Genomic DNA, 60,402 nt, shown 5'->3' with positions numbered 1-60,402 from the left:
ATTAATCTTCTAGAGCTTATTGAATGTGACTGGTTCATTTGCTGCTGCTATTTTTAGTCCTATTTCACTACTGAGAAGTGGTTTAATAGTACTGAAAATTGCTGTACCCAGCAAATTTTTGAGAGTTGGAATAAGCTTTAAATGTTCTTACAACTCATAAGCATATTTAACATTGTTGTTGCTGGTTGAATATCTGCTGATCATTACTCTGAAGTGTCCATATGCCAAGTTAATTTCTTTATTAACAACTATGGCTTCTTTAGACTACCCAAATGGATTTTAATAGCGTAAGATTAATAACAGAGGGAGGGGAATGCAGTAGGCACAATTTGTAATCTGTCTTCTCCCTTTTGTGATAGATGTTTATGAAGTAGAGTGATAGATTTCCCCCCTCCCCCTCCCCCCCAAATTCTGTTTTCCTTCTGTTCTTGGGGTGTTGTTTTTTTTTTCTCACAGCTGTGAGCCTAAGAGCTCGCTGTCCAGAAAGGCTAGGCAAATTGCATTTCTCCTGAGAGATTTTTATAAGTATTCTCCAGGATTTCTTTTTTCCCTTCATCGTGGTATTTCTCAGCCTTTTTTAAAATGAAGCAGACTGTCATCTACAGAGTTAGCGCAATGGTTTTGATTTACATCCAAATAATTTAAGGCTTCATTCTGTAAATATTTATTAATTTATTTTCTGCCTCTTTGTTACATTCAGATTATGAATATGTGCCTCTGTACTGCAAAGAGAGAAGTTTGCAGTTGTTCAGCTTTCTCATGTTTTACAGTTTTCATTTTAAGAAATGCTGCCCTAATGATACTTGGCAAGTGTAAAGTTCATCACAGGATACAGGTCATCGTCTTTCATGGGGACATGATTGGCAGCCGTTGCTGGGGGATTTTATCTTCCATAGTGCACACTTTCCCACTTAAAGTAGCCATAATGTATCTGCATTAGCAAAGGTCATCATTAAGAGATGTCCTCTTTAATATGTGTATTTTCGTAAACTACTTGGCGCCATGAACATTTATTCCAGTGACTCACTCGTTGCAGGGTGTTTTAAAGCCTGTCAGCTTTTAGAGGTTCAGCCAAGCTTAAATACGTTCAGATACATTCTACATCAGTCCTATTTCAGGCTGATATCATAAATCCAAAGAAACATCAAGTGGAAACGAGATCTCTGGATTTTTGAAGTTTCCTCCATTTAAAAATTTAAGATTGCTGAATGTACATCAGTAGCAAAAGAAGGCTAGGGAAAATGTGGAACTGCTGCTGAATGAGATGGGTGCCCTGGGGACAGAGGATACAGAGAAGGCAGTTGCCAAATGCCTTCTTTGCTTCATTTTTTACTGCTAAGACCAGCCCTTGGGAATCCCAGTCCCTGGAAGTAAGAAAGTCTGTGGGAAGTGAAAAACTCCCTTGGTCAAGGAGGATTGGGTTAGAAATCATCTAGGCAAGGTGGACACCCACAAATCCATGGGCTTCAATGGGTTGCACCCACAAGTGCTGAGGGAGATAGCTAATGTTCTTGCTATGCCACTCTCCATCAGCTCTGAAAGGTCATGGAGAACAGGGGAAGTACCTGAGGAGTGGAGGAATGACAGTGTTTCACTACATTCTTGAAAATGGACAGGAGGAGAACCCAGGGAGTAACAGGCCAGTCAGCCTCATCTCTCTCCATGGAAAGGAGATGGAACATCCTAGGGTGCTGAGAGAGCTGGCAGATGAGCTGGCCAAGCCACTCCCCATCATTTTCCACCAGTCCTGGCTCACTGGAGAGGTCCCAGACAACTGGAAACTGGCCAATGTGGTGCCCATCCACAAAAAGGATCGGATGGAGGAACCTGGAAACCACAGGCCTGTCAGCCTGACCTCAGTGCCAGGCAAGATTATGGAGCAGGTAATCTTGGGGGTAATCATTGCGCACCTGAGGATGGCCTAGGGCTTAGGTCCAGCCAACATGGATTTAGGAAGGGCGGATCCTGCCTCCAACCTGATCTCCTTTTATGATCAGGTGACCTGTCTGGTGGATGTGGGGAAGGCTGTGGATGTAGTCTACCTGGACTTCAGCGAGGCCTTTGACACTGTCCCCCCACGGCAACCTGCTGCCCAAGCTGTCAGCCCATGGCTTGGACAGCAGCACTCTGTGCTGGGTTAGGAACTGGCTGGAGGGCCGAGCCCAGAGAGTGGTGGTGAATGGTGCCACATCCAGCTGGCAGCCAGTCACTAGTGGTTTCCCCCAGGGATCAGTGCTGGGCCCCATGCTCTTTAACATCTTTATTGATGATCTGGATGAGGGGATCGAGTCCATCATCAGTAAATTTGCAGATGACAACAAACTGGGGGCAGATGTTGATCTCCCAGGCAACCAGCACCAGAACAAGGGGACACAGTCTCAAGCTGTGCCAGGGGAAGTTTAGACTCGAGGTGAGGAAAAAGTTCTTCACTGAGCGAGTCATTCGTCATTGGAATGGGCTGCCCAGGGAGGTGGTGGAGTCGCCGTCCCTGGAGGTGTTCAAGGGGAGATTGGACGTGGCACTTGGTGCCATGGTCTAGTTGTGAGATCTGTTGGAACAGGTTGGACTTGGTGATCCTTGGGGTCTCTTCCAACCTTAGTTACTGTGATACTGTGATATTGATACTGTTAGTGGGTAGGGGGGCTCTGCAGAGGCACCTCGACAGGCTGGACAGATGGGCAGAGTCCAACGGCATGAGATTTAACACATCCAAGTGCCGGGTTCTGCACATTGGCCACAGCAACCCCATGCAGAGCTACAGGCTGGGGGCAGAGTGGCTGGAGAACAGCCAGGCAGAGAGGGACCTGGGGGTGATGGTCGATGGCAGACTGAACATGAGCCTGCAGTGTGCCCAGGTGGCCAAGAAGGCCAATGGCATCCTGGCCTGCATCAGGAACAGTGTGGCCAGCAGGAGCAGGGAGGTCATTCTGCCCCTGTACACTGCACTGGTTAGGCCGCACCTTGAGTACTGTGTCCAGTTCTGGGCCCCTCAGTTTAGGAAGGATGTTGACTTGCTGGAACGAGTCCAGAGAAGAGCAATGAAGTTGTTGAGGGGTTTGGAACACAAACCCTATGAGGAGAGACTGAGGGAGCTGGGGTTGTTTAGCCTGGAGAAGAGGAGGCTCAGGGGAGACCTCATTGCTCTCTACAACTACCTGAAGGGAGGTTGTAGCCAGGTGGGGGTTGGTCTCTTCTCCCAGGCCGCCAGCACCAGAACAAGAGGACACAGTCTCAAGCTGTGCCAGGGGAGGTTTAGACTCGAGGTGAGGAAAAAGTTCTTCACTGAGCGAGTCATTCGTCATTGGAATGTGCTGCCCAGGGAGGTGGTGGAGTCACCGTCCCTGGAGGTGTTCAAGGGGAGATTGGACGTGGCACTTGATGCCATGGTCTAGTCATGAGGTCTGTTGGGACAGGTTGGACTTGATGATCCTTGGGGTCTCTTCCAACCTTAGTTATACTGTGATACTGTGATACAACTACCTGAAGGGAGGTTGTAGACAGACAGATGTTGGTCTCTTCTCCCAGGCAGCCAATACCAGAACAAGAGGACACAGTCTCAGGCTGCGCCAGGGGAGGTTTAGGTTGGATGTTAGGAAAAAGTTCTATACAGAAAGAGTGATTGCCCATTGGAATGGGCTGCCTGGGGAGGTGGTGGAGTCGCCATCACTGGAGGTTTTCAGGAGAAGACTTGATGGGGTGCTTGGTGCCGTGGGTTAGTTGCTTGGGCGGTGTTGGATTGGTTGATGGGTTGGACGCGATGATCTTGAAGGTCTCTTCCAACCTGGTTTATTCTATGTATTCTATGTATTCTTCCTTATATGCAATCGAAGTCCACCCTGGTCCTGTTTAAAACCATTGCCCTTCATCCTGTCACTACAAGTCTTTCTAACAGTCCATCCTCAGCTTTCCTCTAGGTCCCCTTTAGATACTGAAGTCTCCCTGAAGCCTTCTAATCTCCAGGCTGAACAGGCCCAATTTGTTCAGCCTGTTTTCATAGAAGTGCTCCAGCCCTCTCATCATCTTGGTGACCTCCTCTGGACCTTTCCATCAGGTTCCCAAGAGCTGGACAGAGTTGTCCACACAAGGTCTCACCAAAGCAAAGTGACAGAATCACCTCTCTTGATCTGCTGGCCTGCTTATTTTGATGCAGTCCAGGAAGCAACTGGCCACCTGGGCTGGAGGTGTGCATTGTTGGCTCATGTCCATCTTCTTGTCCACCAGTACCACCAAGTCCTTTTCCTCAGGGCTGCTCTCAATCTCATATCCCTCAGCCAATGTTAATAATGAGGATTGCCATGGCCCAGGTAAAAGACATTGCAAGTGGTGTCGAACCTTTTGAGGTTGTCCTGAACTACTTTGTATAGCCTGTTTAGGTCTCTTTAGATGGCATCCCATCCTTCAGTCTTATCAACCACATCACTCAGCTTGACATCATCTACAAACTTGCTGAGTGTGCACTCAGTCTCACCATTGATATCATTGATGAAGAATAGCACCGGTCCCAGTATGGACCTCTCAGGGACACCACTTGTCACCAGTCTCCATTTGGACATCAAGTCATTGAGCACAACCTTCTGGGTGTGACCATCCAACCCACTGAACAGTCCACCCATCAAATCTGTAACTCTTCCCTTTAGAGAGAAGGATGTTGGGGAGCGTGCAAAAAGCTTTACAGAAGTCCAGATAAATGACATGTGTTGGTCCTTCCTTGTCCACTGATGTAGTCACTCCATTGTAGAAAGCCACTAGGTTGGTGACACAGGACTTGCCCTTGGTGAAGCCAAGCTGGCTGTACTCCATGTGCTTTATCCTAGATTCTAGGAGGATCTGTTCCATGATCCTACTGGGCACAGAAGCGAAGCTGACAGGTCAATAATTTCCAGGATCCTTTTTTATACCCTTCTTAAAAATGGGCACAGTAATTCCCTTCTTCCAATCACCAGTGATTTCACCTGGTTGGCAGGACTTTTCAAATATCATGGAGAGTGGCTTTGCACTGCCTGCTTTTTCTAGCCTTTTTCTCTCTGATGGTTAATCACCTCAATAACTCCTTTTTTTTTCCAATGAAAAGTAGTCATGAGTTAATTAAGGTGAGGCAAAGCACTCTGCCAGCTTACTGTTTGTGAACAGAGAAGGACTTGTGGATGATGTGGTGGCTGGAAACTGTCTTGAGCACAGTAGTCACAAAATGATAGAGCTCTCAGCTGTTAGAGGAGAGTTGGCAGAACTGCCAACTTGGACTTCCAGTGGGCAGACTTTGGCCTCTTTTGGAGACTGGTTGACAGAGTCCCTTGGAAGGCAGTCCTGAAGGGCCAAGGAGTCCAGGAACAGTGGGGCCAAGGGCCAAGTGCAGGAACAGACCATCCCTATGTGCAAAAAGAAAGGTTGGTGGGGAAGAAGGCTGGCCTGGATGAATAGAGATGTTTAGTTGCAGCTCACGGAAGAAGGAGAATTTACGGTCTTCAGAAAAAGGAGCAGGCCACTCAGGAGTACTACAAAGTTTTTGCAGAGTTCTGAGAGAACTGGTTGATGTTGTTGCTGTACCACTCTCCATAATTCTCATGGAGAACAGGAGAGATGCCTGAGGACTGGAGGAAAGCCAATGTTATTCCAGTCTTCAAAAATGGCAAGAAGAAAGACACAGAAAATTACAGACCAGTCAGCCTCACCTCCATGCCTGGAAAGTGATGGGGCATCTCATTATGGAGGTCATCTCTAAGCATGTGGAAGAAAAATTTTATCAGGAGCAGCCAGCATGGATTTACCAAAGCGGAGGTACGTTTGACTAATCTGATAGCATGTGATGCCATGTCTGAATGGATTGGTGAAGGGAGAGCAGTGGATGTTCCCCAGAGGTCAGTACTGAGTCCAGTCCTGTTCAGCATCTTCACCAACAACCAAGAGTGGTGGTAAATGGAGTTAAATCCAGTTGGCTCCTGGTCACAAGTGGTGTTTCTCTGGCCTTAGTACCGGGGCCAGGTCCCTTTAATATCTTTATCAATTATCTAGATGAGGGGATTGAGTGCTCCCTCAGTAAGTTTGAAGATGACACTAAGCTGGAAGGGAGTATTGATCTGCTTGAATGTACAAAGGCTCCACAGAGGGAACTGGACAGGATGGATTGAGGGACCAAGGCCATTGGTATGGTGTCCAGCAAGGCCAAGCGCCTGGTCCCACACTTGGGTCACAACAACCCCATGCAATGTTATAGGCTTGGGGAAGAATGGCTTGAAAGCTGCCCAGCAGAGAAAGACCCTAGGGGTGTGATCAACAGCTGGCTGAATATGAACCAGCAGTGTGCCCAGGTGGCCAAGAAGACCAACAGCATCCTGGTCTGTATCAGGAGCAGTGTGACCAGCAGGAGCAGGGAAGTGATTGTCCCCCTGTACTCAACAGTGGTAAGGCCACAGCTTGAGTACTGTGTTTGGTTTTGGAGCCCTCACTACAAAAAAGACACTGAGGTGCTGGAGCAGGTCTATAGAAGGGCAATGAAGCCAATTAAGGATCTGGATATCAAGTCTTCTGAGAAGCTGATAAGGGAATTAGGGTTGTTTAGCCTAGAAGAGGCTGACGGGGTCCCATACTGCTTTCCACAACTATGTGACAGGAGTTTGTAGCAAGGTGGGTGTCAGTCTCTTCCTTCTAGGAACATGTGATAGGGCAAGAAGAAATGGCCTCAAGTTGCACCAAGGGGAGGTTTAGACTGGATATCAGAAGAAACTTCTTCAGTGAAAGGGTTATCAAACACTGGGACAAGGTCTTCAGGGACATGATTGAATTCTCATCCCTGGCGGTGTTTAAAAGATTCACAGATGTTGTGATAAGGGACATGATTTAGCCAGACTTGGCAGAGTTAGATAATGTCTGGACTTGATGGTCTTAAAGGTCTTTTCCAACAAAAATGATTCTATGATTCTGTGAATTACGACTTTGAGAAGAGAGAAGAAAGGGGGAAATACAAGAAAAATAGTGTCAGAGATAGGGACAGAGCTGATTAAATGGGTTCCAGGTGAAGAAATAAAATGAGGAAAGCTACCAGAGGGCTACAGATCAAAGCTAAATTTAAAATAAAATAAAATAAAATAAAAAGTTACTTCAAGTAGTAAAACAGCCAACTACAAACTATAAAATTAGTGTGGAAAATAAAGGCTCTTTTTATGTGCAACGAGAAGACCTACTCTAGTACATGATCTGCAGCCATGCAGCAACTGCAGTGCTACACATACACACACACACACACACAAACAGAGTGAAGAGAAAGATGAAGAGCGGGCACTGACCTCTCATGAATCTGCAGACTTAACGCAGGAAATCAACAGCCTCAGCTGGGCTCCTATTCTCAAGGTCTTTGTGTGCTCACAACAGCAGAGAGCGCTGTGTCATTAGCAGCAGCTTCCATTTAGAAAGGCAAAAGCACAGTTCATTTTCACTTGCTGTGACAAGCACGAAGTAAAAACTGATGCTTCAGCTACTCCAGCACTCCTCTCTATTGCCAAAGAATGCATTTTAAAACAACTTTTTAAAAGATGCAGCAAAGTTGCCATGCAGCAAAATCCAATATAAAACCACTGTTTGTGTGAAAGAAAAGAGCAGTGATTAGAAGCACAATCAGGACTATCTCATGAATAAGTTGCAAGTAAATACTTTTGGGGGCTGCAAAGAAGAAATGGTCTGTACAAGTTCTTCCTGTTAAGGATTGCTGCTGAGAAAGGCAACTTGAGCATGAAGTTAATAAAGAAAGACTTGAGATAATGAGGGTCAGAAGAGTATCTCTAGCAAATCACTATGGATAGAAGGAGAGATGTTTCAGACACAGTTCTAGTGCTGGGAGAGAGTGTGCATTTTTGTTTTCTTGCATCTGTTTCTTAAGACACTTCTTGCAGCTGCTATCAGGGTTGACTTCAGGGCAATAGATTCAGGATACGCATTCCTCATATGGCAGTGGTAAATCATAAATCAGGATTCTGGATTCTTTAGCTAATGTCCCCAGCATAAGAGATGCCAATTTACAAGCTGTGACCAGTTCAGAGCTCCTCTTACAGGACTAGTCAGGGTCAAAGTGTTTCCCAAGGAGCAGTGAAGCAGAGCAAGATGAAACAGACCTGAAAGCCAAAGCTTTAGAACAGTCCACACAAGAAACTTTCACTGGCCATCTACAGTTTTATATATTTTCCCTGAGGAACAGTGTTCTCTCTACAAAAGTCACTCACACATCAGAAAATAATAGAAGATTTAAAATAACTTATTTCCTTGGGGGAAAAAAAGGTAATTCTGAGGTTCTGGAAGTACTGCTGAGCTCTGGAGTCGAATGTTTCTAAATACGCATCTGAGATTCAGATGTGCCAAATTTCCATCTGACATTGGCATGAATATGTTTCAACTCCACAAAGTCTGGTTAAGAAACTTTTCAAAGGCCTGGAGCTGAAAACTACATCAGTTCTGGAGAAAAATTATAGAATGGTATTACAAGGATGCACTGTGTTGGAAGGGACCTCTAGAGATCATCTAGTTCAGCAGCCCCCTCCCCAGTATGCAGGGACATCCTCAACTAGATCAGGTTTCTCAGACCCCAACAAGCCTGACCTTGAATGACTCCAGGAATGGGGACTCCACCCAGGGGTCTCCCTGGGCAATCTATTTCAGTGTTGCACCATCAAAATGTTCCAGAAAATCAAAGATAGTTGCTAACAGAAAAGATTTCTTTTACAAAATTTTCTATTTCTGCAAAGTGTGCTGCTTCAGAGATTAGTTTGTTTTAGCCAAATAACAGTTTACCTTACTTAGACAAAGGCATTTTGGAGTCATGACAAAAGCAGAAACCCAGCCTCTAGACTCACATTTGTGTTTTATCATTAATTTCTGCTAAAAGGCATGTAGCTTTCTTGAAAAGGTGGGCTTTGGCCAAGAAGGCCAATGACATCCTGGCCTGCATCAGGAACAGTGTGGCCAGCAGGAGCAGGGAGGTCATTCTGCCCCTGTACACTGCACTGGTTAGGCCACACCTTGAGTACTGTGTCCAGTTCTGGGCCACTCAGTTTAGGAAGGATGTTGACTTGCTGAAGCGTGTCCAGAGAAGGGCAACAAAGTTGGTGAGGGGTTTGGAACACAAGCCCTATGAGGAGAGGCTGAGGGAGCTGGGGTTGCTTAGCCTGGAGAAGAGGAGGCTCAGGGGAGACCTTATTGCTCTCTACAACTGCCTGAAGGGAGGTTGTAGTCTGGATGGGGTTGGTCTCTTCTCCCAGACAACCAGCACAAGAACAAGAGGACACAGTCTCAAGGTGCACCAGGGGAGGTTTAGGCTGGATGTTAGGAAGAAGTTCCTCTCAGAAGGAGTGATTGGCCATTGGAATGGGCTGTCCAGGGAGGTGGTGGAGTCACCATCACTGCAGATGTTTAGGAAGAGACTGGATGGGGAGCTTGGTGCCATGGTTTAGTTGATTTGATGGTGTTGGATGATCGGATGGATTTGATGATCTCAAAGGTATTTTCCAACCAGGTCTATTCTATTCTATTCTATTCTATTCTATTCTATTCTATTCTATTCTATTCTATTCTATTCTATTCTATTCTAATGCCTTTTTCTTAGATTATCTGGGCTGGAATTTTTAGTTACAGCAGCTGTATGGGAGCAGGGCATGACAGCATGATCATTTAGTTGGATGGCTTCTGCCAGTATCCAACATCCATGATTAGTGACTCACACATGCATTTTTCATTAGGAAATCAAAGCCAAGAATATGTCAAGGGCCTGGTAGGCCAAAGCCCAAGTTTTGATAGAGTCATGTACTAGAAAACAATTTTCAATACTAAAGGAAAGAGCAAGAGACAGAACACCACTAGGAAGCGTTTCAAGTCTCTCTGTTTTTCACAAGGTGAAGAAGCCACTGTCTAGGCCTAGCACTGAGTATCTCTCCTTATGGATACACTGGAACCTTCCTGTTCTGTACCCTGTGACTCAGAGGCTTGACTGTCCTCACTAGCTTCTCTTCTCCCAGTGTAGGAATCACCACACATTAGGAATAGTCTTGCAAGGAACTTAACTGGATGGACCAGATTCCAAGCTATTGATGGATAGCTGGAAATATTCCCCAAGAATTTTCAATCTGCATTGTTTTTTGAGAAGTTAGACAGAAAGAATCAGGATCATCTCCAACAAGCACCCCTTAGCAGGTTTTTCTACCACCCAGCTCAGAGACTGGCATCCAAATGGGGAGCTGAATGTTGCTTGCTCATTCCTGAGGTTCACCAAGACAGAAGGTCAATTTAAGCTCTTTGATAACAGAAGGGTCATATAGCTATTTATCATTCTTGTTTTTTAAGTGTCTCCCTTTGGACTGCACTTGGAAAAGAACTGAGGGTGAGAGGTGAGCCCTGTTTTAATTTCACCTCACATAAAACCATGGTGTAGGCTTTCTCCTGATATGGAGGGGCTTCAGTTCACTCTTTGTATACTGTTAACAAGAACTGAACTAACTTGGAATCACAGCCTTTTGGAGAAAGAAGGAAGGGGTACCCACAGAACAAAGAACTCTGTGTGTGCCCATGAAGAAGTAACTGTTTGCTTTCAAGAGAGCTAAAAAAAGGTAGGGAACTTCCCCAGCTCCTGTCTTCTTGTTCCTGCCACCCATGCTTCCTTGGGTACTCACCAAGTCATTACTTAGTCACTTCCTCTTGTCCCACTTGTCACTAAGAAAATGAGGTGGTTTTACTGTTAGATGTGAGGTGCTTTGTTCTGTGCATTTTCACAACTCTCATAGTGATATTTTGGTTTCCATCCACAAGTTTAAAACATGTAATTCCCAGCTGCATTCCTATGACTAAAGTAAACACATTGGTCCAGGGGCTATTCTCAGTAGGTAATGGCTCTGTCCCACTTTTGATTACGTACTTGTTAGTTTAGTCTTGCACTCTTCTGCATTTATGTAATGGCACGATATGCCCAAAAATGCAGATGAACCTTCCTGAGAAGAGGTGGGACGTCTCCATGACCCCTCTACAATCTTTTACTATCTAGACTATAATTTGACTTAAGATTTCAGTTTGTTCATTAGCTCTGGAAGGCTCTTGTAGAAGAAAAAAAAAAAAATGGCATTCAATAGTTAGATCATTGCAATTTTGTATTCATCCCCTGTGTTGCTACAGCTGAAGGAACTACTGTTTGCCATCTGAGTAATGAACTGGCAATGAGAGACTTCTCAGATGGCTTTAATTAAGAAATAAAATGCATCTTTTTAACCACCTTCAGCGAGGATCTGGGCACATCATGTCACAGGACTGAGACATGGGACAGTACAGGAGTCACAGCCAGAGGTTTCTGCTGAGAAAAGGTGGTGTAGAGCTGGAGGAGATTCACCCAACACCTTCCCAAATAAAACCAGGTTTTCACAGCAATGAAGAGAAAACTCAAAAAAAATGAAACACACAATAAAGTCCACAAAGAAAGAACAAAGATAAAAGAGAAAGAATTCACATAGGACAGTATTACCTAAGCTCTGATCATACTCTTGGAAAATGACATTCAAAACAAATGGTTATATTCCACAGCTCTAAATATTACCTTGATGTTCACTGGGAAGGTGCCAGACTGTAAAGGTTTGAAAACTGACTCCCAAAGGATACCTGAAAGTACTAGCAGATGAAAATGTCAAGGTGAATCCAGTGCTAAAAGCATCATCTTAGAGCAGGCCTCTGCTTTCATATTCATTTATATACGTGTGTGTGTGTGTGTGTGTATAGAACTGTCTTAATTTGCTTAAAGCTAACATACATTCCTTTTAGTAGCAAATTATCTTAATATGTGTAAAGCAGAGATAACTTCTTGCTGTTGTAAAGTCAGACTGATTTGCTGACCTTTCCCCAATGGATATCATAATACATTCCTCATTTGAGTTTTTACTTTGATACTTTCCAGTAATCTGACTTCCAGCTTTGCTTAAGTCTTCTACATTTCTTTCATAGTGATTTCATCTACTTTAATGTGGTCTCATAGTGTTTAATACAGAAAGCTCTAAACAAAGTTATTCAATTGAATAATAGAAATAGGGAGTATCAGCATGCATGACCAATCCCTCTACAGTCAGGGGAAATCCAAGCTCTGCATGTATTTGTGCCTTTGCAGGTCTACAACAGGGTAAAGACTCCCCTTATATTCTTAAAAAAAAAAAAAAAAAGAAAAAGAGAGTAGAAATTCAGATTTTTTTTTTCTCAAGACTCAGGAGTGGCTTTTAACATCTGCCCAACCTACCTTAAAACACCCAGAAGACACAGTGACCTGCAACCTCTGCCCATTTCACCACCTTTGGGACTCTCCAAGGTACCAAGACTTACACAGCTGCAAGCTCAAGAAAAACGAAATGTGGTATAAAGCTATGTTCAGTGATCTTTGCCAACTGCACTCCAGATAGTGTGTGGGATGATGCCTTATCCAGGCTATTCACTTCCCAGAGCCAAGGCAACCCTGATGCAGAGGACTGCCATAAGCAAAACTATGATTTATATTTTGTAGCTGAGAGGCCCCCTGAAAGAAAACTGATGGGAAAGCTGCAAACAGCTCTTTTGTGACTCCCTTTCTTCAGATGTTCACACTGAGCCCGGGCACAGCTGGGTATTCAACCCAAAGTATTACTCAAATTAATGGCATGCAAGTTTTTAAAACAAAGCTGTCTCTGTTCATGGGAAGAGCAAACCTGGTCTGTGAATTTCTCTCCTGCAGATATCTTTAAAGGTAAATAATGTGACTACATTTTTAGAACAAATACAAAACAGCAGGATAAAAGGGTAATAGTGAAATGCCATATATTCTGCACCCACCGCAGACAAACTAGAACTAGACTTTTAAAAGGTTTTAGTCTTCTTGCATTTGTATGATTGCCATTGACATGCGCCTAAAATTGAACAAAATTAAATTACATGATTTTATAAGACCACCTTTTTTCTTTTAGGACAGAAAGCAATTTTCAGCATGGAACAAGACTTCCCATTTAGAAGTAACATGGGAAGACAGGTCCTGCTAGTGCACCATCCCAGGAACAGAAACTTGTTGCAGAAACTATTTTTTAAAAAATCTTGATAAGTGATTTTATTGGATTTGGCTGAGCTGGAGTTAATTCTCCTCAAATCATCATTCTCATGCTGTGTTTTGCAGTGGTGACACACCAGTGTTTTGGCCACTGCTGAGTCGAGCACTAAGGATGCGCTGTTCCAACACTTCCCTGCCCCAAGTGCATGCTGAGGGGTGGACAATATGTTGGAAGGGGACACAGCCAGGCCAGCTGACCCAAACTGGCCAAAGAGGTATTCCATGACATGCCATGTCACCTCAGATGTAAGAACTAAGTGAAAGGAGGAAGTATGGGGCTATTTGTCCATGGCATCTGTCCTTCAGAGAAACCATTACATGTAGAGCCCTGCTTCCTGAGACCAACCACCATATGATGATGGGAAGTAGAGAATAACGTTCCTCTTCGCTTTTGCTTTCCATGCACAGCTTTTCTTTGTCTGTGCTTACTATTATTACTAGTAGATGGCTTCTATCTTATTGCTGGCTTTTGTTATATTTTCCCCTCTCCCCTGTCCATCTAAGAAGGAAAGTGATAGAATAGCTTTGGTGGGCATTTGGGCCCCAGCCAAGGCCAAACTACCACAGCGACAAGAACAATCCCAAATGAAACAACACTGACTCATCTTATTTCTTCATGATTCAGGAAAAACACTAGAGCAAAAATGTTGGAGGGAAAGGGCACACTAAAATAACAGAAAAGTTAATGCATAAATACATAAGTGAAAGGTAGTAGATGACTACAAGGGGGACTGAAATGGGGATTTGGGACACTCAACAAAGACAACTTCAGCCTGGTTGAGATGATTTTCCCAGGACTCCTGACCAGACAGTCTCTTTGAAGTTATTTCTGAACAATGAGTTTATTGGGGCACCCCCATTACCTTCAGAAGGAATTTATTTCCTTCCACTGTTTGCAGGGAGACTCTATGGAGATTAGGTGGCTGGGCTGAAGATGGCTGTGGTGAGCACTCCTCACAAAAGAGTTTAAAACAGATTTTGAAAGAGAAATGGAGAAAATTGCACAGAGATCTTTCTGGGGAAAGAGAAGGTCAACAAAGCTTCCAGTGTACTGTATACTGTTGGGGTTCAGTGTCTGGGTTGCAGCTAGCCTTTGCAAACACAAATGCTCTTTTCTGGAGTAAATTAATTTGCATGGGTGATGGCTTTATTTTAGCCACTCCAGAAAAGACGAACACACTGACTGATAAAGTAGAGATCCAAATCCAGCCCTCAAATTCCAGGAAAAAGTCTTCAAATTCCTTCTGCAATGCTTTCTGCCCAGCACATTTGGCAGCCTGGAAAGCAAAGCCTGTGAAGTATTCTCTATTAATTACCGGGGACAGGACACAAGACCATGGACATTTTGCTGATGCAGAATAGCAGTTACATTCTGGTTTTGGGATGTAGTGGGGTTTTTTGTTAGTGTGTTAGTTTTTTTGGGTTTGGGTGGGTTTTTGTTGTGTTTTGGGTTTGTTTTGTTGTTTTTTTTTATGAGATGTTGAAGAATGAATTCCCATGTGCTATGTGGGAATTAGAGCTCCTTTTGCACTTCCCATCAGAGTTAAGACTCTGGCTTGGTGTCAAAACATCCCTTCCTCTCTGTTACGTGCTGTGTCAGTAAGTAGCTGCTTTTTGCCTTAGCCTGATGTGAACTTCAAGGCATGCTTGGAGGTAATCCTGCTGCTGCCACTGTAAATTCAGATGCTTTAAAATGGGTTAATTTTTCTATTACCATTATCTTTCTTCATGAATTTTAAAACAATTTTCCCTTCATCTTAGATTTACTCCAGTGTAAACTCACGGGCTGTACTTTTGACCCACACAGCTGAGGTCAGATGCAATGTAAAAGAATGATGTGGAAGCAGCTGTGGAGCAAAATGTGAGAGCTCTTCTGCATGAGATCCCACAGTAATACAGCTTTTGTTATAGAACACTACTGAAACCAAATGTCTGTATTTTCTTTCTTATTTTTATTTTTTCCTTGGGTTTTTAGTTGGTGTTTTTTGTTTTGTTTTGTTTTGTTTTGTTTTTTGTAGGCAGAAGGTGATTAAATCAAACAAACTCTTATTTCTTGAGTTTCAGACTGAAAACAGAGCATTTTCTTTATTTCTAGAATAAACCAATCACTCAGTTTTACTTTTAGAAGTGCTGTCTTGTGACTCCAAGTACCTCTTTTTCTTTCTTTGGTTTTTCTAGTTCTGGGTTTGGAGAAAGGAAAATAAAGTATTACAACAAACAAAGAGGGAGCAATAAGAAAACTGTTTATCATTACAATTTGAAGGAGCTGTTGATTTTCATGTCTTATGGTGTATTTAAGTTTGAAAAATGTGTGTGTGTGTGTGTGTTTTGTAAAAATAAAGTCCACTCTATATGCAAATTGTTGCCTGGGATACCATTCCTCATTAAAATTGCTGGGTAGCCCTCCTGTATTGCCACAGGCTGTTCACAGTATTTGCATTGTTCTGAATCCACATAAAAGTTAAGCTTTTAAAAGTAGCCTGGATACCTGATAAACCTGGTGTTTATTTACAGCTCTGATTATACAGTGTCCAAAGACGACATTCCAGGGAGGCCACTGCTGTAACACTTTAACAGTCAGTGGGCAGAGTACTTCTTGGGATTTATCAACCATGTTATTTTAGAGGACTTAGAGGCTCATTTCATGGAGTGCCTGTTTTGTGACATTTTCCTTGCACCCCTCCTGCCCTAAGTAAAACTCAATACTTTGTTTAGATTTTGCTTAAAAAGGAGTTTTCTTATGAGCGTGCATGGATACAATGCAGACATTTTGCAGCTGAGTAAGACACAGTGTGATGGATGGGTAAAGAGACAGCTTGACCAAACAACAGGGAAGAATAGTCTGTCTTTGCGAGTCATGGAAAAAAGACGTTTACCCTGAAATGAAAGAGTTCAGTGGGACCTCAGTTAGCTCAAGCTGTCTATCACCCAGTGAAGGACAAACCATGCAGGACACACTCCGGGTCACACACTGCCAGCTAGCAGCGTGCAAAGCGGTGGGGATGCTATGGGACAAATCCAAGGATGTGGCTGCATCGTATCGACACCTGTGTGCTGTCGCCACACCGTGAGGGTGCAAAGCACGGAAAAGCAGGCGTTCGTCAGCTGCACAGGCACTGACATAGACGCAGTAACAACACTACAGCACCCCACAGCACTCAGCCCGACCCCGGCCCGCCCCTTCCCCGCCTGAGGGTCACAGGGAACAGCGCCCCCCGCCGGCCGGGGCCGCTCCACCACCGGCTTCCCGCTCCTCCCGCCACCGCCGCGTCTTCCCTAGACACGCCCCCTCGCTGCCAAAAAGAGGCGGTGAGCTGATGAGTGAAAGCGGCTGTGCCCAGTGAGGAGGGGCGCGGCGAGGAGGCGGCACTCTAGAAATGGCCGGCGGCGGGGCGGAGTCAACTGCGTGCGCCGGATACTGGGTCCCGCGCTACTGTTGCTGTTGCCGGCTACCCCCCTCCCCCCCTCCCGCCAGCCACCGCCCACCTGAGGAGGAGCCCTAGGAAGTGTTGCCGCTGCCTGTCTCTGCAGCCGCGGGCTCCAGGTGCAGACGAGAGGCGGACAGAGCCATGTTGGGCAGCGGGGCCAAGGCGACCAAGCCCTCCTTCGTGTCCTACATCACCCCAGAGGTGCGGGGCCGGCGGGGCGCGGCTCCTGGGGGAATCCTTGGGGGGGCGTACGCGGGGGAGCTGTCAGCTGGCCACAGCCCTAGACCGTAGGGCGACGGGGAGCCCTCCGGCGGGCCCGGGTTGAGGTCCTTTCAGGGCAGCGGGGAGCCCTCAGGCGGGCCCAGCTAGACGTCTCAACAGGGCGGCGAGAGTCACCGGGCCAGACGGAGAGAATATGCGCGGGTTCCTCCTGGTGCTGCCTTTCCCCTCGCCCCTCTCTCGGATTTCACATCAGGTTTCCGCGGGGAGTTGTGAGGCGCTTTGTGGTGCGGCAGTGGGACGGGGCCGGGTCTGTGGCCGCAGCAGGGCTAGTGCGAGTGTTGCTAGGTGCGCTGTGCTGGGCTGTTCCCGATCTGCATGCGTCTTGCTTGCTGCTTCTCGAGAAGGCGTTAAAAATGTGGTTGACTGGTCACTTTTAAGCTGATTATTTTTTCTCGTAGTTCATTTGAATTGTGTTTTTGTTTGTTTGTGGTTTTGTTGGTTCGGTTGGTTGGAGTTTTTTTTATGTTGAGTTTTGTTTGTTTGGGACTTTTCTCCTTTTTTTTTTTTTCCTTTGGTAAACAATGACCACATGTCAGGTAGTCATTGTAACTATTCATCCTGTTAGTCAGAACCTTCCAAACTTGTTTTTCTTGATGTCCCTTAATACCGCTTCACTTTCAATGTGTGTGCTCTGTCTTTGTAACCTCTTTGGTTTGAGTTCTGTCACTGTAAAGCCCTGGTTCTATTTTATTAACAGCTAGATGTTGAACTTCGGGCTGTGTGTATCTATCATATTGTTCTCCCCTTGTCCTTTCACTTATTTATTAAGACTTACATTGGCCTTTTGAAGGGGCTTTTGACTTAGTTTATTGAGGTCATGTTGTTAACAGATGGTATTAGATCTGTGTCGTTAATTAGTATTCCTTCAGTCTTATTCCTGGTATACAGCTGGTTTCTAGGAAGATCACTCTTCTTGAAAGCTAGCCATTTGTGGGGTTGTTTTTTCACTCCTCATAGTTCTTTGCAATCTGTGTCAAACTACTTCTTATTTGTTTGGCTCTCTTGAGAGCTTCTTAATGAAGAGTTGAGGGTTTGTTTTTTAATGTCTTGTTCCAGTGTTGTCACTGGTTAGACTGTGGAGAACCTGCTGGTTTTACTCTTCACTGAATTTGAAACAACAGTGCAGAGTTATCATCACTTAAATAAGCTATACTGTTTAAAACTGAAATTCTTTTTTGTAGTAGCAAGTTTGGCTTTATATGTTGTTCAGACTTACTTCATCAGTTTAACCTGTTTTTGTCTTCTTTGTACCTCATATTGAAAATGGATGTCAAAGGTAGGTACAAATATGTCTTGATCAGCAAATGTATCTCTGTGTGAGGTCAGCCTTTCACGTTAAGAAAGTATGTTGCACAAATACACAGAAAAGGGTGTGCTCAAGGGACTGAATTTTGTGAAGGCAAGAACTTCACTTGTTGAACTTTCTGAAAGATACTTTGCCATTTAAATGAGGACACTGGATGATTAAAACTTGCTAGGAAAAAGGTGGCCAGTGGGAAGAGGTGCAATATATATAGTGCTGTAAGATTGCACATGAGTACATTGAAGAGTTACATTTATTGTAGGTACAATAATGTTATTCTGAAGCCTGCAGAAAGAAGAACAGGGACATTTGGTATTGGAAAATGAGACTCTTAAAAAAGTATTCTGATGCATTAGTTTCAAGTCCGTCACTCTTTATGTATTCATCCTGCTTTTAACCATCTTCTTTATGCACTTAAATTTAAGAATTTCATGGGTTCTTAGCAGAAGCTTTGAAATGCAGACCTGACATCTGCCATGGAATTGATGTCTCTCTTGCACTCTCACAAGCTCAGTGAAACTGAGATCCGATGCCAGTAGCAAGTAAAGCAAGTTTACCTCCTTGCTTGGTCGGTTAGTGCTCTCCTTTGGACAGCCTATGATTGTCTTAATGGGATGATTACACAGAAAGCCGAAAACTTCAGTGGGTTTTATGAGGATTAAAAATAAAACTTTGGAGATGATGAAACCTGTGAGGCTGTTTGGGGATCTGGAAAAAGCATGTTGATTAAATATCCTAAAATAAACTGAAGTGAGCATCTCTCAAGGAACCACATGCTGCATAAAACAACTTTCTGAGCACAAATTTTCTGTACGTGTTAACCTCTAGGTAGCTGAGTTTTATAATTTGAGCTAGACTGACAGACCAGTGGAAACACTTCATCTCTCTTGTGCAGAACGTAGTTTGGTCAACCAGAAACTTTCATCAAGACAGTGTAACTGCCAAATATTTTGGAAAGTGCATAGGTGATGGATATGTTTGATGTGATGCATCCTGTGGTAGACCCTCTCAAAACATTGCAAACAATAGTTCAGGGAATTTGTGAACTTGATGTTACATTTAAATATCTATTGAGTTAATGGTGGACTTGGTGAACTTACAGAGCCTTGCCTTCTGTCAGTTTATACTTCTGAGTTGCAGCAAGATTTTCTGTCAGTCACTGCGATGCAGAGCAATATGGAGGTGTTATACTGTAGTCCTCCTCCTTGTAATCTCCAGATTCTTTGGGCTAGTCTTTGTTAACCTGGAAAGTCAGCAGCTGTTGCTGCTTCTAGGTTAGGGGAGCCTTACAATAAGAAAATGCAAGTGGCAGAGTTGAGTTTTATTTTAACCTCATCTGATTTAGCCCATCCTCAGAAACCTGAGGGATACAGTAGGTAATGTTCAGAACATAAAATGCAGTTAGCTTTAAACTGCTTTTGGGGCTTGTTTGAATATGAATGGAAACAGGAACTCTATTCATGTTAATATATGGCAAGATGAAAGTCAGGAATTAACAGAAAATCCTGTTTATTAAAGGAACAGAAGTAATTTATGCTCTGAAACCCCAGAATATCTGGAAAAGCAGTGTTTTTGACATCTGACTAAATATAACTCTGTTAAGCTCTGCTACATGGAACCATAGATCAATCAGTGGTCTGTTGAGAGCAAGACTGTAGGATGTTGATATTAGTGACACACATCCCCTCAGGACAGACTTTGCTACCCTGTAGGAAGTGGGGTGAATACAAGGGTATAAAGTCAATGTTTTGACATGTCTCATCTTAGAGGAGGGATATTTGTCTGTGGAAACCTGGAAACAAGAACCAGTGAATTTCAAAACTGAAAGCATGTACAAGGTTAACAAGCTGGATCATGATTTCCTTTTAAAAATACTAATTTGAAAAAAATAGTCAATATTAGACTTAATGTTGCTTTTTGTGTGTGTATTCTTAAAAGTTAAATCCTTAATTGTAATTCTTACAGGATATCAGTTCTTATATTAGCTCTTGAGTTTGTTCTGCTTTGTGCTGTTTGAGTACTTGTCAGGCTGCTGGGCTGTGAGGGTAACTTTCATACCCCTTGTTCTTTCTCAAATAGTGTGTTTCTGTTAGCTCATAACCAGTATGAATATGTGTTGCTTTTACATCTTGGAAGTGTATTATGTGTTCTGTAGCGATCACTTTTAAAATGGTTTGGCACTCTTAAATTGGAGTGATAGAACTGAAGAGTGGTGTAAGGAATAGGAGTTATCAAAGTGGACAGCTGGGCTCTGGGCTGACATGGAGGAAGCGGAGTGTTAAAGTCAGAGGAGATGGGAAGGACAATGTAAGGAAGGAGGAAAGGATAAAAGATGAAATGGGCATGGAAAACACACAGCATGATCTAATGGGCTATTGGATAATGGAACCATGAAAGGAAGGAAAATGAGTCGTTAGAGATTATTTTCAGCATTGTTTTTAAAGTGGAGTATCTCCTGGGTTTTATGGCATACACCATGGAATTAGGCTGATTTGATCAAGAAATAGTCTTTCAGAAAATATCAAATATGTATTGTGATTAATTTATGAAAGAAAAATCTATGCTAAGTATGTGCACAGGTATTTCCTCTTCCGCATGAATTCCAGGTGAAACTGTAAGACAAAAAAAGTTTGTTTTAATTTACTCAGGAATACTGCACTCACTAGTTGGAGTGCACAACTAACTTGAAAATATTTCAGAGTAAAGTTTGACTTCTATAACTGAAAGATAAATGTATAAATAAGAAAGCTGTTGGTTAGTCTTTTAGTGAAGTAGAAGTAAATTAGGAAAAGGGATTTTCACAGCAGGCCTCACCATGATACAGAAATTCCCTGTGCAGGGATTACTTGTGGAAAACAATGTACCAATATTAAAATACCTTGTGTTCTCACAGCACTACTATTTGCTGTCAGCTTTGAAAGAATGTATATTTTTTAGCCAGTGCTCTTGAATCTAAATAACAATGTTCTCCGTTGTTGGCATTACTTCTAACACAAATGTCCATCTATGGGTGAATGGTAAGGTAGGTTCAGAGTTTACAAGGTATAATTTACAGCAGCACACTGTGTGCCTGGCTTCTCTGTTGAGAATGATGAGCAACATCCAGTATCAATAGACCTAAATACATAATTGGTAATAATGATTTAAAAAATCCAAATTATCTGACAAGTTCTGGAATCAGGCCTGCAGGGAATGTTATTCACTCTTTACTCCTTTTCTGTCTGAAGTGTTTTGCCTCTCCATGGAATAAGAGGCAAGGAATTGCAGTGAGGCTTTAGGACAGAGTGGGAATCATTTGGAATCCTTCTCCAGCCACCTTATAGGACCCTTTTACTATAACTGAATAAATTGATCTTATTGCCTGAAATTTGATGTTGGATCACATATAATGGCTCTTTTGTGCTTCAGCATTTGGGGAACATGTGTCTCCAACAAGCTTGAGGAATAACTTTTAGGGCCTCTAAAAAGTATTTTGGGAGAAAATGTTCCTGGGTTCTGCAACCTGTTGAGTTGTTCCCCATACTCAGGTAAAAATCAAGAAGAGGAGGTGAGCCTTTCCTTAAAAAAACACCCCAGTTTCTCATGTGTTTTGTCAGCCCTCTTGAAACAGGGAATCTACAAGAAGCACAATGTCTCTGTTCTGTGTCACTTCATAGTTTTGTAGTAGTATCAGCTGAAGTCAGTTTGAACTAACGAGAATGGTGATGCATTGTCACTTAGTATGGTGTGACATGTCAGCCTGCAGTCTGAGTATGATACTCAGTACTGTTATAATTGATAATTAAGGGATGTTGCTGCATTGCCTACCACTACTTGATACTCTGGAGAAGGGAATGTAGCACAAGCTAAGTGCAGAGGTGAGCAGCATTTCTGACATGTTTCTAAAACCTTCAGCAAAATTGATGTCTTTGTTTCTGTCATTTGTGAGGCAGTCCAAAGTTTATGTTCCTCATTTGTGTGCTGTCCATTGGGTATCTGCTTTTAGCTATGGCTGGTAGTAAGTTTTTTTTTTCTGTGTTGCAGCTTGACTAAAAAGTGGCAAGATGCCTCTTGGGACATTCAGAAGGGGGAAGCTACAAAGGGGGAAGCAAAGTATCTATCTAGAGGTGCGCATAGCTTTCAGTGATCATATATGGAAAGTACTTGCATGCTTAACTTCATAGTCTGAGGACAGTTTGTTGAGGTCTGAGTGTATTTATTAGCATGTGGAAAGGGACAGACTACAGACTTACTTCCTTTTCTTTTGTTTCTGTGCTCATCTGACCTGTTGATGATTCAGTTCTGCTAACAATAGGGAGTATGAACAAAACCAAGGGCAGCACAAGTGTAGGCTTCCCAGCTGATCTCATGGACCAGACTAGTTACCAGGTACTTGGACAAACTCGGGGATAGAGGGGGTGGGTAGGCAAGTCTGAACTGTGACTGACTAAAGGGATTTTGTGGAGTATGCGTTTCAGTGTCGGCACAGGCTTAAATTATTCCCAAGATCTGTTTTACCCCAAAACTGAAAGTTGAAATGATGTGGAGTGCTTAGGAAAACCTATGGGTTCCTATACTACTTGCACTGACTGAGTGAAAAACTATTTTTCTTTTAATAAAGATCTTTATCTTCTCTCTTAAAAGTGGAAATACAAATTGTGACATTAGTGAAATTTAATGTATTTTATTGTCCTCTCTTGGAAAATTAGTGTAGCAGCACAGATTCTTCAACAATATTTTTGTTTTGCATTCTAGCTATTCCTAGTGTATATGTATGAAAGCTCTCTTTTAAATACTTATTTTATTACAGAAATATAAATCTTTCAGAATTCTTGTGCTCCTCTGGAGGCTCAGCTTTTGGAAGGTGTTGTATGTTAAAGGAATTCTGATGACAGTAAATGTTTCATGTCTGCATGGTTTTGCCAACAAAGTGAAACTAGGTTTTACAAGCTGATCTCAGTGTTTAACTAAGGAGTCTATTCTGCTGTGATGCTATTAAATTAAAATGATAACTCCTTTCTGAATATATTCAATATAACTTGCAACTAAACCAGACCAAATGTTCAAAATTATTTCCCCTTGTGACTACAGCTCTAAAAGCTTCATTGCTTTTTAATAAATGAATGTAAACTTTAAGAACTTTAGGCTCAAATATAGTTTGGTTTGTTTAGGTGGTTTTGGGTTTTGGCGGGTGTTTTGTTTTGAGGGGTGGTGGTGTTTCATTGGTTTTGTTAGGGTTTTGGGGGGTTTTGTTTGGTGTAGGGATTTTGTTGTTGTTGGATTTTTTTGGTTGGATGTTGTTTGTTTGTTTTTTCCCTTGGGTATTATCTGCCAACACTAGGAGCAACTGGTACTCCTGCCAATATGTACAAACATTCAAGTAGTGTGTATACGTAAATAAGAGTTATTACATGTCTTACAGCTCCCAAAGTAAAAACTACTGGAAAAGCACCTAGTTTGTAAACTGCAGAAGTGATTGTTGAAGAAACAGCACTGGGAAAATGTGTATCATGTTTACACAGTGACAATTTAGCTGACAACTGTGAACTTTGGTTGAAATTGACTTGTGCAAGTCCGCATTTGCACAGGGATAGCAAATTAGTTTGATTTCTGCATTAGCTGCCAGCTTTAGTTACGTATTTCTTTCTTCACACCACTACCACTTTCATTTTACAATCTTTGCCGCTTTTCACCCTGTCTAGAATATCTCTGCTGTCTTCATGGCACGGTTTTAGTTTTGCTATGCAGCCTTTAAACTGTGTTTTGGGTCTTTTGAGTGCTGAGAGCAAGTGTTTCAATAAAAGGCAAAGGGGGTTTATTTTTATGCTCTCACAGGCTTTTGTTTCTCTGTATTTAGTCTAGCAAAACTGTTGCCGCTTATGTCTCCTTTTGATTGCTTGCCTTGATTTGCAATATCTGACTCTAGATGCTGGTGACAAACTAAAATTAGTTTGCTTACTGCTGTGGCCACGGAAGGGGGGTTGTTTCCAGTTAACTAATAGTTTTCCAGAAAGATTCCAGTGCATGCAAAGTGGTTTAGACTTGGAGGAGGAAGTGGCGAACTGGCTGAGCAGGAAGGGTGTAGCATGTCCTCTAGTTCAGTCTTTGACTGGAGATTTAGCGCAACTATCAGTGCCTCAAGGCTAGAATAAGCGACACTGGGAATGTAATGGGTTTGTTTTGTGCATTTTGTGTCCAAACTAAAGGATATCCTGTGACTGGTTTTACCTTTTGGCTGAGATTCTGAAGTCCTATATGAGTAACTTCAGCATTTCAATTGTGGTAATACACGTAAGAAAATTAGAAACAGACAGTGAAGGATGAAGCTTAAAAAACAGAAGAAAACATCAGAAACAAATATTAAATCCTATGTGGAAAAACTTGTGGAAGATGGTGTTGTAATACTAAGCTGATGCTTAACTATTTGCATGTCTTCAGACACCTTTAAGTCTTGCTTTATTTCTGATACTTTTTACTTTTTTTGTGTTCAAAAATGCATGTGACCAACACTGTCAAACCACTGACAGTTATTTATCCAGCAGACCACTGATCTTTGGAAGAAGCACACTGCAAACAGTCTCCTTAGTTTAGGATTTCCACCCCCACCTCCCCTTAATTTTAATTTGCAGCTTTGCTAGAATGTGAGAGATTTAAGAGGGAAGGTGTTATTATTTACTGCATGTGTTGAAGGTATGATATTTCTGAAGTCACAACTGCTCTTTCTCTCTTTAGGAAATACACATAAAGAAACCCACAGAAAAGGAAGTAAATCCTCACTTATTGCCAGGTAACTGTCATGTATTGTATTATTAGAATTAAATAATAAAGAATTTGTCATGTAAACGATATTCAGTTATTCACGTGTCGGTAACATACACTGATGTGATGTCATTGTCCCCCATGTAGTCAGATAGAAGGTTTGGTGTAATAATCACTCTGTTTGAAATATTTTAAATACCTGTCTGCATGGGTTTCTGAAAAACTCTATTTAAAAATTATTTTTAAAGAATGAAGTATCTTCAGGTGAGCTGCACGTGAAGAACTGTCTATACTTCAGTTTGCCCTTTTCCTTTAAAATTGGGTTGTGTTGCCAACCCAAGACCAAGAACTAGTGGAAAGCTACTTTCTAGTTATTTTGCTTTTACTGTGAGTTACTAGGGCCTTTTGGTGTCTCCTTCAATGTTAAGATTTATTTTTTTTTTAAGTTATTATTTACAATTCTTTGTGCATGCATCTTGGAAAAGATGTTTTTTAAAAGATGACATTACTAAGATAAAATACAAGCAAAAGTTTAGAATAAATGACTGTTGTCCTTCTTGTTTTTTCCTACGTTATAGAAAAGGCCAAGAAGCTGGCTGGTTATACCTATTAAAACCTGTTCTTACATTCATAAACTTGAAGTTCAATTCCTCCTATTTTTAAGATTAGAACTCCATTCACTATTATTTATACTAACTTGTGTTTGAGAATTTTAAGCTAGCCCTGGAACCTGTAAAATAAGCAACATCTCCAGCCAAAGCTATGAAAGATTAACTGATGAATTTGTAATAGTCACCTCAAAGGTTGGAGGTTTTTGACTTGCTTCTTGACTGTATAAACTATTCTTCTCTAGGTTTTGGGTTTTGTTTGGTTTTGTGTTGGTGTTTTTTTTCTAGTATACACTTGCATGATTGCTCTTTGCAATGCTGTACATTGTTCTTCTGTCCCTTGGAGTAGGCCATGGTATGGGTACATCTGGTTACAGAAGTCTTAAACGTGTGTGGTTGAACAGTGTTTATCCATCCTGAGCCACGCTAATAACCTGTAAAGCATTCAATGTACCGATTCCAGGAACTGCCTCCTAGTCTTTTTGTATAGCAGTAACAAAACATCTTCAGGAGTACATTTTGGAGAAGTTGTTGGGAGGGAAATTAATGCTGCGTCTAAGGTAACAGCTGTGAAATAGTTGAGTTATAAATGTCAGTTATGTTGCAAGTCAGTGTTTCTTTTGCACAGGTGAACTGCTGCTTTGTGAGGCAAGCACGGTATACAAATACGTACAAGAAGATGGGTCAGATCGTGGTACCTATGGGAAACTTGTATGCACAAACTTCAAGATCGCTTTCCTTGATGATGATTCTGCTCCAGATGAAAATGTAGGAAGACAAGTCTCTTCATTATGAACAAACATTTTCTGAAGACATGTTGTACTATCTCTAATCATGTCTTTCCCTTATATAAGGATACAGAAGGAATACAGATTAATAAAAGTTTTAATGGGTAGAGATTAGTTTTAATCTGCATCTGGTCTGTGCAGCTCCTTCCTCATCCTCCAGTGACTAAGTAAAAACTGTAAACATTGATGTGGAGACATGTATTAGACAAAAGTTATCACAGTATCACTAAGGTTGGAAGAGACCTCAAAGATCATCAAGTTACCACAGACCTCATGACTAGACCATGGCACCAAGTGCCACATCCAGTCTCCTGTTGAACACCTCCAAGGATGGTGACTCCACCACCTCCCTGGGCAGCCCATTCCAATGATGAATGACTCTCTCAGTGAAGAACTTTCTCCTCACCTCAAGCCTAAACCTTCCCTGGCACAGCTTGAGACTGTGTCCCCTTGTTCTGGTGCTGGTTACCTGGGAGAAGAGACCAAGCCCTTCCTGGCTACAACCACCTTTCAGGTAGTTGTAGAGAGCAATGAGGTCACCCCTGAGCCTCCTCTTCGCCAGACTAAACAATCCCAGCTCCCTCAGCCTCTCCTCATAGGGTTTGTGCTCAAGGCCTCTCACCAGCCTTGTTGTCCTTCTCTGGACACGTTCAAGTGTCTCAATGTCCTTCTTAAACTGAGGGGCCCAGAACTGGACACAGTACTCAAGGTGTGACCTAAGCAATGCAGAGTCCAGGGGCACAGTGACTTCCCTGCTCCTGCTGGCCACACTATTCCTAATACAGGCCAGGATGCTGTTGGCCCTCTTGGCCACCTGGGCACACTGCTGGCTCATGTTTAGGCGGCTGTCAATGAGCACCCCCAGGTCCCTCTCTGGGAGCTCTCCAGCCACTCCGACCTCAGCCTGTAGCTCTGCATGGGGTTGCCGTGGCCAAAGTGCAGCACCTGGCACTTGGACTTGTTAAATGCCATCCCATTGGACTCCACCCATCTGTCCATTTGGTCGAGGTCCCTCTGCAGAGCCCGTCCACGCTTTAATTGACCAACATCTGCTCCCAGCTTGGTGTCATCTGCAAATTTGCTGATGACTGACTCAATCCCCTCCTCCAGATCATCAGTGAAGATATTAAAGAGGATGGGGCCCAGCACTGATCCCTATATCTTCTCAACTGGTAATGTTGTGGGGAAAAAAAGTCAATTTTATTTGAACTTGATTTGTGACTGCTTCTCTGGAAGCGCTTGCAGAAGTATGAATGTCAAACATACTTTGAATGTTAAGTAACTTCTGTCTGACTTAACTTTGGGCTGCAACTGCAGAACCATTTCTGGGCTACACAAGACTGCTCTAGGTAATCGTGTGAATTATTCCATTCAAAGTCAGGTGTTGACTACAAAGATTTAAAAACCTGGTTTAAAAGATTTTAGAAACTGGCAAACATTTAAAAAGCTGAAAAGTCCCCAGGTCCTGCAGATTATTTAAATCTTGATTCCTTTGCTTAAAACAATCTGTCAAAAGGGAATGGTAATGCCACACTTCTTTTGATGTGCTTAAGCACAGGAAATATCCTAGTCCCTTTAGGTGGTAAAAATGGAGGAGTCCACTATATATGGCTTTCAAGTGCAGGCTTAATTGACAGTGAAGAAGAAGAAGAAGAATAGAATTTGACATACATTCATTGTAATTGGAAGTTTCTTTGGGTAAAATTTTAGGGAGTTTAAATGTTAAACAGAGCGTTCCACAGCCAAATATGGATGTTTGGGCCTTCTTCAGTTAACTGAGACAAAACTTTGATCTACAGCTCACTTAAGATTTATGCTGAAGTTGATAGTTCCATCACTAACTTTAAATCTTGGGTTTATAGCATGCCGAGTCAGCTGTATTTCTCTTAACATAAGTTCAGTACTAGCCCCCTGATTCAGAGAACTGCAAACCTGGAAATAATTTGAATGAGATAGTTATAACTCTGTTCACAGCTGTCTTCACATAGAATTTAATTTGCTCAAGTAGTGTACATCAGCCTTCTGTTAACATTTAATATAATAATGTTTAATTGTGACATCGCTCAAATGTCATTTTTAACTCAAATCATGGAGTGATAGATCTGGAGGAAGCCCCAAATGACTTCAACTTTGGCAGAACAGCAGATAAGAAAATTGGATCATGTGTCTTTATTTTACCTAGTGATAAATCTGGCTTTTATATTGGAATATTCTTGAGATACTTACTGGTTTAAGAGACTTTCTGTTTCTTGCCTGGTTCCCATAGTGAGGAAACTTGTCATAAAAAGGCTTGGATTACACCAAGTTACTGTATTTCCTGTTTACTGCAATGATTCTAGTTTGAGAAGTGACTATCAACAGAAATGCATGCTTTGAAGCTATTTGAAAAGTAAAGCTCTAGGTCTCTGCCAAGCTTGAAATGTAAATAAAACTGGATTTGCAATTTGTAAACTGTGCCTGTTTGACTTGCATCAGTCTATTTTGATAACTGTTCTTCAGTATTCTGCCTTACACAGCTTACAAGAAGTAATGTGATATTAAAATATGTCCTGAATACATCCTTTACTTGTGAGAAGGTGCTGCTGCTTAACAGTGTGACATTTCTAAGGTGTTTCTTTTTTTCCCTTGTTCCAGGAGCCACAGTTTAAGAATAAGATTGTAGGAGAAAATGACATAACTCTGCAATGTGTAGATCAAATCTATGGAGGTAGGTCAGCTTTTTCCTCTTGATTTAACATGCCTCATGCTTCTAAGCATCTTATACTGCTGGTGCTCTTTGTATATGTAATCCTTTTCAGAAAACTGATAGAATTGGCATTTTACAGAATCTTTGTTGGCTTTTTTTTTTTGTTTTCTGGCCTACCTAATCCTAGTTTCCAGTTGTATTTAAAGATAAAACGATGGTTAAGAGAACTATCAGAACTGAGTCATATCCATCAAGCTCATCAGAGCTATGTTCTAGTTAATTTTCATGCTGGGACATACAAAGCAATTCCTTCAAAATGGCATGTTACTAAGCAAGGAAGTGTGCTGTGAAAAGTTTCTAGTTGCTGCACAAGGATCATCCAGTGTATCAACTATTTCCATAAATACCAAGGTATTCACTTGATTTGAGCAATAGCACTGCAGAGCAGTACACATACTAAATTCCTTAGCAATACCTTTTTGTCTAAGGGAACTTTGTTTTATGAGGCTTGTGGTGCTTTAAATATCAAAGGAGACAGAAAACAAGGTTTTAATTTACAAGGAAATCATTAAGTGTTTTGCAACAGGTATTATAGCTATACCTGTATTGCAAAAAGCAAGTCAGCAAGAGTGGGGCTGATAATTTGTAAATAGTAGGAAACACTGTATTTGGAATCCTGACTTTGGTCTGCTGTTAGTTGTATTCAGAACATTTGAGAATAGTGATGTGGGTTCATGAAGGAGTGGCTAGACTAGGGGCAGGCTAGTAGCTGATTATGAGACACTATTTTATTTCATGTAAAATGACGTAGCTAGCAGCATGTGAAGTCAAAAAATGATGCATTCTCAAACACAAGTGAACAAGGGCTTTCTTGGGGAATTTTTGGTGGTTAATTTTGTTATTTTTGGAATTTAGAATGATCTCAGTGGTTTGGGGACTTTCCCTCAGGCAAAATTACTCAAGTATTTTCTATATCCTTCTCAGAGCTTTAACTAACTTTGTAGTCAGAATGCAAACAGAAATAATCACTGATCAGCTGGCTGGCTTCAAGTTTGGTTTCTACTTTGCAGGAAGTAGTTGACTGTATTAGCACAAGAGCACAAAAGTCCTATTGCAGAATGCTTGTCCTGAGTTGCTAAAACTTCAGCTTGAATTAATTTTTTTGAGAAGTCAGGAAGGAATCGCTTTAACTCTGATGGCAAAGTTCTTCCTCATATTTATTTGAGCGGTTTTAAATTTTGTAGTTTATGATGAGAAAAAGAAGCTTCTAACTGGACAACTGAGAAAATACCCAGAAAAGCTAATTATCTACTGTAAAGACCTTAGAGTATTTCATTTCTGCTTGAGATACACAAAAGAAGAGGAAGTGAAAAGAGTAAGTATAGTAACTTAATTTGTTTTCTTGGTTTTTTTTTTTAAACTTAGTGTTGGGTGTTTAGTTAACGGGCATGAGGGAAGAATGAAACTGTTCATGAGAGATCCCTTAAACTTAAGAGTGTTTTCTGATCATTCCCAGCTGAGAAGGTAGAAGACTTGATTTCTAGCTAAACTAACACATCAAACCTGGTTATATATTATCAGTTAAAAGGAGCAGATGCACTGGCTCTTCGTTGAAGCTGGGGCTTTAGAGTACTACATGAAATTACCTTCAACTCAGGAAAGTTTGTAAAGCTCTTCTGTTTGAGACATATAGTTTTACTACGTTTTAGAGTGCAGCTTTCTTCATGTGGAAGCAGTTATTTTCCTGGTAATATGAGTTGTCTTGACAGGTTAATCTGAACTCCAAACTGTGAGTCTGCTACTTTTATTTAAATAATAAAAGTAATTTTTGAAGTTCAACATGGGTAATATTTCTCATTAAGCCAAATAGTTATAATGTCTTGCAAACAGTCTTCATCTGCTGGGAACTCATTGAACAGTTCTGTTTAAAGCATGAGAGGAGGGCTTAAAAAATCATAGTCTTAGCATGTGTCTGGGTGTTAATTTTTGGTCCTTTCCTAGATCGTCAGTGGTATAGTTCATCATAGCCAGACTCCTAAGCTGCTTAAACGCTTGTTTCTGTTCTCTTATGCATCAGCTTCCCCAAACAACACAGGTAAATATTTTTCTATCTTTCATTTGTATGTGTTGCATACTGTTAGTTCCTCAAGCAGTCTGCGATGCTTAGTAGCTGAGTTTGTGCTCTGCATATGACTGCACCACTGGCAGAGAGCATCACAGGATCTGGTTTTTTGCTTGCTATGTGTATGTAGACTTCTTGCAGAAAGCCTCTGAATCGTCTGGTTTGGTTTGTGTCCTTCAGTGTAGCTGCAGAGAAGTTTTCCACACAAGGTTGAAAACTTGCTGTGATCAATGTGTGCAAACACTTATCATAAAGAACTAAGGAGGATAGATGAGAGGGACCTGGGGGTGCTGGTCGACGGTAGACTGAACATGAGCCTGCAGTGTGCCCAGGCAGCTAAGAGGGCCAATGGCATCCTGGCCTGCATCAGGAACAGTGTGGCCAGCAGGAGCAGGGAGGTCATTCTGCCCCTGTACACTGCACTGGTTAGGCCGCACCTCGAGTACTGTGTCCAGTTCTGGGCCCCTCAGTTTACGAAGGATGTTGACTTGCTGGAACGAGTCCAGAGAAGAGCAACAAAGTTGGTGAGGGGTTTGGAACATAAGCCCTACGAGGAGAGGCTGAGGGAGCTGGGGTTGCTTAGCCTGGAGAAGAGGAGACTCAGGGGTGACCTTATTACTCTCTACAACTATCTGAAGGGAGGTTGTAGACAGACAGATGTTGGTCTCTTCTCCCAGGCAAGCAGTACCAGAACAAGAGGACACAGTCTCAGGCTGCGCCAGGGGAGGTTCAGGCTGGATGTTAGAAAAAAGTTCTATACAGAAAGAGTGATTGCACATTGGAATGGGCTGCCTGGGGAGGTGGTGGAGTCGCCATCACTGGAGGTTTTTAGGAGAAGACTTGACAGGGTGCTTGGTGCTGTGGGTTAGTTGCTTGGGCGGTGTTGGATTGGTGATGGGTTGGACGCGATGATCTTGAAGGTCTCTTCCAACCTGGTTTATTCTATGTATTCTATGTATTCTATTTAGACTAGGTAAAAGGAAGACTTTTTTTTTTTTTTATGATGAGGATGGTGAAACTCTGCCCCAGGTTGCCCAGAGAGGTGATGGAGGCCCCATCCCTGGAAACATTCCAGGCCAGGCTAGACAGGGCATTGAGCAATCTGACCTAGTTGAAGGTGTCCCCACTGAATGCAAGGGGGTTGGACTAGATGACTTTTAAAGGTTCATTCCAACCCAAACCACTCTGATTCTATGAGCTTCTGACTAGAGTGCTTTCATCTAGAAAATATCATGCTTATTTTATCAAGGTATTTTTTCTGTACCATCACACTGAACCAAACTTTCTGCTCATAGATCTTACTACATTTTCAGTGGCATCTGATAAGTCTTTCCCTTTTTGCTTTTATTTGCAAGCCATCTGCTTCTCCCAGGCAACTGCAAAAAAAGCATAGGTTTGCATAGCAAAATTCCTGTAGGCATGTGACTTCCTCTTATAGCTAATATATTACATAATCTTTCCACTCAAACCTGGCTGAATAATATAGTAGCATGCAAGTTAAAGATTAAAAAGTTGTCAGTGCAGTTTCTTGCAGTTTAGACTGCAATTGGGACTTCAGCTGAAGTAATAGCACTGTTTTGAATTAGGAACCTGATTCTTAGTGCACCAGGAACTTTCACAGAGGGAAATTCTGATGTTCCCAAGGTACTAATTGGACTCTTACAAAAATATGTCAAGGAACTGCAGAATCATTAAGGACAGGTGAAACCTATGGAGATCTAATCATCTTCCTATCTATCTTCCCCTGTTTAGTGTTAACTGCAGAAAGCTTTAACCGTCCTTTCCACTTGGAATTTTTTATCTCCACATCCTATTGCTCTCAGTCAGATGTTTATACACTACATATACCCCTCTGTGTCCATCCCAAGAATTCTCCAGACTGAATTACCCCAGCAATCAGTCTGTTCTCATATCAGGTACTTCAAGCCCTTTAATGGTCCTAATGGTCCTTCACTGAATTTGGTTCAGCAAGCCAATGCCTGTCTTATACTGGGGAGCCCACCACTGGACACAGCACTCCAGGCTTGGCCTCCCCACAGTGCTGAGCTGAGAACATCTCACAATCATTTTATTCAACCTGTAGGCTATAGTTTTTCCTAACACAGCCCAAGAATACATTGACCATTTTCACTGCAAAGGCACAGGTTGTTCCTGCAGCCTTCATTTGTAGCTGATGTTCAGTCTGAACTACAAACATCAGAAAGATGAAAGTTTTCCAGGTAGACACTAAGCAAATATTGTAGGATCCATGTCTTCATAGCATCATTGAAGTGTTGTGCCAGACTTATTTTGGTATTTAATAAGTCTTCAATAATAAATGCCTAGGTTTCATTGTTTGGTGTGTTGCTTACGGGACAAACCAAGTAGTCCTCAGAAACTGGAGTTTATGCCTCATGGTGTGATACTTGCAAAATCTTAACTTGTCCCTTCAAGTTTGTTAATGTTCTGTTTCCAGTGTAAATTTTCCATCTATGTTTTCTCATGGTGGAGAGTCTCAGCTTGCATTGTATCTTCAGTGAAAATTCTGTCTGTTTGGTATTTCAGTGTTAGCAGATGTTGCATGATGCTTAATTATGATGGGTGCCCCAAACAGTTGTCATTACTTCACAAATTGTATGATTGTTATCCAAGATGTGAGACTAAACCAACCTGCCCTCATAACTGTTGCTGAGGTGGCTAAATAGAAATACAGGAAGAGTTCCCACTTGAAATGATTGAGACTGAATAGCTGCAATCAAGTTTCTGCTGTAATCAAGTGTCTGAAATGTTCTATTCAGTGCAAAAACTCCTATCTGTGATAAAAGAATGAACTTTAATGTCTGAATTGTAGAAAGGCCTTTGGTAAAATTGTTAATTCTACATTTAAGCCTATATTACTAGGTGCCAGTCAGCTGCACTAGTGTAGAATGGAAGTTTCTTAAGAACTGCTTAGTTTCTGTAGGAGAAACTATCCTTGGAGTTATTAAAGCAATATTTGACAAAAGATGTGATGTTAGAGATCAGACAGAAACAGTGTGGTATACAATAGCATTTTATTTTCTACACAAGGGCTTTGCTTGCTTACCTCTAATGAAATTAACCACTCAACTTAGGAATGCTTTCATGTCAGAGTTTCTCAGTATGCAAGGTTATTATTTATGTCTGACAGATGGAAGAAACCAAACTGTGATGTTTGATACTCTTGAAGACTGGCGTTATGAGTTGGAGAGGACCAAAGGGAATGTGAAATACAAAGCAGTGACTACCAATGAAGGCTACAGAGTGTCTGAAAAGTAAGCTTGCCCTGATTAGTAGTGAGCTTGAGTGTGAGTCTCTAAGATTTACAAAGATCCACAGCACTTTTTATTGCTTAGTGTTATTCAGATTTATGAGGTACTTTGATTTGGTAATTGTGCACAATCCCTTTTCAAGCAGGGTTAACTTCTTCATTAGGTATTAACTTCTTCATTAGGGTTAACTTCTTCATCAGGACCTTGGTCAGTCAAGCTTTGAATATTTCTAGAAGTAGAGAATACCACCTTGAAACAATAGAAAGTATATAGCTCTGGTACCTAACACTTTTGCCATACTTCCTGGTTAGGATGACACTTTTTCAGTCCTGTAACTTTACTCTGATGTTTCAAGTTACAAACACCGGAGATGTTCTGTTGTAGCTGGGGGTTGAGTGGAGGGGGTAATTGGTTATCTGTAAAATCTGCTTATGGAAGTACAGCTGTGTTGCCTTTAGTGAAAACTTACAGCTTGTACCAGTCTAAGTAGCATCTATTGGTGAACCCTTTGCAGTATACACAAGGCTTTGTGTTCTGCTGTTGTTTAATAGTCAGATCCTGAAAGGTTTCACAAACCTTGTACAAACATGAATTTTCAATGAAGTCTCAACTATTTATTCTAGAACTGTCTTGAGAGACCCAAGCTAAGGTTACTTACCTTTGTTGCTTCTGTGGGGTCTGGACATAAATGGTGTTGGCTGATATTGGAAATTCTTGATATATTAGATAACTAATCCAATTCCAGAATGTAATTTAATATTACAAGGCTAGTTTTTGAAACAGGTGTGGGGACCATCACAGTCTTAATCAGCCTTAAATGTTATAGTCAACTGTAGACTTGGTTACAGACTTCAAAAGGCAGGAAAATGTTGCAGTGAAAATAATGGAGAGCTCAAGACTGGAAGAAAGTACCTTATCCAGCTGAAAATAAAGGGGTTGTATGGAGGGTAACGTAATTATTTAGTAGGAAAGATAATTGTAGCGCTAAGAGTGAGTATATTATTAATGTGTGGTCTAAAACACTCGCCATCATTAAAAGGAGCTTGGAGGTGGTGCTTTGTTCACTTGAAGTGCAAGAATTTTTTTTTGTTGTTATCTTAGGCTGCCTCTATATTTTGTTGTTCCCATGTGCGTTTCTGAAGAGAGCATCTTGAAGTATGAAGGTAGAGGCATTCCTGTAAGTATATACACATGGCTGAGGGTAAGAAATTCTATTTCAAAGACTAAATTTCAACTAGATTTCAGATGTTACTGCATTTTATTTTTTTTATAACTTTTTAACAGTTTGCACAACTATATAGTCCTCTACAGAAGAAGAAACACATGCTGGAGGACGTGCTTGCAGGAGGAGGTAGTTAGAGATCTCCTCAGCTGCTTGGATCCCCACAAGTCCATGGGACCGGACAGGATCCATCCTAGGGAGCTGAGAGAGCTGGCAGATGAGCTGGCTGGGCCTCTCTCCATCATTTTCATCAGTCCTGGCTCACTGGAGAGATCCCAGATGACTGGAAGCTGGCCAATGTGGTGCCCATCCACAAGAAGGGCCAGTTGGAAGAGCCAGGGACTTATAGGCCTGTCAGCCTGACCTTAGTGCCAGGCAAGATTATGGAACAGGTCATCTTGACTGCAATCACACAGCACTTACAGGATGGCCAAGGGATCAGGCCCAGCCAGCATAGATTTAGGAAGGGCAGGTCCTGCCTGACCAACCTGATCTCATTCTATGATCAGGGGAATGCCTGGTGGATGTGGGGAGGCCTGTGGATGTAGTCTACTTGGACTTCAGCAAGGCCTTTGACACCATCCTCCACAGCAAACTCCTGGCCAAGCTGTCAGCTTGTGGCTTGGACAGCAGCACTCTGTGCTGGGTTAGGAACTGGCTGGCGGGCCAAGCCCAGAGAGTGGTGGTGAACGGTGCCACATCCAGCTGGCAGCCAGTCACTAGTGGTGTGCCCCAGGGATCAGTGCTGGGCTCCATGCTGTATAACATCTTTATTGATGATCTGGATGAGGGCATTGAGTCCATCATGAGTACATTTGTGGAAGGCACCAAGGTGGGGGCAGGAGCTGATCTGCTGGAGGGTAGAGAGGCTTTGCAGAGGGACCTCGACAGATGGGCAGAATCCAATGGTATGTGATTTAACACATCCACTGTGTCCCTCAGTTTAGGAAGGATGTTGTCTTGCTGGAACGAGTCCAGAGAAGAGCAACAAAGTTGGTGAGGGGTTTGGAACACAAGCCCTATGAGAAAAGACTGAGGGAGCTGGGGTTGCTTAGCCTGGAGAAGAGGAGGCTCAGGGGAGACCTTGTTGCTTTCTACAGCTATTTCTGGGGAGTTTGTAGGCAGGCAGAAGTTGGTGCCTTCTGCTGGACAATCAGCCCCAGAACAAGAGGACCCAGTCTCAAACTGCACCAGAGGAGGTTTAGGCTGGAGGTTAGGAAGAATTTCTACACAGAGAGAGTGATTGCCCATTGGAATGGGCTGCCCAGGGAGGTAGTGGAATCACCATCACTGGAGGTGTTTAGGAGGAGACTTGATGGGGTGCTTGGTGCCATGGGTTAGTTGATTAGGTGGTGTTGGGTAATATGTTGGACACGATGACCTCGAAGGTCTCCTCCAACCTGGTCTGGTCTGGTCTATTCTATTCTATTCTATTCTATTCTATTCTATTCTATTCTATTCTATTCTATTCTATTCTATTCTATTCTATTCTATTCTATTCTATGCTATTCTATTCTATTCTAATGTTCCCTTAAACAGTTTAAAGCAGAATCAAAATATTCATGTATGGTTCAGTCCCCATTTACTTTATTTTGCATGTCTAATGTCTGGCAGCCTACATACACTACTAGATTATATACCCATCAGCCTGTTTTTTGTGCCAGCCTGTATGGACTGGCATCTAGCTGGGGCAGGATACAGGCCTTGAAACACTATTTTGATACAGAGGTGAAGACAGATGTTGAGGTGTAGAGGTATAGTTTAGTACCTCCAGTTACCTAAAATGAGTGCTGGTAAATAGTATGGCTGTGATGGTGCAGTGTTTTTACAGAGCCAAGTAGCCTAGCTGGAAAAACTGGTTCTACCAGTTTTAATGGAAAATTAAGTTAAACATGCTGAATTGTGCTTTGCAGGAAATGGGCTTTGGCCTCCTACCTCATAGCAGAGCTTACGAACCTGTAACCTACAGTGGATAAAAAAAGGTCTTGCCTTTGTTGCTGTATTTCCATCAATTTGTGCTAAGGAGTCCAGGAATGGATGTGATACTGCAAGTGGGGTGTCACCACAGCAGAGTGGTAGAATTGCCTTCTTCAACCTACTGGCCACCCTTGTTTCAGTGCAGCCCAGGTTATAGCCTGCATTCTGTCACGAGTGCACGTTGTTGGTTTGTGTTTGTGTACACCTCTACCCCCAAGTCCTTTTCCACAGGCCTGCTCTCATTCACATTATCCCCAAGCCCGTATTTATACTAAGGATTATCAATACCAGGTGCAGGACCTTGTGTTTGGCCTTGTTGAATGTCATGAAGGTCACACAATTTCTCTTCTCTAGCTTGTCAAAGCCACTCTGGATGGCATTCTGTCTGTTAAGCATGTCAGCTGTACCTCTCAGCTTGGTGTTGGCTGCAAGCTTGCTGAGAGTGCACTTGATCCCACTGTCTGTGTCAGTAATAATGATATTTTAACAGCACTGGTCCCAGTGCAGACCCCTGATGACACTGCTTGTCATCAATTTCCATCTGGACTATGTGCTATTGACCCTCTGGATCTGACCAGACAACCGACCAACTCCTTATGCACTGAACAGTTCACTCATCAAATTCCTTTCTCTTCAATTTAGAGAGAAGGATACTGGGGAGAGTTGTGAGGGGTGGCATGTCAAAAGCTTTGTGGAACTCCAGATAGATGAGGCCCAAATTCTGTTGGGGAGGCTACTGTTGAGATAGTTTGATCATATTAAATACATTTGAGATACTTTCTGCTCTTGATTGTAAAGTTTCTGCATTCTTCAAAGATATCCCTCTTGGCTAGCATAAATTGGTAGCAGAACTTTGACTTCCTGACTTGACTTTTGTGATATTCCTGACAAGAATGGTTCAGATTACCAATTTCAAAAGTAAAGACCAGCTTGGAAGCTTCATGCAGCAGGTGCAAGTCAAGAAATTATATGCAAAGTGGAGTAAGAGTCTTTGAGGAGTGATTTGCTACAAGGAATACCTGTAACCACAACCCACTTTTACTTGTGGAATATTTGTTAATCTCTTATTTCATATGCCTAGATGACCCTTTATGCAGAGCTCACTTGCAAAGATACAACTCTCTGCTGTGAGGTGTCTCAAGGCTGAACTGTAAGAAACACTACTGTAGAGAAACTGATGGCCAATATATAGTAACTTCTTACAAGAGCTGTCTTGCTGTGGCACATTTTCTAACATAATTTGACCATAATTTTGATTACTATTTTTTACATATGAGGCCAGTCATGGAAGCAGCATTCTGATACAATCTGAAATTTTATGTTTCCTAGTACCTGTATAAAGCTTGAATTAGAACTTGCAAGTGATAGCACAGTGTGCATGCAGTTTTGGCAAAGATGTAGATTTTTGCACCTACTGGTGGTTTTGAGTACACAAAAAATTCAGGAAAGCACAGCATACAGAAATTTCATGTAATCACTCACTCACTTAAGCACATACTTCGTATGGAGCAGTTTACTAATTTTATCCTCTGATAAACATCTTTTCTGCAGATCTGGTGTTGGTCTTGCCATAATGGTGCTGCTCTTCTCAAAATGTCTGCATTTCCCAAAGAACAGGATGACAGCACTTCACAAATGCAAAAAGCCTTCTTGGATGGGTCAGTAATAGCTATTCTGTCCACAACACTTTGCTTGGTATGGACCTTGCTTCTCTTTTTCCATATATGCTATATCTTTAAGCTTGCACATGTCAGGAAACAAGTTCTAGATCTAAAAGTGGTTTTCTGTAGTGGAATGGGGTTAAGTCCATGGCTTAAACAGCATTGATCAGTGGTGCAGGGCTCTAACATTACTAAAGGCTTATTTGTGAAAATACATCCATGTAAGATAACACACCACAGTTTGCACAGAGATTTGTTAGGTAAAGCAGCTCCAAAGTCTCTTAAGTTTGAAGTAAACTATTATTAGCAATGGACTCAATCATGTTAGTGAGAGAAATCTAGACTCCATCTCTAAATATGGATTTGCAAGCTGAATATTCTGAATTCTGTCATCTGAGAACTAGATTTGTGTTTTACATAAAATTAAGGTGACTGAGACAATCTTTCTGTTCACTGCTGCCACTTTCAGATGTGATGGCAGCCACCATTTTGTTTCAGCTGAGGTAGTGAGCCGAATTAGCTCAGCAGTGTGAAAAATGCCAAAGTTAACCTAAAAGGAAGAGCACAGTGGCCTGGCTGAGAGTTACAGCAATGACTGACTTATTGTTCTTTTTTTTCTAGCCTTTTTAACGTGTTGGGTGACCTGGAGAGAACTTCTCTCTTAGTAGCAAGATATTAGATCAGTCTAGTACGTACAGTTTGTACTGCTTTGCTGCAAGCTCTTTTTTGCTCATAGGTGGAGAACCTGTTAATAATACAGAACTAACAGAAAATATCTTGATGAGGCTCTTAAAACCTTTTTTGTATATAAAATTAATTGTACCTGCATGGGAACAGCTTTTGACTCTTCCTGCCGATTCTGTAATGCTTCTCCCCTGAAATGAGGAAGTTTACATAACTTACAATTCTTCTTAATACTATTTCATAATGTGAAAGTAAAACTAACAGTGAACAGTAACAAGGAATCAGGTGATATTTTGATGTCTTGTCTGGGGCAAGCTGATCTTGGTGCAGTATTGGTGATTTTCTTTGCAGTACTGGTGATTAACCACTTATACTGAACAAATGTATTTACAGATTGCCTGTAAGGGTGTGTTAATGTGCCATTGTAATAGTCTGAACTCAAACACACAGCAGATGTCTACAATTAAGATCTTTTACTGAAAAAGCTGTTCATAGCCAGGTCTTCTAGCATTGACTAGATTGTTTACTTGAAATGGGAAGACATATTGTAATTGAGAAACTATTGTTTTCCCTTAGCTAGCAGGTCTATTAACCTGCATTTCTGATGTGAACGCCAGTAGTTCTGTCTTTTTAAAGCAAGCTTATGTGCTGCAACGTGCAGGAAACAAAGCACTCTGTCCTGTCTGGACAACTGCCTGCAGTGTTTCACTTTTGAACTAGCTGGAGCACATTTTCCCTGATCTTGACAATAAATGCCAGCATGACAACAGAGGTACTTACTAAACTGTTCATCAGAACTCCTAAGCCTGAATGAGAGGACATTCTGGTTCCAAACCAAATCTTCATCTGGCCTGGTATTTTTTTTCCTTTTCTTCTAGAGAAAAAATAGTACATATGTAGACAAGACAGTATACTGTCAGAGGGCAGATTTTCCTCTTTCTTTTACCTGTGTTTCATTAGCAGACTCAGCAGTTAAAGTATCAAGATGTAATCTGGTAAAAGTCAGGAAAAATTCTATGTGCTTGCTGGGAGGTTTGGGTGCTTCTATCCATCTCTTCTTTCTGGATTCACCTCTAAGTAGCTCACTAGTAATCTTGTTGTCAAGTGAAAACAAAATTAAAGAAACAACAATAAACCTCAAGTAATACTTGTAAGGTAACTGTGAAAGTGCATGAATGTAATTTTACCCAGCAGTTAAGAGCAGCAAAAGTTGTGATAAGCTTGTATGCAAGTTTCCAGCCCATATTTAAAATGCATGGAAGCCATTAGCTTTCTAGGGTCTTTTGGTATTACAGCTGTTTCCCAAACCATGCCTCTTAACTGTCTTCAGTGATAATACCTGGTGCATTATTTGACTTGAGAAGCAGAAGGCTTTAATCTCATACTGATTTGATTTAGAATCTATAAGACAATTAGCAAACCTCCTTATGAACTCCTGAAGACAGAGGACTTGTCAAGCAGCCTTCCATCTTTGCAAGATATCCAAACTGCATATACAAGATTTAAACAGCTGTTTTTGACAGGTAAGTTAAACTTTTTAAAGTAGAAGTTCACCTTTATAATAACTTAGGTGCCAAGCGTAACAATGCTGTCTCACAAATGTAGTCCTTGTCTTAATAGGTGTTTTGCTTCTAGCAATGGTTAAAAAGAGACTTTAAAATATGCAGCCAAAGAGTGTTTATGACTGGTATGTTAACAGACTTTTGTAGTTCTTAGGCCTACTACCTCTTTCTAAGTAGTCACAGTTTAAGGAGTGACTATGGAGTGTAAGTATTAGTAGGAATATACTGGCTGTGTTGAAATTTATTGGAGAGATTTTTCAATCTTCTGTGGTCCATTGAAATTCAGTATTAAATATTAACCCTTTAAGCCTTTGTGCTATATCATGAGTTGAATCTAAATGCAAATTAATTTCTTCCTTAACTTTTGTTACAAACTAGCCATGTCTGAAAACACTTGAGATTGTTTAAAGTTGTGTCACTCTACGGTAAATAGTAAGTCTACCTGAAAAGAGTAGAAGGGAGCCACATGAAAGTATAATCCAGACTTTCACACTTTTTCCTGGACTCTGTTTTGCTGGCACAAAACACTGCTTTGACATTATCTCTTGGCATGAAAAGCTTCACACCACCTTGCATCTGTGCAGTGTTCCACTGAACCATTTTGGGCAGTGGCTCTTCTAGAAGATAGTGAGGGTAAATGTTGCAATAACCTCTGTCTAGTGACATGCTGAACACTGGGCAGTTCCCATGTAACTGTGAACGTTGGACATAACTGCGCTGGTCGTCACAGAGAAACTGTGTATTTTAAGTTAATAATGTTAATCAGAGAAGATTAGAGAAAACTACATCTAATGTGAACAAAACTGGCTTGGGAGCTTTGGGAGCTTTGAATTGCACATTGGAATGGGCTGCCTGGGGAGGTGGTGGAGTCGCCATCACTGGAGGTTTTTAGGAGAAGACTTGACGGGGTGCTTGGTGCCGTGGGTTAGTTGCTTGGGCGGTGTTGGATTGGTTGATGGGTTGGACGCGATGATCTTGAAGGTCTCTTCCAACCTGGTTTATGCTATGTATATGTTCTATGTATAAGATACATTCTGATACTTTTTGGGGGAACTAGTTTCTATGGTCAGATGAACTGAACCAGGAAAAGACATTTTATGTTGTTACTAATGTACAATGAGCAGAATAAGCATCATGAGCAGGCATGGAAGGCAAACAGCTGCAGGAATAAAACAGATGTGTCTGCGCACTTAAGAATCTGCTGCAAGCAGCAGAAAACAAGACTGAAATGAGTATTTGTTGGAATTAAACATTGGAAGCATATGGAGAAACCTTGGGAGGAGATAAGTTGCAGAAAAATGTAGAACTGAAGCTACTCAGGGGAGGACAGAGGAGCAAATTATGATGTTTCTCAGTTTGTTTTGTTTGTTTATCAGTAGTAGAACTGTTATGTATCTTAGAGGTATCGTCAATGTTTGTCTGGTCCAGTTTTAATTAACTGTATATAGCTTATGAGGGCTTTCTAGCTGCTGCATACTGCCTTTGATAGAACTAAAAGCAGTAGAGATTTAGATTCTGTTTTAAAAAGCTACAAAAATCCTAGCAAAATTCATAAGTTTAATGACTTTGTGGCTTCCCTCTGTGTCTTAGATGTGTTTCTTCAGTTGCAGTGAAAACTGGTTTTAAAATCTTTCAGGCAGTCTTAACATTACATAAATATGTGTAACCTAAACTCTATTCCTATTTTCTGGCTCTAATGGTCATGCCTTTCAAAAGCCACTCTAGTTATGTAAAGCTTTATGTGGAACATGCTCTGGAGTCAAGGCAGCTGGAACTTGGAAGAATCATCATCTTCAATTAAACTTATTTTCCATTTTTGTCAACAGATTTATTACTTAGCTTAGTTGCTACGAACCTACAGCATGCTTTTTCTACAAGCCTATAGTGCTATAAAATTTTAATGGTGTCTGTAGGACTATTTCACTTCTTGATTCAGTTAGAGGGTGTTGACTTGAACAGCGATTAGGATTTACTGACTCCTTAGTATTGGTTGTTTTATAACCATTCATAACTGAAGAGTAATACAATGGATAGCTGTTAATTGTCACGACATGCATACTACATACATGTGAACAAACCAATTTTTGAATTTTTTTGGTTTTTTTTTCAGATAACAGTACAGACTTCTGGGCGACTGATGTGAAATGGTTTTCATTACTGGAGAGTACTAACTGGCTAGAGATAATCAGGTTTGGTACAGCTCTTAACTTTTTGGGTTTCAACTTGTTGCTAAATGTTTGTAGTGGGTTTTCTAGCTAGTTTCTTGAAATGTGACATTTGACACCTCCAGTAAGTAGCAAGGAAAACTCAGACAGCTTTATTGTCCCACTTGCATATTCACTTGTATTTCAACACTTGTATTTTGGCAACTTGAGACTGTGCTGTAAAAACACTGGCTTGTGTTCAGTCTCCCTCATTAAAGGACGTGAGAAGCAGCAGATCATTCCAACTAGAACTCTTCCAGCAAACCTATTAAAACTATTGATTCAATAATTTCCCTCCTGCACTTAGTCACCTTCTTCACAAACTGAAGAGTCCTATTTGTTTGTTGCATGAAACTTTAATTCCGTATCTCTGAGTAGTCCTGTTATTCTTCTCTGTAGTCTCTACTTCTGTGATATCCATTAGATGGGATGAACTACAGTATTAGAGATATTATCCCACCACAGATTTATAAATTACACTTGTTCTCAGTTTTGTCTCCTTTCTCTCCTGCTTGTTCCTCAAGTTGCTTTGTTTTGTTTTGTTTTTTTCTTTCTTCTCTCAGCAGTCCACAGTGAGTAAATGTCAGAATGGTGTGGGCCAGCTTAAGTGGAATGCTGAGGAGTTTTGGTTTTAGTGTTACTTCATGCTAGCTCTATTGTTTGCCAGTTTATTCTGTGGTCAGCTTGTCACCATGAAGGACTTCTGCAGTCAGCTTCAGTTCTTTCTAGTCTTAACAATCAAGAACTGAAATATATGTTGAATGGCAGGTTCTAGCGGAGATTATATGTTGAGAAATGCATTGATATAAGCAATATCACAAGCACTTTAAAGTGAATGCCATCCTTTTGTTGTTTTGAGACTGGTTATTTCCATACATGCTTCCTGGATCAGTCTGTTCTTAGCTCTTTCAGTTAATTGAAATGCCATCTCAGCTATTGCAAATGCAAGAACAATGGATCTGACAACTCCATGCTGAGGAAATAAACTCTCAGCTTCTATTAGTGATCTAAGCAGTTGCAAGAATCATAATTTGCATGCCAGCTTTTGCTGAAAATAACCAGCTAACCAGAGGTCTGGAAACCAGCAGCATTACATCTGGTTTTATGTGATCTCTAATTCCACTAAGTTTTCCTTGTACAATGATAACGTCTGAATAAATTTTGTCTGCATGTTTACAAGGTCTGATTGCTGATTCTTCCCTCTCCCACTTATAAACGGATTATGTCTCAAGCTGTACCAGGGAAGGTTTAGGCTGGATGTTAGGAAGTTTTTCACAGAAAGAGTGGTTGGCTATTGGAATGTGCTGCCCAGGGAGGTGGTGGAGTCACCATCCCTGGAGGTGTTTAGGAAGAGACTGGATGGGGTGCTTGGTGCCATGGTTTAGTTGATTAGATAGTGTTGGATGATAGGTTGGACTCGATCGCAAAAGTCTTTTCCAACCTGATTTATTCTATTCTATGGGAAAAATGTGGTATGTAGTAGATTAACACATAAGTCTGCTGATGTTGACACTTTCTGAGATAAACATGTGAGTCTTAGCAATTGTAATACTTTAGTGTGCGTGATGGCTGCTATTGTTTGAGGATAAAGTATTGTGTTGCAAGTGTACAAAGAAAAACAACTGGAAATGCATGACGGTGACCAAATACAGCTATGTCTTGAATGTTTGCTGTTCAGGCTAAACAGTTCTTAATTTATGCAGCTTGAGCATGATTTTGTTGTTCTGAAGGACCAGTCAAGTTTCAGTAGTATGCTATTCTAAGCCCTTTCAGGAGAAACCAATGTAAGAACCTTCACTGTAAAAATGGTATAAAAATGGTCTCTTATGTTCTTGTGTACCACAACAGGCGAGTCTTGAAGAAAGCAGTAGAAGTTGCTGAGTGTCTGGAAAGACAGCATACAAATGTTCTCCTTATAGGTAAGGATTTAGTGTATATCTTAAATATCTTTTGAACTTTCTAGGTGTAGTTTATGTTGTAAGTTTGCAATTATGCTAAAGGCTAGTGGATTTCATAGAGTACTCAAAATACCACACACCTAAAACTCTTTACATTCCTGGAAATGCTTCCTGTAGTTTAAAAAAAGAAAAGGAATTAAACACACACAAAAACAACAACAAACAAAAACCCCAAGTCAAAACAAAAAAAAAAGTCAACAAACCAACCAAATAAAAAAAACCCTACAAAACAAAAAAACCCCACCATTCAACACATAGCATAATTCTAGGCTAAGAGGAATACTATATGAATTAGGAAGCTGCTGATTTGCAGGAGAATAGTGCTACCTCTGGTTTATGCTTTCTTGTTTTGTAACTTGAAAGTTCTCACAGACCTGTTGCTGTACTTCAAGGTGATAGGGTGCACACCTACACAAAGCACACAGAGCATAAAACTTTCTAAAAGGACATTTTTATGGTCTAGATACACAATGGAAGCTGTGTGTTCTCTTTATTTAAAACACATGGGAAAGTATGCTTATTGTGTCCATTTTGAGCAGTATGTTTTCCTAGTTTGAGCAACCACATGGAAAACCAGACTCAGTGGTAACCATTAAGCTACTTTTGGAGTAGTAATTTGCCTGTTTTCTTTTTTTTCCCACACATTACTATTTGAGAGATGTTTCTAGAAGGCATCTGAAGGGTGAAGAAAGCACGTTGCATGAAAAGGCAATTTCACACCGTGCAGATAGGTGGGGTAAGGGCAGATTAGCTGGCTTGTTAGCATAAGGCAGGAGAAGGCAGTGTGTGCGTTGTAGGAGCCAGAAGGACAAAGACATCAAAGTTATTGTAGTAAAAAGTTGGCTTTTGCAGGCTTGGTTGTAAAAATATGTGTACAGGAACCCTTACATATTTACTGAAGGGACGTATTAGAAATACAGATTCATTTCCCTGATGGCATAACACTTGCAAGAAATTGTGTGCTTCTCTGCTCCTGAAATACAATTTGTTTGTGAAGCTAGCGATATTTTGCTTCCTTAACCTAAATTTCAGGAATGACTTGGTAGATAACGTGTTTTGTTCTCTTCTACAGAAGAGAGTGCTACTGATCTGTGCTGTGTAATCTCTAGCCTGGTCCAAGTGATGATGGATTCATACAGCAGAACAAAGTCCGGGTTTCAGAGCCTTATTCAGAAGGAATGGGTAATTGGAGGACATGGTTTTTTGGATCGTTGTAACCACTTACATAAAAGTGACAAAGAAGAGGTATTACTGATTTTTAATTATTTTTTTTTCCTCCTTCCATACCATTTTAAAGTGCACTCAGGTTAAGGAGGGATTTAGATGTCAATGCAGAAGTTCCAGGATTTTTAATTTTCAGTTTTGAGGGGCTGATACGTTGTACACTGTTACTATTTTTGCTGTTTAGAGTTCAGCAATGTCTTTTCAACCAAGAAAGCAAATGTGAAATTTCCCATTCTGTCTTGGAGACTTGAAAGACACGTATCTTACGTCCTTTAAAACTGCACTAAACGGTAGTGGTGTCTACAGAAAGAACTCAAATGAGCTGCCTATTCTTGTTGCAGCTAGAGTTTAACTTAACTGTCATGCTAAAAGTTGCAGTCTCACCTGTCCATTTTTGTTTCTGTTTTGGGAATAGATCAGATTGCTACACAGAATAGAAATCATAAGTATAAGCTGACCAATTCTGATTAAAAATTGCTGTAAACTAGCTTTTCTTTGCCAGCTTTAAAAGGCTGCATAACATCACTTTCATAGTAAGTTAACACTTGCAAATTCATGTTGCAAAGCGTTCGTCTTATTTGTCAGCAATTGGCCGGGGTAGTTTCAGTAGTTCTCCAGAGTTATGCAGCAGTTGTGTAGTTAACCAGATTGCTTTCCTTTGGAGATTTGTATTTGGAGACACTAAAATACTATAAAATAAATAATCTGCACAGTGAAGTGTATTTTTTTCTGAAACCGACACAGTGTTTTCTTTTACTTAGGCTCCTGTTTTTCTGCTCCTGCTGAATTGTGTTTGGCAGTTGGTACAACAGTATCCTCCAGCATTTGAATTCACAGAAACTTACTTAACTGTCTTGTCAGACAGCCTCTATGTGCCTATTTTTAGCACTTTCTTCTTCAATTCACAACATCAAAAAGACATTAATACGGTAAGAGCTTGTTATTTTGCAGTGCAATATGTTGGATAACAAGTTTCACCAACAAGCAGGGAACACTCAGTATTTCCCTAGCAAGCATGTTTTTCCATGCTGAATTGAAAGGCGGCCCCTTGAAGGGTGATTGAACGCTATTTTGGGTATAAGGAGTCAAATTCAGGACTTGGGAATATATTACTTCTAATGTGTGGCTATAGGTTCATGTTTATTGCTTTTCAGTGAAGATAAAGCTTCTTAACCTAAGAGGAATATTCTGCAGAAGAGCAGGATATCTACTAAATTCTGTATATTCTGTCGTATTCCAAAATCAACAGTTTCTGAGTGTTGATCTATGCTTGGTTCACTCTTTCCTCTAGCTCAAGAAGCTGGAAGCAATGGGAGTATCCTCTGCAAGGCTGCACAGAGTCTGGAAAAATAAATAATTGAAGATTATGGTCTTGCATATAAATAAAGTGTTGATCATAAAAATTAATCTGGCAGCACTGCATAACTGCAGTTACTTTCTGAAGTCTGGGGAGGTTTGTTCTATAAGCCCAAAATGCCTCCTCTGTTTGAAGAATCGAAGTGCCAACTTTCTCCTGCCAATTTTTCAAAGTTTATTTTTTTTGTTCTTCAGGATGTATAATCTTATTTTCAACTGTGAAAGGCATTCTTGGCGCTAATTGCACTGTTGAAATGAAACAGTCTGAAGTTACAGAGAACAGTATATAGGCAGCCTTTGTGCCTGTATTCAATTGCATCTCATAATGCTGTTCAGCTACTGAACACATAAAACTTATGAGAGTCGTTGCAACTTGGTGGCCTCTTCTGTGAAAAGCCAGTTTCTTAATTTCACCTTGACTTGATCACAATTCCTTTCTAGCAGTATTAATTGTAATGAGTTTGTTTTGGCAGAGTGGTGAAAGCCTCAAGATACAAAGCGGTCCTTTCAGATTTCTTACTGTGTGGGACTGGTCTGTGCAGTTTGACCCCAAGGCCCAGGCTTTTCTGAACAACCCTCTTTATGCAGAGAAGCCAAAACCAGATAAAAGTCAACGGAAAACTGCACGATTCAAAGTAAGATATGTGCCGCTTTTCTAATGACAAAAATGTATTGCTCTACTTGCATTTCAAATGTACTCACAGTGGAAGTATCGGTGCAGAGTTTTTTAGCTGACAAAGTACATGTACACTTCAGACATACCTGAATATTAAGAATATAGTTTGCACCTACCTCAGTTACAAATTGCTGTAAACCAGTTACCACGATCTTAGGGTTTTTTCCTTCGTACTTTTGTGCAAGCATAGAGAGAACTCAGGAGGCTTAATATTCAGGTGATTTGCACAAACACATTTGAAGTGCCTTTATTTTGTTGTTCCATAGCAGGTTTATAATTGCCTCTCTGACTTTGAGTGTAATTGGACTGCGTGGGTGTACTCAGAGGGGGACCAACAACAACAGAAACTGCCTAGGTTATGGAGGATCAAGGGGTGGACGACCTCATTACTGGAAAGTAGCGCAAATTCAGTAATATTTCGTTTGGATTTGGGTTTGACTGTAATATGCTTGTTGGTTAAATTCTGCTCTGTGCAAAGCACTCTTGAGTGAGACACTATCAGCGTGATCTACAGCATTAATCAGAGAACTCTTTACACAGTAGGATGCAATGAGGAACCGCTGAATAAAAGCTTCTATATCAAGTGCTCTTTGGTTTGTGTGGCTAACTTGAGCTAAACACAGAAGTTTGTAATACTTGATTGTACACAAAGAATTCTCCTTTTTCAAAGAAAAATACTTTATTCAGTGTTACTTCATTGCTATAGTTACAGTGCAGAGAATATATCTGGGAATACCAAGAGTATGATGTGTGAAGCGTTTAGTGTATTGGCCATGAAAGAGTAGCAGTTGTAGACTCTGTAGGAAAGCAGTAACTGTATTTAAGGGTTTTTTACAAGTATTTTCTGGATGAGAGTTATGTTTTTCTTTCTCTTAAGGTGTTTTCTGTAGTCCCATCAATATTTCATCATATTTTTCTTTCCTTTTCTCTTAAAGCATCAACGGCAGCTTTCTTTGCCATTGACACAAACAAAGTCTTCCACAAAGAGAGGATTTTTCAGGGAGGAAACAGATTATTTAATCAAAAACATTCTTGGTAAAAGAATTGGCAAGTTCATAAATTCTTCGGATGAACCTCCTAATAGCTTCAGGGAGTTTTATGATAGCTGGCATAGCAAACCTGTTGACTACCACGGCCTTCTGTTACCTCGCATTGATGGCCCTGAAATCAAAGTCTGGGCACAACGGTATTTACGATGGATTCCTGAAGCCCAGCTTCCTGGTGGTGGTACAATAGCTACAACTGCCAAGATTTTGGAGTTGATGGAGGAAGTGCAAAGCCTGCAGGTAAAAATGGATGAAGAACATAGTCAAGGTACTTTTGGAGACGTACATTCTGTTCCTATGCTGAGAAATTCTGCCCGTTTGTCCTCCTTGTTTCCATTTGCTTTACTTCAGAGACAATCTGTCAAACCAGCTTTACCAACTAGTACCTGGAAAGACCTGGAAGATGAAGATGACTTGGTCAAGAGGGATGATGAATTTGTTGATCTAGGTGGTGAAATGTTATAAAGTGTATAGAAGTTTCAAGTATGAATTGTACGTGGTTAAGCTCTGAGTTTTAAATTTTATGCTATATCACCATATAAGGAACTCACTGAAGCATCTGCAGCCTGTTTAATAGGTTTGTGGGCCAAAAAAAGCTGGTTGGAAAGAACTAATTGCCATGAAATTACTAAGCATATTTTGAACTTCAATTTCACTCTAACAGTATTGTAGAAAAACATTTTTAGCATAGGTGTAATAAAAGCAGTAGTCTAGGCCGGAGCAGCCATATGGCCATATTGTTTCAAACCAGAAAATAAAACCAGCCACGGATAACAACCCACAACAAACCCCCATTATGTTCTTATGTAAAGGTGGAGTACTAAAACACGGCAGCAGTCACTCTCAACACAAAACCTCTTTCCCTTGTGCTAAAAGTACTAGGGCTGGCAGCGCTGTGGCTAGGGACATAATACATGCGCTGCCTCCTCATGTAAAACAAACAGGGAAAGATGCAACTACATGTGCATTCACAAATAAGCTTTTTACATCCGAGGAATAAACTTGGGGATACCAGAGGTTTTCTGTCTACTGTGGCATCAACTGAAGTATGCTTGTCAAACTCCTTTCTTCTAACAGTGTTCATCTTTGGCTTGTAGCACTTCACCCTGTGAGATATTATCATAGTTTGGCTGCTCTAAGTCTGTGCATGCACTTAGCTTACTGATCAGATGCAAGCGCTTAACTACACATTTCAGGTCTTACTGTGTGGCTGCTGTGCTTTATGCCTTTGCTGCCTTGGAATAGTAAATCCCAAATGTTTGCTTTTCATTGTAAGAGCTGGCTTGACTGTGGTATTCTAATTTGCCATGAGTGTGTTTGGGGTTTTGGTTTTGTTGGTTTTTTTTTTTTAACCTTCATTTCAACAGAGTAAGACTTTCATTTTGACTTCCCCATTTATGCCAGTTGCCTTTGAGGCTTTCTGTAGCTTGCACTGAGACCCTCTATCTAGAAGGAAAGACTCGTATTCTGTCATCCTACAGTGAAGCTGGATTTGCCATCTGTTGCCACTTGTCATGAGTTGGTGGTACAGCTCATGAATGTGGTGTTCATACCATATGAACACTTACATCCTGTTGCTGGATGTTACAATAGTACCTCTGAAAAAAGCCATAAAGAAATGCCTGTTGACTTTGATCTACTGTGTGTATGTTTATATATAAAGTATTTTTACTGCAAATAATTGTCCTTTGTAAAGCTAGATATTATTTGACTGTCAAATCTATTTTGAACCTTTACATTTTAGAATACCCCAAGAATGCATGCAAAGCAAGATCAGTTACACTGAGAGGGTGAACATTGAATGTTTTCTCTATTTTCATACCATTTTAGACATCTATGCTGGAAAACGTACCTGGTGGAGAAACTGTTGAGTGGAATCAGCTCAGTGTAATCGGGGATATTAAACTGGGTTACTGGTTAATCACACTGAGCTGTATTACTATGTATAGCAAGAAATTTATTATCAGCCCTCTAAAGATAAGTTTTAATATGTTAAAATAAATTTATTAATGGGAAGAGTGGGAGAGCTTAATGCAACTATGCCAAACTGAAGCTTCCCGACAGCTGATTGCCTTAAGTCTTAGTAGTGAGAGGACAGTACTTGAGTCTGTAGCATTTTATTTAAGAATAACTAGTACTTACGCTTCATTCTGTGATACATATGATTTTACAGCTTGCACTTGCTAGAATGGGCTGTCCAGCACATGTCTTTCAGACTTTTTACTGTAGTTCAAGTGACTCATATGCAATAAGATTTCACATGCTGAATGAGAAATGCCTTTATGTGGTGAAGGAATCTGTCATTCTAGGGTCATTCAAATTCAAGGGTTTTTTTTAAACACTGCCATTAGAAAAAAAATGGATATTTCTATACTTTTAATCTGTTGTAATGTTTCAGTTATTACATATTTATATTAAAGAACAGATGTTGGAGATCTTTGTACATACATTATCAGAAGTTTATATAGAAAAGAAACATATGAGGAATTGAACATGCGAACACTTTTAATGTAGAGTAAATATAATTGTCACTGTTTTTCTGCACTGTGGGATTGAAAATGTACTTAGTATTTGTACTCCAGGCTTCTGTTTATACCTCTCAAGTTTCTACACTGAATGCGAGCTACAAGCTTTGCAGTTTCGTTTGGGTCTTTTGAGGGGGTTAGGGGTTTTGTTTGTTTTAATACTGTCATTTCTCTCTAGTAGGCTGTTCAGAGACCATCAATAAAATGTACTTTGGTATACTTGTCCTGAAATGAGAATGTGTTTAAGATCATGTTTTTCAAATGATGCTTTAAATGACAGCAGTCTTGGCAATCTGCAGTGACAAGGCTTTTTTAAATTTAACAGTTTGTGAAAGCTCTGATTGTAAAGGAAGCTGTGAAGTTTTGACCTGCTTATACTTAACAGAGATGTGCTGCCATTTCAGGGAAGTGGGATAGTGGGGTAGTAAGATGACTATAGAAAGATATTAAGGTGGCCTAGAAAGTCTGTTGAAGGTGAGGTTTTGAAGATTTATTAAACATTGTTTATTTTACTCTCAGCAGTATACTCTTCTCCCCCCATATCACGGGGGAGCATCATTCTTACAATACTAAACTAAGCAACTTCTTGAAACCACTACAGCAGGGTATTTCTCAAACCAAATGCATATTGGGAGCTTGGACTAGATGACCTTTAAAGGTCCTTTCCTACCCAAACCATTCTGTGATTATTAAGCATGGACTGGGGGATGGTTGTATATCCTGATTTTGGCTGCAATAACTTTCTTCTAGCAGCTGGTACAGTGCTGTGTTTTGGATTTAATGTGAGAATAATGCTGATGACACAGTGATGTTTTAGCTTTTGATAGCAGTGCTCATCCTAACTTAAAGATTTCTCAGTTTACCATGCTCTGCCTGCAAGCAGGTGCATAGGAAGCTGAGAGGAAGCAGGGCCAGGACAACTGGTCTGAACTATTCCATACCATAGGGCATCCACCTAGTGTATCAACTGGGGAGAGTTGGCTGGAACGGCCTGTTTATTTGCTTGGGCATCAGTCAGTGGATGGTAAGCAATAGCATTGTGCATCACTTGTCTTTTATTATTGTTTTATTTCTCTTCTGGTATTTTGTTATATTCCTTATCTTTCTAGCAAGATGCTTCTGCCCAGATAGAGAAGCTGGTTATAAAAGTATGTTGTGTAGATGCCCACATATCTGAGTTCAGTCACTAAAGAACATCAAAACAATCATCAGGTGGATCATGCTCCTAAGATTGAAGTAGCTTAGGTGGATTTGAGCTGGCAATGTAAGGGTGATTTGATTCATAGCTCAGTGGGCTCATGACATCCCAGGTCATCAAGGAGGGGATGCAGCATATAAATGGGCTTGATATCAAGAGGTTGATTTGACCATGACCACTGCCACAGGTTATCTGTTGTTGTGGTTTAAGGCCTGCACATGGGGTGGGCTGGAAAACTGACTCCCTGGGTCATAAGGTGGGCAGGAGCTGGAACCAGGGGGATGGGAAACCTGACCCCAGGGGAGGAGTCCCCAAGTCATGTTGATTCCACTCCCATTTCCTGTCTGCTCTCTGTATAAGGGGGAGCCACTGTTTGCCCCTCTCTCTTGGCTTCACCTCACTACTTTGCCTGAAAGCTGTTGACCAGGTGGCCCTGCCTGCCATGTGGTTGGCCTATTCCACCTGGTCAGACCTATCTCCAGAGAATCCATTGCCACCCACATTCTGTATATAACTTTCTATCTCTTACTCTTACCTCTGTAACCTTCCTTTCCCTTAAATACCTTTTACTTTTTTAACTTCCAAGTTGTGGTTTACCCTTTTCTTCTCCTGCTTAAGTTTTCCCTACAGGGGGAAGGGAAGAGAAGAGGGGAAGGGGGAAGCCAAATTCTGTCCCTTATGGGTTTTGAAACTCAAGATCCATGAATGTGAAATGTGCTGCATTCAAGAAAATGAAGTGGCTAACTTCTCTGTGGTAGGGAGGGTGACAGCTGAAATGTCTGTTGCCACACTACCACAAACTCAGAGGTAAGCACCATGCCCTTATGATGGTGGAGTCACAGAATCAATAAGGTTAGAAAAGACCTCAAGGATCATCAAGTCCAACCTATCACCCAAGACCTCATGATTACTAAAACATGGCACTAAGTGCCAGGTCCATTCCCCTCTTGAACACTTCCAGGTATGGTGACTCCACCACCTCCCTGGGAAGCCACCACTGGATGGCAGGAAAGATTTCATCACCTGGGCACTTCAGAACTGTTGTTTGCCTCTAATAAGGTGTTTGGACACCTTCAATAAAATTGCTTTGGCATGCTTGTGCTGAAATGAGAGTGTATGTCAGGGTCATATTTTGCAAATGACACTTTGTTCCAGACTTACCAAACTTTCTTCCCAAACTTTGCTTTCTTAAGCAAAAGGAATATAACCAACACTATCCTGGGCCTTGACAAGCTCATCTTGTAGCAAGTGTGACACCCCAGAAAGAAGAGAGTCAGGGAATTCTGCTAATTTCCAAAACAGCCTCATAAGCAGATTGCTGCTTGGGCGTCAGTTAGTGGATAGTGAGCATTTGCATTGTGCATCATTGGTCATCAGGGATTTTATACTTTTGTTGTTATATTCTTTCTCATTATTACCTTTTTTTTTTTCCCCTGTTATTTTAGCTGTTAAATGGTTCATATCTCCATCTATGAATTTTACTCTTTATTCTCATTCTCCAGGGAGGAGGAAAGAGCAAGCAAGCAGCTGTGTGGTGCTTAGCTGCTGGCTGGAGTTAACAATGGCATCACGGTAAGCCACAGAGTACAGACTGAAAACTAACTTTTCCCAGAAATTACAGATTTCTAACTCTTATACAAAACCAGTGCTAGCACAAATCACACATTCAAAAGTAATGATACCTTGGGTATTTCCTACAGAGAATGTCACAAGGCTGTGGCAGGCTTTCTCTTGAAGTCGCACACAGCAGTAGTTTATGCAGTAGGAAGTGTCAGGTCATGTTGTAATACAAGGTGTGCCTCTCCCTCACCCACGTCTTCTAAAGATCAGCCAGTGTACATTGCTGAGCTTTAAGACTGCATTCAGTAATGAAAACGTTCAGCTATTGATGTACACCCTATGGGAATGCAAACATTCTTTAGGTACTTAAGGCACCTTAGACTCCTGATCTTTCTTCAGTTAAAACTTTTTCTCCTCATGAAAGCCTAACTGGTTTAGGATGCAGTAGAATAGTTTCTGCTGTGACTGTCTTGTGATGGATTAGTTTTTGTCACACCAGAGGTTACCTTCATTCTTAATCTTTAGCTGGAAACTTCATAGGCAGTGTTTACTGCCAGGTACTCCCTGAAAAAAAGCTTGCATGAATCTCAATTTAGAAACTATGCAGGGTGGGTGTTGTTTCCTGGGGCATGGATGGAGATGGATTAGTGAACTCTTTTGAGTCTATAAAGAGCATTGTATAAACAGAACTATAGATACTCCTTCAGAATTAATTTAGTGGTTGGGGTGGGTAGTGGGTGGGAAGGGGAAAACTCATTTTACAGCCTCAGTTCCTGTATCACAGGATGTTAGGGGTTGGAAGGTGACCTCTGGTGATCGAGTCCAACCTGCCTGCCAGAGCAGGACTGTGGAATCTAGTGCAGGTTGCATGGGAACATATCCAGACAGGTCTTGAAAGCCTCCAGAGAAGGAGACTCCACCACCTTTATCATGGTTTACAGTAAACTTGACTTGTGACAAATGCTTTTTGTCAGCATTTGCAGGATGGCAGAACTCTTGTCTGGCAGGACAGTAGAGCTGTCTTGGAAAAGAGTGGACACAAGGTGAGGATAGCTGTTATTTGGGCAGAAGAAACTGTTTTGTGGGAAACACAGATCCACATTTGAACACTGAGGAGTAGAAAAAGGGGTCATTCAGCCTGTGTTAGAAGACTCTGTGAGAAAGTATAAAGAGTTCTGAGTCTCAGAGAGGCTTGCTTGGGAGCTAAGTTTAACACTGAAGAGTACTAGCTTGTTATGGAAGTTAACAAAGAACTGTTAACACCTTGGCAATATTTTAAACGGACAAGGGATGCTTGATGCTGCCACCTTTTGGACTACTGTGAAGCCTTGTCCTCGTGGAAAACCTACGAAAAAGCAAACGTTGCTTGATTACAGCATGTTTACTCCATTTCCAGCAAGCATTTGCTTTGTTATTTTGGGGAACCAGTAAAATGGAATAGCTGCTTCTCATGTGGTTGTGCCTGGATACTTAAAGCAGGCAGGTAACATACTTAGGAAGTTCATTTGCTAATATATTTATGAACAGCACAGCTATGAAGACAGATTTCTCATTGCATTGTCTTGCCCTCCACCTACCTTCTCTTCATTAAGTCACATGCTGTATTGGCAGTTAATAGGTTTTTAATTGCTGCTAACTTGGGGGACCAGCCAAATTCACTGTCTTGGGGGACCAAGTGAATGGACATGACTTGGCATGGCCAGGCCATATAGTCTGCAGCCTGTCTTTTGGAAGCTAGAAACTTTTGAAATCTGTTTCTTTGAACTACAGTCATAACTGCCTACCAATTTCCAACACTTTGGTGCTGGTGAGTGGAAAGGAAACTGATCAGAAGTGATGCCATCAGGTTGAGGGATGTGATTGTGCTCTGGTGAGACCTCACCTGTGTCCAGCTCTGGGGCCCCCAGCACAAGAGATACATCGACCTGCTGCAGAGGGTCCAGAGGAGGGCCGCAAAGATGATCAGAAGACTGGATCATGTCTCTTGTGAAGACAGGCTGAAAGAATTTGGGCTGTTCAGCCTGGAGAGGAGAAGGCTCTATGGAGACTGTATAGCTACATTTCAGTATCTGAAGGGGACCTAGAGGAAGGCTGAAGGACTTGAAGTGATAATACAAGGGTCAATGGTTTTAAACTGGAGCAGAGCAGATTTAGGTTGGACATAAGGAGAATGTTCTTTACAATGAGAGGGGTAAAATACTGGGACAGTTTGGGCAGGGATCTGCTTGAGCCTTCACCCCTGGAGACATTCAAAATCTACTTGGAAGTGTCCCTGCTCACTGCAGGGGAGTTGGACAAGATGACCTTTGAGGATCCTTTCCAACTTGATGCAATCTGTGAATCTGTGATCAGTTCTTCTGTGTGGTTACTAAGGAAAAAGAGGAGAGAGAATGAAACAAACCTCTGTACCTGCAGCTTGGGTATGAGTCAGAGCTGCAGTTTTCAGGCTAAAAATGAATGCTACTCCCAAAGAGGGAAATCTGTTCATTTACAATCAGATCAGGTATCCCAGTTTTTATTTAATTCAGCTGGTTGTTTGGGTTTAATTTATTTATCTTGGGTAATGTGCATTTTTTGTGTCCTGAAATAAACTTCTTTTTATACTGCTGAAGCCAAAATTCAGGCTAGGGAACTGTTGCATTGCCTGGAAATCACCTTGCTCGTGTAAGGCTTCTGAAATGTCATTTATAATCCTTATTATTTTTATTCCCATCAGAGTAAAATTTCTAATTAAGAACAGCTAACATAGCTAGCATTAACATACACTTTTGCTAATTAAATATGTAAACCTTCAAGTAGTTTAGAAATAGTAATAAGCTTTTAGATGTCAGAGCTTTGTGGGCTCGATAGCTAGTTCACTTTGTAGTCAGTGGGATTCACTTCCTTGTATTCCTTCTGGCAATGGTGTAAAGTATGTTTATGCATCAATGTGATGACAGAGAAGCAAATTTTATGCAGAGGGCATAAGTGCACATACCTTATTGCTTCATCATCAAAACATGAAGTAATTTCAACTCTCACTATGACCCCAGTTCAGAAATCAAAACAGGATGCTCCTTACCAAGCTCCTGAAGTTCACTACACAGGTTGGTGAGGGGCTTGGAGCACAAGCCCTATGAGGAGAGATTGAGGGAGCTGGGGTTGCTTAGTCTGGAGAGGAGGAGACTCAGGGGTGACCTTATTGCTCTCTACAACTACCTGAAGGGGGGTTGTAGTGAGGCGGAGGTTGGTCTCTTCTCCCAGGCAACCAGTACCAGAACAAGAGGACACAGTCTCAGGCTGCATCAGGGGAGGTTTAGGCTGGAGGTTAGGAGGAAGTTTTACACAGAGAGAGTGATTGCCCATTGGAATGGGCTGCCTGAGGAGGTGGTGGGGTCGCCGTCATTGGGGGTATTCAGGGTGAGGCTTGACAGGATGCTTGGTTCCATGGTTCAGTTGATTGGGTAGTGTTGGATGATAGGTTGGACATGATGATCTCGAAGGTCTCTTCCAACCTGGTTTATTCTATTCTATTCTATTAACCCAGTTTTTCCTGCAAGACACTTCCTGCATTTACCAGTTTCCCATATCAGATTGTTCACTGTTAAAACTTTTTCTTTTTGACATGCTTTTATGATAGTTGTTAATTTAAGTTCAGAAAAAGGTTGATTTTTATACCTGACATCTAAAATTAGTTTTTGCTGTTGCATTCTCCTGAGGTGGTGGAAATACCTGAAAGCCAGACAAGAAGTAGTACAGGTAATTTAACCTATCTTTTGAAAGTACAAGGTCTCTCACTTCCCTGCCAATATGGAGCATGGCAGCTCTGGAAGTTGTCCTGTAACAATAATAATTTAAAAATGAAAATATGTAGAATATGTAAAATCCTCCTGTGCGACTTCTTTCACAGACAAAAACTGTACCAAAACCAAAGCAAGGTGACAATCCCAGGGTGTGTTCTCTAATGCAGCATGTCTCCTGTAGCTTTCAGTAGTTTGCTGTGCTGATGCATGCAGTGGAGGGTCAGGTGTGATCACAGAATCATAGCCTGCTCTCTCAGCAAGGTTTGGGTTCAGGTTATATCTGATGGTGGATGGCTTCCAAAGGGGTGTCCTGCTGTGCAAGAGCCAGTCGTGTGCCCCCACCACCTATTAACCTCATGTAGCTGCCAGCTGATCTCATGGAAATACATATTTTAGAATAGAATAGAATAGAATAGAATAGAATTAACCAGGTTGGAAGAGACCTTCGAGATCATCGTGTCCAACCTATCATCCGACACCACCTAATCAACTAAACCATACAACCAAGCATCCTGGTTTTGCTTTTGTGCTTTTGTGCATTAGTTTTTAGATCAGCCTATTGATCCAAATCACCCTATGGGGTTGCAGGGGAAAACAGCAGGAGCAGATTGTTTGAGGAAGCCCTTTTCAATAGGCAACCCCCCCATTAGAGCAGACCAGCTGAAAGGTGGAACCACAAAAGTAGTGAATCTAGCTCTTAAGCTGCTATATTGTTGAAAAAGAGATAAATCCTGGGAACCACATCTAAGGTGCAGCTATCTGAAATGTTGTAAATAGCTAACTCCAGCTGTTTGACTGTTACGAGGGGAAGGAGGGAAAAAAAAGGGACAAAAGCCACAAACCAAACCAGCTTTGGTTTGGCATTGCCTGTAGAAGCCTTACAAGGTGAATTAAAGTATAATTGTATTATCACAGTATAACTAAGGTTGGAAGAGACCTCGAGGATCATCGAGTGCAACCTGTCACCACAGACCTCACAACTAGACCATGGCACCAAGTGCCACGTCCAATCTCCTCTTGAACACCCCCAGGGACGGTGGCTCCACCACCTCCCTGGGCAGCACATTCCAATGACGAATGACTCGCTCAGTGAAGAACTTTCTCCTCACCTCGAGTCTGAACCTCTTCCCTGGCACAGCTTGGGACTGTGTCCCCTTGTTCTAGGGATCTGACCTGTTTGCTACAGTGAGAAGGTGAGGTAAACAAAAGCAATTAGTTCAACCTGGGGTCATTAAACATACTCTGATGCTCTTCAAGCCTGTAGTTCTTAGACTGTGCTGTGGTTTAAAAACCATCAGAGTTTTAAAACAAATGTGGCACTGTGCTGGCCAGGCTGTGATTAAGCAGGGATTGAGTGTGGCTGTTGAAAAGAAAGATTCAAGTTTTGATTTGTAGTCTGAAAACAACCATCACTCAGAAGGTGATTTTGGATTCCTCATGCACTCCTGCTTTTTTCTGCTTCAGC

The 60,402-nt window shown here is 41.3% G+C and overlaps 1 protein-coding gene across 1 annotated transcript; it reads left to right on the top strand.

The window, feature by feature from the left end:
- The first annotated feature begins 16,605 nt into the window (after positions 1 to 16,605).
- On the top strand, positions 16,606 to 51,188 carry MTMR12 (myotubularin related protein 12). Its single transcript, XM_054178516.1, has 16 exons — positions 16,606 to 16,707; positions 24,803 to 24,857; positions 26,066 to 26,205; positions 28,860 to 28,932; positions 30,156 to 30,286; positions 30,913 to 31,006; positions 34,182 to 34,305; positions 35,404 to 35,479; positions 39,053 to 39,159; positions 41,245 to 41,369; positions 43,519 to 43,597; positions 45,461 to 45,531; positions 46,643 to 46,815; positions 47,556 to 47,723; positions 48,624 to 48,785; positions 49,762 to 51,188. Exons 1-16 carry the CDS (start codon positions 16,648 to 16,650, stop codon positions 50,335 to 50,337), a joined length of 2,214 nt encoding a protein of 737 aa, XP_054034491.1. The 5' UTR covers positions 16,606 to 16,647; the 3' UTR covers positions 50,338 to 51,188.
- The last annotated feature ends 9,214 nt before the right edge of the window (positions 51,189 to 60,402 follow it).

This window comes from Dryobates pubescens, chromosome Z, assembly GCF_014839835.1.
Source record: "Dryobates pubescens isolate bDryPub1 chromosome Z, bDryPub1.pri, whole genome shotgun sequence".
In the NCBI taxonomy this organism is placed as follows: Eukaryota; Metazoa; Chordata; class Aves; order Piciformes; family Picidae; genus Dryobates; species Dryobates pubescens.
Note: the sequence above shows the minus strand (reverse complement) of the source record. Positions and strands in the feature narration are given on the sequence as shown.

Coding starts and splice junctions, on each gene's coding strand:
- MTMR12 (XM_054178516.1), top strand. CDS start 16,648: ATGTTGGGCAGCGGGGCCAAGGCGACCAAGCCCTCCTTCGTGTCCTAC. Junction 34,306..35,403: donor GGCTACAGAGTGTCTGAAAA/GTAAGCTTGCCC, acceptor TTGTTATCTTAG/GCTGCCTCTATATTTTGTTG. Junction 39,160..41,244: donor CAAAAAGCCTTCTTGGATGG/GTCAGTAATAGC, acceptor GATTTGATTTAG/AATCTATAAGACAATTAGCA.